We start from the raw sequence: 72,089 nt of genomic DNA on the forward strand, positions 1-72,089 counted from the left end.
TATGTAACTTACTCTGAAAATTACAATGTACTTACTCCTTGTTCTGGGAATTTTGCTTTGACCTTAGGTCCAAAACAAGAAAGTCTTGACTGAAGAGTATAGATTTCAGTCTGTATCAAACAGTTAGCTTTTATTTGTTTGTATGTTTACATATATAGATCGTACACACATATCTTGTATATGTCTTTATATTTACATATTTAAAATGTTTTATTCTTATTTATATAAAATATATTTTATTTATATTTAGTGTGTTTATATATACTTAATACATTAAAATATATTATTCTGAATGTCAACAGCAAAAATGAGCATTTCCATAAACATTGCACAAGAAAAAATACAACTTTCAATATATTTTTGCTAGATTTCTTGAACAAAGATTATACCCTTAAGTCCTCTTAAGCATTTAAAAAAATAACTGTCAGTGATGATTAACAGGTACTAAAAGACAGTGTGAACACATTAATACAAACCCATCAACACTATTGGAAAAAAACTGTTTCAAGTTTATCCCTTTACTGAAATTGAGTCATTAATGTCCTGTAGCATACTATTACACTCGGTACATATATTATTACATAAAATTGAGTGTTTTGTAGAAGAAAGACCAATAGTCTTGGAGTCAGAATTAAGTCCTTGGCTCTGTCACTTAGTGTGACGTTGGGCAAATGACTTAACCCTCTGTCAGTTTTCTCGTCTTAAAATGAGGATATTATTGTGCGATGTTTCGAAAACCAAATGAGATAAACACATATGGCCCTGAAACTCATAGCCAGCAAAATGAATTCCCTCCTCTTTCAAGCAGGGTTTACTGTCTTATTCTTACTCTCTAGTCTACTTAAATACTGCTTGATTGATGAGCCAAGGTTAACAGGAAATTGAAGAGCTGCTTTCTGGATTTTAATGGATAATGGTAAGCCTTTGTTGCAAAAGTGAGATTACCACTGAGGAAAAACTCTGGCCTGCCAATCCTGAGTTGAGCAAGGAAAGAGATGGATATATGTAATGGGACTTTCAAACTGCTGGACAAACTTCAAACAGGCAGAAGACCTCTACAGAGAAGGAAGTGCCAATGTTTGAGGGCTACATGTTTGAGGAGCATGAAATGATCCACTGGACAATCACTAAGTGCATGTGTAATATAGCCATGAGCAAGGAGGTAAGGGGCTGGGGGAGGAGGAGTGTACAAATATAGATTTCATGCTTAGAGGGCAGTAAGAATGAAAAGGGCATGAGTGTATTCTCCTAATAAGAACAGAAGTTTCTGTAGCTTAAGGTTTGCAGAATACTTCTTCCATACCTTTTCTCTTTGGTACTGAAAACACATCTCTGAGGTAGCCACTACAGACCTTAACACGTTTATTTTATAGATTAAAAAAAAAAAAAACAGGTGAAGTGACTGGCCTAAGATAATATATTGCAGCTGTCAGGCAAGTTGTGAATTATCTGATGTTTTCTGACTCCAACGGGAGGACTCTTTCCATTCTATCAAATATGTAAAATGCGTATAAAAGACAACGATTCTTTCAGAAAGAAAGCTCTTTTCACTGTTCTAGGATATTCTCTGAAGAATGGGTTATTCTTCATTGACTTTTCTCAGGTTTTTAAATTAAATTATTTTATTTATTTTCAGTGGTCGACAATCACTTCCATATATCTTAGGTTTTTCCCCTCCCTCCCACTCTATCCTTCCTCCCTCCCCACTCCTTCCCTGAGGCAGCATACAATCTTATATAGGTTCTATATGTGCATTACTATTAAATACAAGTTGCATAGAAGAATTAAAATGAATGGGAGAAACCATAAAACAAAACATAATAGAAAAGAAAATGGTCTGTTTCTATCTGTGATCCAATTCCATAGTTCTTTCTCTGGATGTGGAAGGCGTTTTGCCTCAAAAGTCCACTGGAAAGTTTTTTAAGTCCATGCATTGCAGTGAAGTACTAAGTGTACCAGAAAAAATCCTTGCACACTGTGGTTGTTGCTGTGTACAAAGTTCTCCTGGTTCTGCTCCTTTCACTCAGCATCAGTTCATATAAGTCTTTCCAGGCCTCTCTCAAGTCTTTCTGTTCATCATTTCACATAGCTTAATAGTATTCCATTATATTCATATACCACAACTTGTTCACTGATTCCCCAATTGATAGGTATCCCCTTGATTTCCAGTTTTTGGACACCACAAAGAGAGCTGCTATAATTATTTTTGTACATGTGGGTCCCTTTCCATTTCTACAATCTCTCTGGGATAGAGTCCCAGAAGCGATATTGCTGGGTCAAGGGGTATGCACATTATTGTAGCCATTTGGGCACAGTCCCAAATTGCTCTCAAGAATGGTTGGATCAGCTTACAGCTCCACCAACAATGAATCAGTCTTCCAACTCTCCCATATCTTCTCCAATATTTATCATATTCCTGTTTGTCATGTTAGCCAATCTGAGAGGTGTGATGTGGTACCTCAGAGTTGGTTTGATTTGCATCTCTCTAAGCAATAGTGATTTAGTGCATTTTTTATAAGATTATATATAGCTTTAATTTCTTGCTCTGAAAATTCCCTATTCATATCCTTTGACCATTTATCAACTGGGCAATGACTTGTATTCTTGTAAATTTGACTCAGTTCTCTATATATTTTAGAAATGAGGCCTTTATCAGAGACACTCGTTGCAAAAATTCTTCCCCAGTTTTCTGCTTCCCTCCTAATCTTGGTTGCACTGGGTTTGTGCAAAAACTTCCCAATTTAATGTAATCAAAATTATCCATTTTGTACTTCATAATGTTCTCTATCTCTTGTTTGCTCATTAATTTCTCCATTCTCCACAAACCTGACAAATACACTATTCCTTGCTCCCCTATTTTGTTTATAGTATCAATGTTTATACCTAGATCAAGTAGTCATTTGGACTTTATTCTTGTGTACGGTGTCAGGTATTGGTTTATAGCCAGTTTCTGCCACACTATTATACAGTTTTCCCAGCAATTTTTGTTGACCAATCAGTTCTCATCCTAGATGCTGGGGTCCTTGGGTTTATCAAACAGTAGATTGCTATATTCACTGACTACTGTGTCTTGAGTATCTAACCCATTCCACTGGTCTTCCCCTTGGTTTCTTACCCAGTACCAAGTGGTTTTGATGATCGCTACTTTAAAATACAATTTGAGATCTGGTAGGGTTAAGCCACCTTCCCTGGCATTTCTTTGCATTAGTTCCCTCGAAATTCTGGACCTTTTGTTCTTCCAAATGAATTTTGATATTATTTTTTTCTAGCTCTGGAAAATAATTATCTGATAGTTTGATTGGTATGGCACTGAACAAGTAAATAAATTGAGGTAGAATTGTCATTTTTATTATATTAACTCAGCCCACCCACGAGCAACTGATGTTTTTCTGCTTACTTAGATCTGACGTTATTTGTATGAAAAGTGTTTTGTAATTGTGTTCTTATACTCCCTGGGTTTATTTTGGCAGGTAGAATCCCAAATATTTTATAGTATCTACCCTAGCTTTAAATGGGATTTCCCTTTCTATCTCTTGCTGTTGGGCTTTGTTAGCAATATATAGAAATGCAGATGATTTATCTGCTTTTATTTTGTAACCTGCAATTTTGCCAAAGTTATTATTTCAAGTAGTTTTTTACTTGATTCTCTGGAAATCTCTAAGTATATCATCATATCATCTGCAAATAGTGATAACTATTCTGACCCTTTCAATTGCTTTTTCTTCTTTTACTGCTACAGCTAGCATTTCTGATACCATATTGAATAACATTGGTGAAAATGGACATCCTTGTTTCGCCCCTGATCTCATCGGAAATGCATCTAGCTTGTCCCCATTGAATATAATGTTGCTGAAAGTTTTAGGTAGATACTGCTCATTGTTTTATGGAAAGTTTTCTTTATTCCTATGCCTTCCAGTGTTTTCAATAGGAATGGGTGTTGAATTTTGGCAAAAATTTTCTTTACTTTTGTTGAGATAATCATGTGGTTTCTGTTAGTTTTGTTGTTGATATGATCAATAATGCTAATAGTTTTCCTAATATTGAACCAGCCCTGCATTCCTGGTATAAATTCTACCTGATCATATTATATTATTCTCGTGACAAGTTCTTGTATTCTTTTTGCTAATATTGTATTTAAAATTTTGCATCTATACTCATTAGAGAAATTGGTCTACAGTTTTCTTTCTGTGTTTTGGCTCTTCCTAACTTAGGTATCAGAACCATATTTGTATTATAAAAAGAATTTGGTGTGACTCCTTCTCTGGCAATTTTCCCAGATAGTCTACATAGTATTGGAACTAACTGTTCTTTAAATGTTTCATAGAATTCACTTGTAAATCCATCTGGCCCTGGAGAAGTTTTCCTAGAGAGTTCATTGGTGGCTTGTTCAATTTCTTTTTTCTGAAATGGGGTTCTTGAAGTATTCAACTTCCTATTCTGTTAATATGGGCAATTTATATTTTTTTTAAATAATCATCCATCTCATTTAGATTGCTGAATTTATGGGCATACGGTTGGGCAAAGTAATTTCTAATTATTGTTTTAATTCCCTCCTCACTGGAGGTTAGTTCACCTTTCATTTTTTATACTGGTAATTTGATTTTCTTCTTTCTTTTTTAAAAAATCAAATTGACCAAAGGCTTATCAATTTCATTGTTTATTTCATAAAACCAACTCTTAGTTATATTTATTAGTTCAATAGTTTTCTTAATTTCAATTTTATTAATCTCTCCCTTGGTTTTCTGTATTTCTAATTTGTCATTTACTTGGGCATTTTCAATTCATTCTTTTCCTAACTTTTTCAACTGCATGCCCAATTCATTGATCTCGTCTTTCTCTATTTTATTCATGTAGGCATTCAAAGATATAAAACTTCCCCTAAGAACTTCTTCTGCAGTATCTCGTAAGATATGGTAAGTTGTCTCATTATTGTCATTCTCTTGAATGAAATTACTGATTGTTTCTATAATTTGTTATTTCATCCACTCATTCTTTAGGTTTAGATTGTTTAGTTTCCAATTAATTTTTGGTTTATATACGTATGGCCTTTGATTACATATCATTTTTAATGCATTATTATCTGAGAAGGACGCATTGACTATCTCTGCCTTTCTGCACTGGATTGTGAGGTTTATATGGCCTAGTACATGCTCAAATTTTGTACATGTGCCATGTAGCACTGAGAAAAAGGTATATTTCTTTCTACCCCATTCAATTTTCTCCAGAGATCTATCTCATCTACCTTATACAGAATTTTATTTACCTCCTTAACTTCTTTCTTGTTTATTTTGAGGTTAGATTTATCAAGTTCAGAGAGGGGGAGGTTGAGGTACCCACTAGGATAGTTTTGCTGTTTATTTCTTCCTGTAACTCCCTTAACTTATCCTCTAAAAATCTGGATGTTATACCACTTGGAGCATACATGTTTAGTAATGAAATTGTTTCATTGTCTATGGTGCCTTTTATCAGGACATAATTTCCTTCCTTATCTCTTTTAGTTAGATCCATTTCTGTTTATGCTTTGTCTGAGATTAGGATTGCTACCCCTGCTTTATTTTTACATCAGCTGAAGCACGATATATTCTGCTCCCTGTGTGTATGCCCGTTTCAGATATGTTTCTTGTAAACAACATATTGTTGGATCACAGTTTTTAATCCATTCTGCTTTCCTTTTCTGTTTTATGGGAGAGTTCATCCCATTCACATTCACAGTTATGACTACTATCTGTGTCTTTCCCTCCATCCCCTTTCCCCTTTTTTATACTTTTAGTTATTCCTTCTCCCCTCTCCTCCACAGAGTTCTAATTTTTGATCACAGCCTTCCTCAGTCTTTCTTCTTTTCTTTCAGCCCTCTGTCCTTTAATCCCCTTTTCCCTTACTACTTCTTCCCTCCTTTTTAGCTTCCCCTCCTACTGCCTATAGAGTTAGTTGTATTTCTATACTTAACTCAGTTTTTCTTCCTTCCTTGAACTCAGTCAGATGAAAGTAACTCTCAAACAATGCTCATCTCCCTCCCCTTTCTCCTCTGCTGCAATATATTTTTTGTGCCTCTTCCTGTGATGTAATTTACCCTTTTCTGACTCCTCTTTTTTCACATCTCCCATTACAATCCCTTCACATTCTTGAATTACATTTTCATCATGACATCATTTTCTTTATACCACTCCCTCTATGTATATCCCTTTCATATATCTTAATACATGTACATTTCTAAACATTAACAAATAACAGTTCACTCATCTTGAACAACAAGTTTTTTCCCCGTTTACTTTTATATGCCTCTCTCAAGACCTATGTTTGAAGAGGTGGAGCCAAGATGGCAGAGTAGAAAGACACACATACAGAGGCTGCCCCCACACAACCCATAAAACACCTGTAGAGAAGGACTCTCAACAAATTTTGGAGCAGCAGAAGTGGGGAACAACAGAGTGGAGGAGATTTCCAGCCCAGGGTGACCTGAAAGACCCACAGGAAACGTCAGTTGCACCAGACATGGAGCAGAGCTCAGAGTGCGGAGCCCAGCCCAGCCTTGGCCATGCGCATGGCTTGTGAACAGCCCTCCGGGGTGGAATCTTCAGTCCCAGAAGCACAGGGTCCACAGATCCCTCAACCCACAGGCGCCAAAGGTCAGTGACAGGATTTATTAAGCTGGCCAGGAAGGGAGAAGGGCCTTCACATCTGGCAGGTGGCAGGAGTTCTCAGGGCAGCCCCTACAGCAGCCTGAGACCATAGCCAGATCGAAAAAAACCCTGGGGGCACTGAAGAGCTGAGTCTTACCTCAGCCCTGTGTAGACACCCTGAGGCAGCTGGTCTTTGTCTCCTACTGAATGGAGGCCCCACCCCAGCAGCTTGACTGAATCCCCCCCCCCCCCCCCGCTCCCCAGTGCTAGCTTGGCTGAAATAGAGGTCAGGTGCCTGTGGAGAGGAAACTCTGTGAAGATTCTGGGCACAAAAATCCTTCCCTGAGCCCAGACAAGTACATGCTTGATTGTGCCACCTTGGAGGAACTGAGAACTTACAGGTCCCAGAGTATACCCTACAAAGGACCCAAAAGTCAAGTAACTTGTTGGGAAAATGCCCAAAAAAGGGAAAAAAATAAGACTATAAAAGGTTACTTTCCTGGTGAACAGATACCTTCTCTCATTCTTTCAGATGAGGAAATACAATGTTTACCATCAGGGAAAGACATAAAAGTCAAGGCCTCTGTATCCCAAACATCCAAAATAAGTATTCATTGGTCTCAGGCCATGGAAGAGCTCAAAAAGGATTTTGAAAATCAAGTTAGAGAGGTGGAGGAAAAATTGGGAAGAGAAATGAGAGAGATGCAAGAAAAGCATGAAAAGTGGGTCAACACCTTACTAAAGGATACCCAAAAAATGCTGAAGAAAATAACATCTTTAAAAATAGGCTAACTCAATTGGCAAAAGAGGTTCAAAAAGCCAATGAGGAGAAGCATGCTTTCAAAAGCAGAATTAGCCAAATGGAAAAGGAGGTTCAAAAGCTCACTGAAGAAAACAGTTCTTTCAAAATTAGAATGGAACAGATGGAGGCTAATGACTTTATGAGAAACCAAGAAATCACAAAACAAAACCAAAAGAATGGAAAAAATGGAAGATAATGTGAAATATCTCATTGGAAAAACAAATGACATGGAAAATAGATCCAGGAGAGACAATTTAAAAATTATGGGACTGCTTGAAAGCCATGATCAAAAAAAGAGCCTAGACATCATTCTTTCATGAAATTATCAAGGAAAACTGCCCTGATATTCTAGAACCAGAGGGTAAAATAAGTATTCAAGGAATCCACCAATCACCACCTGAAAAAGATCCAAAAAGAGAAACTCCTAGTAACTCTGTGGCCAAATTCCAGAGTTCCCAGGTCAAAGAGAAAATACTGCAAGCAACTAGAAAGAAACAATTCAAGTATTGTGGAAATACAATCAGGATAACACAAGATCTAGTAGCTTCTACATTAAGGGATAGAAGGGCGAGGAATATGACATTCCAGAAGTCAAAGGAACTAGAACTAAAACCAAGAATCACCTACCCAGCAAAACTGAGTATAGTACTTCAGGGGAAAAAATGGTCTTTCAATGAAATTGAGGACTTTCAAGCATTCCTGATGAAAAGACCAGAGCTGAAAAGAAAATTTGACCTTCAAACACGAGAATAAAGAGAAGCACTAAAGGGTAAACAGCAAAGAGAATCATAAGGGACTTAGTAAAGTTGAACTGTTTACATTCCTACATGGAAAGACAATATTTGGAACTCTTGAAACTATTCAGTGTCTGGGTAGCTGGTGGGATTACACACACACACACACACACACACACACACACACACAGCACAGAGTGAATTGAATATGATAGGATCATATCTTTTAAAAAATGAAATTAAACGGTGAGACAGAAATATATAGGGAAGAGAAAGGGAGAAATGGAATGGGGCAAATTATCTCTCATAAAAGAGGCAAGCAAAAGACTTTTTAGTGGAGGGAAAAAGAAGGGAGGTGAGAGAAAAACATGAAGTTTACTCTCATCACATTCGATTAAAGGAAGAAATAAAATGCACACTCATTTTGGTATGAAAACCTATCTTACAATACAGGAAAGTGGGGGAGAAGGGGATCAGCAGGGTTGGGGGGATGATGGAAGGGAGGGCAGTGGGAGGAGGGAGCAATTTGAAGTCAACACTCTTGGGGAGGGACAGGATCAAAAGAGAGAATAGAAGCAATGGTGGGCAGGACAGGATGGAGGGAATTATAGTTACTCATACACAACACGACTATTATGGAAGTCATTTACAAAACTACCCAGATATGGCCTATATTGAATTGCCTGCCTTCCCAAAGGGAATGGGTGGGGAAGGAGGGATGGGAGGGATGGGGAGAAGTTGAAACTCAGAGTTTTAGGAACAACTGTTGAGTATTGTTCTTTCAACTAGGAAATAGAAATACAGATAATGGGGTATAGAAAGTTATCTTGCCCTACAGGACAAAAGAGAAGATGGGGAAAAGGGAAGGGAGGGATGTTAGAAGAGAGGGCAGATTGGTGATAGGGGCAATTAGAATGTTCGGCATTTTAGGGGGGAGGGGTGAAATGGGGAGAAAATTTGGAACCCAAAATTTTGTGGAAATGAATAAATAGGTAAATAAATTTTAAAAAAATAAAAAATACATAAAAAATAAAAGACCTATGTTTGAAGATCCAATTTTCTATTGAGCTCTGGCCTTTTCATCAGGAAGGTCTGGAAATCCCTTATTTCACTCAGTGTCCCTGCCTGAAATATTATTTTTATGTGAGTATAGTTAGGACATGATTTGTGCTATCCATCCCTGGAATAGGTATAGTTCTACTATGCTGTATGAGTGAGAAGAACCCACTTTTAGGGGGGCAATCCCACTTCTGTATTTGAAGAACCTTAGGTTCTTTCTCAGGTCTTTTTCCTACACAACACATTGGCTAAAGATCCTACAAGTTCTGCTGTTGAGTCCTAATCTGGACCTGCAGCATCATGGTGCTGTGGTGGTACTGAACATAGTGGAGGCTTCAAGGGAAATCGTGGTGAAACTAATGTACAGTGAGATGTTGGAGATCCTCTGTCCTTGTCATGAGTGAATGAAGCTAGATCAGTCATAAGGGCAGCAACTGCTTGCCTTACAAAGGCAGTGGAATATGGGCTTATCAATCCCAGCAAGAAGAAGGAGAGAAGTTGGGTTCACTTCCAGTGCCAGGGCTGGGGCCAAGAGCCCCTTCAGCCCTTGTTTCTTAACTTTCTGCATTGTCCTTAACAGTGCTTAACAGGCACAGTGTCTGTTGCTACACAAGGAACAAAAATATAGAAGCAGCTGTGCCTGGCTGGAAAGGTAGTTGTGTTAGGTAGCAACTGGGAAAAGGGTAAAGAGGGACTAGCTTTCTCCCCATCACAAGACAGCTTTTTGGCTACTGTTGCATGTAGTATTTCCCCCGTCAGCGGTCAATCAAATGTGGGCACTTGGGGGGTGGGGTGGCAAGTGGGCCATCACCAGTCCAGTGTATTCTCTAGCCCCCTAAAAGGCATCTCAACTACTCCTCTCTGAGCATTACCTGCTTCCAACACTATAATAAAATGTGTAAAATACTCCAGTTGTGACTGGTTTATGAAAGTGTCCTGGTAGCTGGAGCTGGCCTGGAGGGATTCATGAGTAATTTGGCATAAGAAGTTTTTACATAAGAAAGTTAATAGACAGAGGCTACATAAGACTGGCACAGTTTCTCCCTGCCCTCCTCATTTATTTTTGATATGTTCAATGCACGAGTTAATTATCAAGCAATAGGCCAGGTAGGAAGGGACCAACAAATTCAATTAGCTGGACTGAACTGTCCTGAGTTCATGCTTTCTGCCCAAGCTTCTAAGCCGCTCCATGATATGAATATGGCATGATCTAGCTACCACTGCCATCACATTTATCCTGACTAAGGTATGAAAAAATCCTTTTTCTTTTAATTCACGTAGGACAAGATTTGTACTTTTAAATTACTCCATTCATATTAGTTTTAAATTTCCTTTTCTGTGAACTTCTGAAAGGTAGGGACTTACATTTTGTATTTTCCCCCAATTTTAGCAGACAGCATGTGACTAATCAATTGTAAACACCAAATCTTTAACAGACCTACTGCTCTTTCCTCTCTTCTATGCACTGGCTTCTATATCTCTAGTAATCTTTCTTCTGACTCAATCACCTTAGTCAAAATGTTTTCCAAAAGGTCACCAAAGGTATTTCTTCTCTTGCAGATACTAGAAATTAATTGATCTCATTTTAATAAGTCAAAAGAAAACAGGGTAGAAAATGATACAATATTTTATATTTAATGTATACATTTATGCTTTCAATTATTTACTTAAAGATAAAGCATGTGAAATACATATGTATTATTGTTAAGTAACATAAATAAATATTACAGTTAAATTTCTAGGACCATGTAGGCCTACAAAGGGACCTTTAGATTCAGGAGAGTATTTTTCTTGTGTCCAGCATGAACAAAAAGAATATTTAAAAAAAGAAAAAAAAAACCAAACTAACCGCAACAATCAAACTTGTAGTGAAGTCTAGGAGGCATGAAGCAGTACAAACTGGGAGAGCACTGAAGATTTCAAAGGTGGAAGCCCTCGATGATTTTTACCGCTGGAAGAGAAATAAAAAGCAGATGAGGAAAGTGGGAGGCGGGAAGCACATTCCCAGAAAGAGCCCAGAAATCTGGTACGTCTGAGAAGTTTTCTTCCTTGACACACACCAAGCAGAGCAGCTGTACTGATAGTCCCAGGCATGGTTTAGAAGGGGCAAGCAGAGGGAATGATGCCATGAGGCACATCTAAGTTACCTATACTAGCAAGAGTCATGGAAAAACACAAGGTGAGTTGCTTGGTACAGTAACAAAAAGCTCAGGTGCACAAAGTTATGCCCTAAGACATGCTGAACCATGTCTAGAAGATACTTGGTGAAGAGGTAGTACCCAAGAGGGCAAAAAAGGCTGAAACGTTGGCACTTCAACCTTCTCTTACAAGGACAAGACATGTTTATCATTATCTGTGGCTGAGAGTTCTGTTGGGAACTGCTGCCAAGCCAACCTTAGGCTGAAGTGTAATGGCATGAGAGAAGTTGGAAGCAAAATATAAAGACCATCAGAAGAATAAGCTAATGGACATTTAATGAAATCATAATAACTAGAAAGAAACATGGTTTCTCAGGCTGTGAGAACAGTAGCAGCTCCGCAACAGGAAATCCTGTTTCATGCAAGTGCCTGGCTTGAACCTGACCAAAAGAACAGGAATGATGAGAACCCTTTGCTTATCAGTCAATAATAAAAGGACTAATCATAGCAATGGAAAAACTGTTCATCCCTTTGCTAGACGGAATTTTAGGACAGAAGGAATTTATAGATAGAAGGAGCCCCATAGGTCATATAGTTAATGTTCCTTCATTTATTACGCTAGCTTGATGCCTATTCCAGCTTTGAATTTCAATTCTAATTTAGAGAGGCATAAAGCTGGACCTGGAGTCAGGAATATCTGAGTTCAAAACCTGTGTGACCTGGGCAAGTCACTTAAACTCAGTTTCCTCACTTGTAAAATGAGGAGAATAGCAATCCTTCCCTCCCAGGTTTAAGGATCAAATGAGATAATATTTGAAAAGTGCCTAGCATAGCACCTATAGTAGGCTCTTGTTTTCTTCCTTCCAAGTTTATAATACAATTCTAGAAAATTCCTATCCTCTTGACTCCATACTCTAAAACCTTAATGCAGTTAAAATAAGATAGACGGCTGAGTGTTCACTAGTTATTGTGGTGGTTAGTGAGGTAGAGGATCTATGAGAAACTGTCCCTGTCCCACTCCCAAAAGAAGGTAAGCAATGATTAGGTAAATGGTGCTGGGCTGTGATACCATTGACTCAACCAACTTGGATTAAACTTTCCAAGACAGCAGGTTGCCATTTTGGATATTAATCCTGCTATCTTTTTTCCAAATGATTCTTCTCTGACTAGGAGGAAGACTTTTTAGCAAGGCAAAGCTTGATTACCTTGTGGGCTTTGCCCGATGAACTAGGCCGTGGTTCTTGCTTCCTGCAGGGTATTCTGGATCTGCTGCTGCGTAACCCTACTGCTCCTGTATGCTGGCTCTTCTTTAGTTGCTATAGGAATAACAATCGTCAGTGGTAAGGACAACACCAAAGCAAAATGAGGGTAGGAAGGCAGAGCCCCAAAGCTAGTCTACAGCATGCATAAAATGGAAGGCAAGGGATGGACATGGACTATATGCTATTACAATCCATACAACTTAGCAGAAATACAATGCTCAAAGAGCTCACAGCTTCTCTGTTTGCTTACTTACTCGTTCCTCCTTTTCCTTCTCTTTCTTCAAATGAAACGTCTCCCATTGTTTAGTCATATATTCTAGGAAGTTCTGGCCATTCACTACAAAAACCTTGGAATGTTGCTCTTGCCACATTTCAATCTGTGCTTTCAACTTTTCTTCTAGCTAAGGTCATTAAAAAAAGAAAAGCTTACTATCAATAACTTACTAATATCCTATTAAGCTTGCCGTTCTCAAAGGGTTACATCTTCCATTCAGAGGCTCATTGTGCTATTTCACTATGTTTGTGACTCTAAGTAAAACACGAGACAAAGACAGAGAATGTATGTAAAATTGATCATCTGGAAACAAAATCCAGGCTTATTTAGAAAACAAGTGATGGAGGAAAGAGATATAAACCACAGTCATTCTTTTTCAAATTTGTTTGTTTTGACGGCACTTGATGCTATGGTATACAGCAAAGCCCACGTCTCAACGACTGGAGGTCTTCATGAGAATCCTTATTCATGAGGAAGTTCTACCCTGAGAACATCTTCTGTGACCCAATGGACAACTCTAGCAAGGATGGACTTCCTGAAAGAGCTATCAGATAGCATTCTATCTGTTCGGAGAAATTAATATAGAGGGACTTGTTTCTTGGGCAGAAAACTTTTTTTTAATTTATTTATTTATATTTAGTTTTCAACATTCACTTCCATAAGATTTTAAGTTCTAAATTTTCTCCCCCTCCCCAAGATGGCTTGCAATCTGATATAGTCTCCACATATACATTAATATTCAATATATTTTCACATTAGCTATGTTGTAAAGAAGAACTAGAATTAATGGGAGGAACCAAGAGAAAGAAGAAACAAACAAAAAAGAAAGCAAGTAGTATGCTTTGATCTGCATTCAGATCCCATAGTTTTCTCTCTGGATGTGGATAGCATTTTCCATCATGAGATTTTGGAGTTGTCTATCAATGTGGGCCATCACACAATGTGGCTGTTACTGAATACAATACTCTCCTGGTTCTGCTCCCCTCACTCAGCATCAGTTCATGTATGTCTTTCCAGGTTGTTCTGAAGCCCACTTGATCATCATTTCTTATGGAATATTAGTATTCCATGACATTCACATACCATAACTTACTTAGTCATTCCCCAATGGATGGGCATTCCCTCGATTTCCAGTTCTTGGCCACCACAAAAAAGAGTTGGTATAAATGTTTTTTGTACGTGTGGGTCTTTTTCCCAGTTTTATGCTCTCTTTGAGATACAGTCCTTGAAGGGTTATTGCTGGGTCAAAGGGTATGCATATTTTTATAGCCCTTTGGGCATAGTTGCAAATTGCTCTCCAGAATGGTTGGATCAGCTGACTGCTGCACCAACAATGAATTAGTGTTCCAACTTTTCCACATCTTCTCTAAAATGTATCACTTTCCTATTTTGTCATGCTAGCCAATCTGGTAGCTATAAGGTGGTACCTCAGAATTGTTTTGATTTGCATTTCTCTAATCAATAGTAACTTAGAGCAGTTTTTCATATGACTAGAGAGAGCTTTTATTTCTTCCTCTGAAAATTGCCTGTTCATCTCCTTTGACCGTTTATCAATTGTGGAATGACTTTAATATTTAAAATATTAAATTTTCTAAATTTTAGAAATTAGGCCTTTATCAGAGACACTTGTAAAAATTGTTTCTCAGCTTTCTGCTTCCCTTCTAATCTCAGCTGCATTGGCTTTGCTTGTGCAAAAACTGCAATTTAATGTAATCAAAATTATCCATTTTGTATTTCATAATGTTCTCTATCTTTTGTTTGGTCATAAATTCTTCTGTTCTCCATAAGTCTGACAGGTAAACTATTCCTTGCTCTCCTGGTTTGCTTATAGTATCAGCCTTTATATCTAAATCTTGTACCCATTTTGACTTTATCATGGTATATGGTGAAAGACGCTGATCTATGCCTAGTTTCTGCCATACTATTTTCCAATATTCCCAGCAGTTTTTGTTAAATAATGAGTTCTTATCCCAGAATTTGGAATCTTTGAGTTTATCAAACAGTGGACTACTATAGTCACTGCTGGGCAGAAAACTTAAAGGATAGATTTTAAAAGATATTATTGGTATCTAATTTTTTGTCACCTTTATTCCTGAATTTATCTCTTTCATTCTTTCCTCCTCAGTGTGTCATCCTTTATAACAAAGAACAAAATTGGGTGGAGGTGGGGGCACAAAGCAGTTCAGCGAAACTAACTAAGACATCAATCCAACTTAAAAACTCCACATCTACAAAGAAGAAAGGGATATTAAGGGACATTTTCTTAATTCTTCCAGGTCAAGTTTGGTTATTATCATCAAGTAGCATTCAGTTTCAAAATTTTGTTCCTTCCATTGATGTTGTTATAATCAGTGTGTGTTGTTTTCCTCATTCTGCTTTTTAGATAGATTTGAAATAAGGGACCCTGCATGCAAAACACAAGGAGCACTCCAAAAAGCATTGTCTACCTTAGAGAGTGTTTTTTGGAGCGTGGCTCGTTGCTTTTCTTCTTTCAAGAGATTTCCACCACGGTTCATAAATCTACTTGGATCTGAAGTTTTTCTCTGTGGAGACAATATATTTTGTTTTATTTATTTTTCAAAATTTATTTTATTCTGAACTTAAGAAATAAAACAGACATTTCCATGACACATTAAAATAGGAAAAAAAGAGGACTGCACATGAAACTGCAAATCTATTATCTACAACTTGCTATTTATATAAAATATATATTAAACCTATTGCACAAGTTTTTTTTCTTTTTTTCTTCCCTCTCCACTCTGGCCATAGAGATGGCCACTAATAGACACAGATATGTATTTATATGTGAAATCATTCTATACATACTTCTATTTATCAGTTCTTTTTCTGGATTCAGGTTGCATCTCCCTCCATAGGTCATGTGTAGTTAATTGGGGTATTTATAATAGTCAAAATGACTTAGTTGCTTCAAGTTTTTCTTAAAACAACATTGCTTTTATGGTATAAAATGTTCTCTTTGTTCTGTTCATTTTGCTCTTCATAATTTTGTGCAAATTTATCCATGTTTTTCCAAGGTCACTGAGCTCATCATTTCAGATAGCATAAAAGTATTCCATCATAATGATAAGACACAACTTGTTCAGCCAATTCCCAACTGACAGGCATCCCTGAAATTTCCAGTTTTGCCACCAGAAAGAGAGCTGCTATATTTTAAAACATATAGGCTCTTTTCGTTTTTCCGTAATCATCTCTGCACATACAACTAGTAGTGATATTGCTGGGTCAAAGGGTATAGACAGTTTAATAATTCGTCCAGATTGCTCTCCAGAATGGTTGGATCAGTTCACAGTTCCACCAACAATGAATTAGTGTCCCAATTGTTCCACCTCCCCTCCAAAATTTGCTACTTTCCTCTTCCTTTATTTGAGAAATAATGTATAAGATTGTTTCCCAATTTTCTGCTTTGCTTCTGAACTTGGCTATGTTTGCTTTGTTTGTACAAAACATTTTTAATTTAATGTAATTGAAATTATGCATTTTACACCTCATGCTGCTCTCTCTCTCTTGTTATTCAAAAATTGTTAACCTCTAAGTCTGATAAGTAATATGTCCCATGTTCTTCAAATTTTCTTGTAATAACTCTCTTTCTATCTCAGTCATGTCTCCATTTTGACCTTATCTTGGTAAATGGTATAAGATAATGGTCTATTCTCAATTTCTGCCAAACTGCTTTCTAGTTTTTTCAACATTTTTTTTTTACTAAAAAATGAATTCTTATCCCCAAAATGTAAGTCTTTACACACTTGTAAAACACAAGGTTACTATAGTCATCTGCTGCTGTAAATTGAGACAACATAATTTAATGAGAGCTACTATTTAACTAATAAATCCAAACACAGAAGGAAGATTTAGTTCCTGAAAGTCCTTTAATTCCATAAAACCATACCTTCCAGGAGGCAAAAAGATATTCCTTCGCTGCACTAACAACTAAGCTGCTAGAAAAGGAATCCAAAATATTCCCAACTAGAACTGATCTTTAAGTAGGTTCATGAGAAGTCAACAAGACATGACCTGTGGTAAAGAGGAGACTTAGGAGGCAAAACCAGCTTTCAGATATCTCATTGCAGCAAGGGAATAGGGTTTAAGCAATTGTGTTCAGGGTAATTTATTTCTTCTGTTCTTACCTTTCCTTCCTTCCCTCCCTCTGAAAAAATACCTCAAGCTCCAAGAAAAGACTCCAGCTCTTTTCCCACTTCAGAACACCTTCAAAGAGTTCTTTGTGGGAGTCATAATATTGTTTCAACTTCACAAGTTCTTCATCATGTAGCTGTAGCAAGATTTCTGTGTAGTTCTCTGTGTAAGGGTAATAATGGAGTCAAATTTTGAAATTCCTCTAAACTTAAATAACCTAGTATCACTTGTATTTCCTGTTTCTAGTATAGTAAAATACCCCAATTTTCCAAGTATAACGAGACACTTACACTCTTTCTTATCCCAGCTTCTTGATCACTTGAGCCTCACTCGATCCATTTCATCCTATCCTTTTCCATCAAATTGCTCTTCTCTTCCCTACCTTCTCCAATATCTTTCATTTCTCCCTGTCTACTACAGGCTTCCCTGACATCTACAAACATGCCCCTATCTCGTCCACCCTTAAATTCTCACTTGATCCATCTCTCTGTCCTGGTTATTAACCTATAGAGCTCTCCTCTCTTTTGTAGCTGACCTCCTTAAGGAAGATATCTACAGTCTATGCCTTCACTTCTTTTCCTCTTAGCTTTGTCCAATCTGGCTTCTGACCTCATCATTCAATTGTCTCTAAAGCTATCTACAATCTCTTTATTGATTTGATTTTAATATTTTCCCCTATTACATGTAAAAACAATTTTTAACCTTTACTTTTTATAACTTTGAGTTCCAAAGACCCTCCTTCTTTCAACTCTAGGCATTTGTAAAGGCTCTCTATCCCTCTTTATCTCTGCCTCTTGGTTTCTCTGGTTGCCTTCAAGTCTCAACTAAAATCTCACCTTCTCAACTAAAATCTCACCCTTCTGCAAGAAGCCTTCTCCCTTAATGCTACTGCATTCCCTCATTTTACTTCCAATTTGCATTGGATATTGCTTGTACATAATTGTTTGCATGTTGTTTCTTCCATCAGTTGTGAACTTTTTGAGGGTAAAGACTTTTTTGTCATTCTTTGTATCCCCAATGCACAAAGCACATGACCAATCTCTCTCTAAACTAACCTTAATAAAATATAATAACCACCCTTTGGCTCAAAAGATTTTGATGGCTCTCCACCCAAAGAATAAAGACCATATTCTTTTATTCATCCTTCTAGGGCCAGGAAAAAATACATATATACATACACATATATGAATACATGCATGCGTATTCTCTCTCTGTGTCTCTGCTGTCTCTCTCTGGATACACACACACACACACACACACACACACACACACAACTAAATATGATTGGTTTCTTTTGTAATTCTTTGTGTTTTATTTTAGGCAGTTAAAAACATTCTTTTGATTAAGGGTCCAGAGCCTTCAGACTGCCCAAGAGGTCTATGTCACAAAGGTTAAGAATGCATGTTCTAATACCCCTAATGGCACAACCTTACTTTTCACACTCCTCCCCCAAATAGATAATACTATGTTCATTCTAACCTCCATGCTTTCATTCATACTATATCTATTCTACACTTTTTATCAAAATACTATCTATCCTGATTTCAAGCCCAGGTCAAATTTTACCTCCTACTTCCAGTTTTTCCTTGCCATTTCATCTCAGTTACTGTTTGTCTAGTATTTAATTGTACTATTTTTTTTCATATAATCACATACTGCCTTCTATTGTCTATGGTTATTTCATGATATTTATCATGTTTGTGTTAGCCATCTCTCTCCAATGAAAATATAAGCTCCTTAAGGGTAGGACCCAAGTTTTCTAAACTTCTTTTGCATCCTCTGCATCAGGATTAAGCATGGTCAGAATTCACATACTTGATAAGCATAGACGTATCTCATCCAAGGTGGCCAGCTAAAATTAAAAGATTCAAGAGGGAAAAGTTTCGTATTCCTTTCCTACTCTGTCATATCATTTCTAGAAGAAATGCTTCAAATGAGAGAAGCTGCAGATTACTTCTAACAGCCTTACAAACAGTATCTGTACAAGAATTACATTGATAACCAGAAAAAATAATCTAGCTTGAATTCCTTTTCAAATGTATTTTCTTCTTGTCAGGAGACCTGGCTTATAGAAATACAGTAGTAAGCAGGCAAGTCTATCCATACTAACCATCATAGTAATGGGTGAAGGCTTCTTTCTGCTGTTGACTGTAAAAGCATCTTTCCCAATATAGCACCAGCTCCACCCTGATTGCTGTAATCATTTTCTTCAAGTTCTGAAGTCTCAGATCCTCCAACCGATCTGCTTCTAATTGTAGCTGCAAAGGGGAGAAAAGTGCCAAAAATGCCTCTCCTTTTTCTCTAGAACAGGTTTAATATTAGTTTTATGCCAAGCTTCTTCTGTTTAGTCAAGCAACAGTTTAGACTTTGATTTCACCTAATCATCTGCCAAGTTTTCAGAGTTCCAAATAACAGGCAAGATTACCGGCCATAAAGGGTTAATTCATAATTTAAGATATTCAGTGACTTAAAAGTATGTTCCAAGATGGTTTCCAAGAATGAATCTATAAAAGAGGGTCATTAGTTTCCTAAGTTTTCCACAAAGTTCTAAAATAGCTTTCAGAGGACAGTAACCAAAACCCAGAAAGCCTGGAGACATATTTAAGGTCTCCTTGCCAAAACTAGTGGAAAAACATAACTTTTGTTATAAGAGTTGGCAATCTATGGTATACACACCAAAGATAATGCACCCCATTTCCATGCTGCAAAAAATGTTTCACAGGTCAGAGGCTGGACAGCAGTCATCAATCCTTTCTTCCCACCATGTCTGGCACACTTAACAAAAAGAATCAGAACCTTAACATACCAGGTTAGAAAGGTTGCCCATCTCTAGCATATGATATTTTCTTACCATTTCTCTGATTTTGGACTTTGACCCAGTCAGGGATGCGGCCAGAGCTTCTCTCTCCTCCATAGGTATTTGTAACCAGAGCCAGAGTTCCATGATTCGAGAGCGTAGGCCTTTACATGCAGCTTCATTCTCAGTTTTCTCCGTTTCTAGCTGCAACAAAGAAAATGAGTTCCTATTCAAAGCAAAGTACCTCCCTCTAAAGACAAATAGCTGCAGATGCTGACACAACAAGGTAGAGGAACAGACTGGATGTCTGAAATCTGATCAGCCTAAAAAAGAGTGAATTAATGAAAAAACATTAAGGGCTTACTCTAATTACTGCTCTCAAGGAGCTTTTGTTCTAACGTGGGAAGATAACACATGAAAGGGAGGTAGACATGACTGGCAACCTGGCTTGGAATTGGCTGGTAGTGCTGTGGCGCTCTGATAATTCCATGGCAAAAGTTCACTCATGGGAGGCCAGAATCCTAGGGACAGAAACCACATTCCAGTGGAAATGAGTTGAAGCAACATGGTTTAGAAATAGCCAGGAAGTGAAAACTGGCTAGGTGTTGGGTTTCTATTTAAAGCCTTTCAGATAATAGTTCAGTGCTGCTTCTGTTTATATTAGGGCTTTGACAGAAATATTAACTAGGATTAAGGCAGCTGAACAAGCTGGTGAAAAGGACTAGGAAGTTTACTATAAATAAAGGTCTTTCAGAAACCCAGAGGTGGTGAATTGGTAGGAACAAGCAACTATTCACCAAGCCTACCACTTCCCACAAGTTGGAAGAACATGGGCAATTTTGTAACAATTTGGAGAAAATACATTATGTTTATCTATCAGTGAAGAATAATTCAAAACCAAAGAATGAAACAATTCTGATTCTCAAGTTTATACTGCAAGGTGTCACGGCAAATGAAATGAGCATGTAAAGAATGAAAAGAAGTATTTCAAAAGAATAAAAACAGGAAGAGGCATAAGGGAATCCAAACCTGTGTGGGGAGGCAGAAGGATGGAAAAAAATGTGATGGGGGTGGAGAAGGAAGATTTCATCATTTTGAGCTCTGCAACTGATACAAGGCTCTTTCCACAGAGCAAGGAAGTGGGCCCTCTCAGGAGGAAACAGCTCCTTGTGTTCTGCTCTGAAGGAAGGACAATGTGGAACTGGTATGTTGCCAAGAGCAGGGTTCTTTAGTACTAGTCAGATGAAGAAGAAATAGAGGTGACTTCCTGCTGAGGGGTACATCAACCATGTATAATTCAGAGGTAGACTGAATATATAAAACATTGTGATAATGGCTAAAGTCTTAGATTCAGATTCCAATTCTACCTCAGACATTTACTAGCAGTGTGACTCTGGGAAAGTCACTTAGTCTCTGCCTTGGTTTCCTCATGAGATTGTAAAATACTCTGTAAATTTTAAGGAACTGTATAAATGTAACCTATTAACATTACCACTGCCCTCTCCTAGCAGTTCGCAAAAGGATAAATCATATCGAGAAGAGTAGCAGTGATTATGAAACACTGTACAAGAAAACAAAGGCCTTAGGATATTTTCCCCATTGCTACTAATTGAAGAAAAGGCTATGAAGAGAGGTGGATGTTGGAAGTGAACTGATTAAGAAGGCTAAAAAGAGAATTTGGATTTCTGGACCAAAGCTTAAATGAAAGGACTGATGAGCACTTACCCAAAGCTTCAGTACACCTAACAAGAGCCAGCAAAAATATATTTGCCTGGAGTCTTTTCATCTGATATATAGTCTATACTGTCTATACTGAAAATGTAGGGGGGGGGCGGGGAAGGGAGAAAATTATTCACAGATATTTGCCAAGCCAGATACTACAGGGAGTAGCAGGTTCAACATAGAAAGAATAATACCCCCAAAGTCGACAAATCAATACACAGAAAACAGTCTCCAAGCTTGCAATATGACGTGCAGCCTCAAATGTCAATGCACAAATACATAAAATATGGATAATAAGATGAACTAGCTATCTCAGTGCAAGGGGATAAATATGATATCACAGCTATAACTGAGAATTGTAGGATGGGATACATAGTTGGAATATGGCTTTAAAGGGCAGACTCTACTTAAAGGGAAGAGAAAAGATTATAGGGATGGTAGAGTACTGTTGCATATGAAGAATGCCTCCTGAGGAAATTCACCTCTCTAGTTTGGGAATGATGTGTAAAACATTTGGGTAAGGATACATGAAGGGAGAAACAGATGCCAATATTACCATACTACAGCTGACCTAAGCAGAAAGAGAATATAGAATGCATAATATTTGAGAAACAGAGATAGACCTGACCTTCAAATATCTAGACATGCTAGGATTTTCTGTCAAATTATTGACTTCTCAATGATAATTTTACTCCCCAAAATTAAAAAAAGCTGCAGAAAGTACTCGTCTGGCTTTGGATTCTGACTAAAATAAGGAACTGGCTGCAAATTTAAAGGAATGGGTACCCTGTGAGGAAGTGACCATGCTATTTTAACATTTCTGATAGAAAAAAGGGAAATTTAGCATCCCAGAATACATTTTGGATTTTAGGAGGGCAATCCAATTTCAGAAGATTCAAAGAAAGAGCAGGTACTATCCCACGGCCTAAAATTCTACAGAGGAAGCTAGGCCAAGAAGGACAGGAAATTCTGAAGAACTCTGAAGGAACAAATACAAAAGAATCTGATAAAACAGAAAAAGGAAGAAATGTTTGTAGAAATGGACCAATATGGAGAAAACAGTCACCAATTTAGATGCTTAAAATATGTGTGTGTGTGTATGTGTGTGTGTGTATATATATACACACACACACACACATACATATATATAATATATGTATATATATATATATATATATACACACACACACATACACATACACACACATATACCTGTAGAAGTAAAGAAAGATTAACAGTTGATGAGTATAAAATAGCGTTATGGTTTAAATATAAGTAGAATCTGAAACTCAGAATGAGCTGAGGCTACTGATGAATCCTAAGGAAAACAAAGGGGTCTTTTTTAGGTATGGAGGGGCAAGACAAAGAACAAAGAGACAGGACTGCTGTTTGGGATGGCCTGGACAATAAGAAAGGATAAAAAGGAGAATGCAGAACTATGCAACTCTTGTTTTGCTTCTCTTTGCTTTACACCAAGAAGAATGATTTTCATCTCAGGAAGGACAAAAAAAACATGGTTGACAGGAAGTTGAAACTGAAGATAAGTGAGGTGATGGTAAGAGAATCTCTAGTTGCCTTCAATGAGTTAAAGTCACTAGACTCAAACACACAACTGTCTGAAATAACTGGTGAATATGACAGCTAATCCATCATTAGTGATCTCTGAAAATCCCTCCACTGGAGAGATGCTACAAACTTGGAAATCAGCACATTTCCACTCACCTTTGATACCTTTCAAATGTATCTGGGGAAAAAAAAAGGTTTTTTTTTTATCATGACCTCGACAAACATGGATATTTCCATTACATGAGGAACAGAAAAAAAGGATTGTGTAGGAAATTGTCTATCTCTATTAGACACAGATTATTTTTTCAAGTATATATCGAATTTAAACTGATAGGACAGGATGGCCGATTGTCTGTATTCACTACTGAATTTCTCCAACATCTGTCACTTTCCATTTTTGTCAACTTTACCAATTGGATGGGTGTGAGGGAGAACCTAAGTTGCTTTAATTTGTATTTCCTTAATTATTAGTATAGGAAAGTTAAGTAATGCAGGGATAGATCACTGGGTTGGTGTGATGGTATTTTAATATGGGGAGATTTTTCTCATTCATTAATAGACCCATGTGACTGCATGGGTCAAATGAGTTTGAGTCACATGGAACCTGTAGTGACAGGAGTTTGCTGAATGGGTGGAAAAGGAAGAGGTAGAGGTAGAGCAGAGCTGAGAATTTAGTTTGGAGAGCAGTGAGAACTAGGAAGGATGCAGGCAGCTGGCTAGGGTGAGTGAGAAAGCTTGTTTGTAATTTGTTTAATGGAGCTGGTTTGTGGGAAGCCTAGCAGCGAGAAGGCTTGGGGATGGTATTGTCCTCTGCATTGTTGTTGTGTATAGATTTTTGTTACTGTGATGGATTTGGCTTTCTGGTGTCTGAATAAATGTTTTGGTTCTGCCTTCTATGTGGACAGTCTGTGGTATTTCACAATTCAGAATTTCACTGAGATATTCATGGCCGCTGTAGGTGCTGTGAACAGCATATTGGTGTTACATTTGGGAATCAGGAAGATTCATCTTCAGGAGTTCAAATCTGATCTCAGACACTTAGGAGCTGGTGACCCTAAGCAGGTCACTTAACCCAGTATGAAATGGTTCATCATCTATAAAAATGACCTGGAGAAGGAATGGCAAACCGCTCTAGTATCTTTGCTAAGAAAACTCCAAAATAGTCCTGAAGAGTTAAACATGATGGAAATGATTGAACAACAACACAATAATTAGTGATTTGGAGCATTTTTTCATGTGGTTATATAGAAATAGCTTCAGTTTCTTCCTTTAAGAACTGTGTATTCATATATAACCATTTGGCATCCTGTCTCATTTTAACTGCATTTTGTTAAAATTTTATGGAATCAAAACTGTCCATTTCTGTGGACCTTCTAAGATTCTCTCTATCCCTTTTCTGGTCTTGAACTTTCTACCCAGTGTTGCAAAAGGTCTTTTCTTCATTTCTCCTCTAACTGGTTTTTGATGGAATCTTGTACATCTAGGTCTACCCATTTGAAGCTTGTTGAAGTACATGGTGTGAGATCTTGGTCTAAACCTGCTTTCTGCTAGACTGTTTTCTATTCTTCCCAGTAGTTTTTATCAAATAATGAGACCTTATCCCAAAAATTGATGTCTTTGACTGAATACCCCTCTTTTATCCTCTACCCAGAGAGCCATTTTCTGTAAAATGCTGAATCTGAAGGGAGAGGACTGAAATCCCAACTCTGCTACTTACTGCCTGTGTGACTCTGGGTATGGGCCCAGCCCAGTACCTTATCTATAAAATGAAGGGCTTGAACTAAATGACCTTTCACTTCTAGATCTATGCTGCTATGATCCCATCAACAGTCTGGCCGTATATGTAATATTCCATATCCATAGTTCCTCATCTCTGCAAAGGTAAGGAAGTCCATTTTCTCCTCTCTTTGAGAACAAACTTCATACAATACTTACATAGCATTCATTCAGTATTTCATTTTTGTTTCTCTCACTTACATGATTGTAGTCACTGTGAATGGTTTTCCTGGTTCTGCTTATTTCACTCCGCATCAACTTTCATGTAAGTCTTCCCATGATTCTTTAAATTCTTCTTATTAAATTCTTCATATACATCATGTCTTACAAGGTAGTAACATTCGTTATGGTTTTGTACCACAAAACCAAACAATGGTTATCTATTCTATTTCTACTTCTTTACCACCAGAGAAAGCTCTGTAAAAATGGCTAATATGAAAATATGTTTCACATTGATTTTACATGTAACTGATAGATTGCTTGCTTTCTCAATGGGTGGGGGACGGAGAGAATTTGGAACTCAAAACTTTTTTTTTAATGAATGCTAAAAATAAAAAAAAAAACAATTAAAATTTAAAAGAAAAAAAAGTTCTACTCTGTATAAATTAGTTGATATGGAGCCTTTAAAAAAATCATTGACTTCCTCGCCCATGCCAACAGCAAGATCTCTGGATTAAAGTGTACGAGTATTTTAGTCACTTATTATTTTTCAAAATAGACCAATTTTATTGTGTCCATCTTTCTGCAGCTTCTCCAACAGTGACTATTCCCTGTATTCTGTCACCTCTGCCAGTCTGCTGGGTTTTCACAGTTTTTGTGAGCAAACCTTAAAGACCTAGGGCAATAGGCATCATTATGGTACTACCTTGGTTACCAGCTTGCCAATTTTCCATAAAGCAAGAAAAGAAAGAAAAATACTGCATGTTTCTAAAGTTAACATAAAACTGCTGGGCCATACCTAGTAAACCCAAATCTAGAAATAAATCAAATATTGTAAAGGCTCTAACCACAGCCTCCTTCCAAAGTTCTACACTAAAGGTACTGATATCTTGAATTTGCAGCAGCATACCTTGACAAGCAGACTCTTTAGGGCTGCTATGTTCTCCAATGACAGACAAAAGGTCTCTGCATCCTTATGTACCACATCTCTCTCAAAATCTGTTTCTGGACTGTGATCCAGATCCTTCATACGGAGTAGGATCTGCTTCTTTGTGCTGACAAATTCCTTCCATCGGCTCTCCTATAAAAGCAAAGAAGTTATAGGGCACTCCAGAAGTGAGTGAAAAACAGACAGGAAAAGTGTCAAAAAGCAATTGTACCTTTGTTTCCAGTAGAACTGCCAGGTGATTTCTGAACTGGTTCAGCTCCTCTATGCTGAGCACTGAGTCACTGTCAAAGCTGTATGGGAGCACACAAAGAATCTCACACAATTTTTGGTCTTGTTCTTGAAGTAGTTTTTGTTCTTGCATCCTTTCTTCTTTCTGTTTTTTCAACTCTCTTATCTTTGTTTGAAGATCCTTCTCTAGCTTCAAGATGGTAGTCTCCTCTCCTTCCTGTGCCAAACAACAAAGAATCAGAGTAAAAACACTAAAAGTAACCTTGTCAGAAGTAAAGGAAGGACAAGTGAGAGAAATTCTCAGTTCAACTTATGAATTATCTCATAGCAACAAGGGTTTTTAAGAGTTTTTTTTTTAGAGTTTCAGAGTTTTTTCAGGGGTTTTTCAGAGAGCATACTACAGAAGAAATTAGCAATATAGATATATTAAAGCATCAAAGACTGTTTTCGTCACATCTATAATTCTAGTTTGTTTTTTCAGAGGGAGGAAAGCATGGCAATTGTCTTGAGGTCAGATTTGAACTCAGGCCCTCCTGACGCCAAGGCCAGTGTTCTATTCACTGCACCACCTAGCTGCCCTGTATAATTCTTGTTTAAAGGGAAACTGAAAAGAAGCTTGGTTTTGGTTAAGTATAGCTATAATGATCCATTTAACTTATATCTGATCTCCTTTAGGTAGGATAGCAATTTAAAACCTCTGGTTTTTCTGGCTTACTCTTGTTTCATCCACAAGCTATTTACAGCTTTGTCATATCCCTTTCTTCTGCCTGGTTATTTGTCTCTTTCTACTTTCCTCCTTTTTGTTTTTAAACAGTGCCATCCACTCCCCAGTTGGGATCTATGCCTGGAAAATTTCAGACTAATATCTTCATGTTTTCCAGTTGATTGGCACATTCTGCTTCTGATATCAGAAATATGAAACAATTGATAAATCAATGATCATATATTCAAAATTTACTTTGTTCCAGACATTATGCTAATCACTGAGAATACAAAGAAAAAGCGAAAACAGATTCTACTCTCAAGAAGCTTACATTCAAATGGGGGAGGCAACATGTATATAAATGCATAGGGCAAGAGAAATATCAAGTACATGGAAAATGATCTTAGAGGGGAAGGCTCGAACAGTTGGGGGGTGGGGGACAGGGGAACCAGGAAAAGTCTCCTGCAGAAGGTAGCTGGGGTAGGAACAGTATCCTAACCTCTGCTTCCACACATTAGTCTATAGTTTTTTTCTGTGCTCCTTGGTTGGCTTAGGGGACCAAAGAGTCATCACTTCCCAGTTACCTAAGTACAGAGCAGCAAGGATGAGCTCCTGAAGCTATCTGAGCAAGTTTCTGTCAGCTGACTCAAACCTGAGATGACCTCAAGCCTTGTTGACACATCATTCTCCTGCTATGTTAAGCACATTTCCTTTGGCTACCTGTAGAATGTGTACAAGTGCTTCATGTTGTTCTAGTGTTGAACCTAAAATTACCAGGGGTCTGGCCTTAGGCAGACCAAGCCAAGAATAAATGGCATAGTCATTCAGGATTGGAACATAAAGAGCTTATTGAAATGAGGGTATGAGCAGTGAATACAGATGGAGGTGAACTCACACTGGCAAGATTTCTAGTGATACTTTTGGTGATAATAATAACAGCTAATATTTATACAACATTTTACAGATTGCAAAATACTTTACAAATGTCTCATTTTACCCTCACAACAACCCTGTCAGGTAGATGTTATTATTATCCCCATTTTACAGATGAGGAACCTGAGTTAGAGATTAAGTCTCCTGCCCAGGGTAACACAGCTAGGACTTGAGGCAGGATGTGAATTCATGTCTTCCTGACCCCAGCTACAGTGTACACATTTACTGTTTACACTTTTATGACCTCACAGAAAAAATGTTAACTACCATGAGTCAACATAAACAGCAAAAGAAGTCACAACTATCAACGTGGGAAAACTTGCTCGTGACCTCAGGCCATCCTGGCACCACACCTTCCTTATTCTGTTTCTGATACCTTGGGGCAGCTAGGTGGTGCAGTGGATAGAGCACCAGTGCAGGAGTCAGGAGGACCTGAGTTCAAATCTCACTTCAGACACTTGACACCCACTAACTGTGTGACCTTGGGCAAGTCACTTAATCCCATCTGCCTCATCCTGGACCATCTCCAGTCATCCTGATGAATATCTGGTCACTAGATTCAGGCAGTTCTGGAGGAGAAGTGAGGCTGGTGATCTGCACAGCCCTCCCTCACTCAAAACAAAGTCAAGTGCAAGTCATGCCATTATTTCTCTGGTGGCATGGTCCTCTTCAGCAACAAAGGACAAACACACACATATGGTACCTGTCCTGGGGTTGATGGGATCGTGGGATTCATGGTATTGCTTTGTCCTGCTACCACCTAGGACTGTTGGCCTCTTGTGAGTAAACTCCTGTAATTAACCTAATTAATCTTATTAATAATAAGCTGGTATGAACCCTTTTTTCTTTGGTATCTCAATATTCTCGTAGAGGGTATGCCACTCTACTATTGTCATAATTAGAGTAGGTAACACAGATGCTCCAATTGCATCATAAGAGAAGAACTTCATAGATGGAAGGACTACCAGACACCTAGTCCCATCTCCATATTCTAAATATGATAAAACTAAGGCCTAGATAAGTGAGTGACTTGCACAACCTCACACAGACAATAAATGACAGAGGTGGAATTTGAATCCCTGTCCCCCAACTCCAGATGAATTATGCTGTCTACCATACCATTCCATTATTTTCATATTTTTATGATGCTATTCAACCACTGAATTTTTGTGCTTATCTTCCCCCTCTCTAAGTCAGTTTCTTTCTGATTATATGAGAAAACTGAACTTGGCCCTGTGAATGCATGAATAACTCAATGTAAAACAATAATTAAATGTTTGTTATGTTCCAAGCACTATGCTAAGTCTAGACATTAGAGATAGTTAACCAGGATAATCCTTGTTCTCATGAAGTTAATATTTTACTGGTAAATCCAGAAGACAAAACAGACAGGGGCTTTCAGTTACAGGGTCAGAATAAAATCCTAGTAGTTCTTACAGCGCTTCACCAAGGCCTGCGTGTCTATGCTGAAAAGGCTATCAAACTGCACAAACCCTTTGATCCAGCAATACCATTGCTAGGTCTATATTCCAAAGACACAAAAAAAGAGAGTGGTGGAAGAAAAGAATCTATATGTTCAAAACTATTTATAACAGCTCTTTTTGTGGTGCCTAAGAATTAGAAATCAAAGGGATGCCTGTCAATTGGGGAATGACTAAAGAAGATGTGGTATATGATTGTGATGGAATATTATTGTTCTATAAAAGTGATAAGCAGGATGAGTTCAGAAACATCTGGAAAGGTTTACATGAACTGACGCAAAGTAAAGTGAGCAGAGCCAGGAGAACATTGCACACAGTAATAGCAACATTGTGCGATGAAGAACTATGAATGGCTTAGCTGTTCTGAGCAATACAATGATCCAGGACAATCCCAAAGGACTAATGATGAAAAATTCTATCCAACTTGAGAGAAAGAACAGATAGTGCTGGAACACAAACTGAAGCATGAAATTTTTTCATTTTTTCCCTTTCATTCTTTTTTTTTTGAGTCTTCTTGGAAAAAATATAATAAGGACATGTTTTACATGATTTCACATGTATAACCTATATATGATTGCTTAACATCTAAGGGAGGGGGGATAGGGGGGAGAGAAGGAGGGATAGAAGTTAGAACTCAAAACTTTTTGCGAAATGTTAAAAATAGGGGGGGCAGAATCAAGATGACAGAGTAACAGCACACACTTTCTAGAGTGCTGTCCCCAACCCCAGTAAAATACCTGTAAAAATGGCTATAAACAAATTCTGGTGCTGCAGAACCCACAAAATGTCGGAGTGAAGCAAATCGCCAGCCCAAGACAGCCTGGAAGGTCACGAGGAAGTATCTATCATGCCATGCAGGGGGCAGGGTCAGTCCAGCTTTGGCTGTGTCAGCACAGACAGGACCTGAGCAGGCCTTGGGGAGACTCAATCTCCAGCACCTGTGCAAGTTTAAAGACTTCAAGACCCCAAAACTCAGAGGACAAGTTGGAAAGTCACTAGAAAAAGCCTGTGGGACCAGTATGAGAGAGCAGAGTGGTCTGGCTCTAGTCCCAGGGTAGCAGAGGAGGAAGGGAGTGGAGGAAACTGCAGCAGCCATAGCAGCAGCAGAGGCAGAGGCAGCAACTGTTTCTGGACCTTGTGGGATAATCACGTAGTTGACAGTACACCCCTCACCCCAACTGGAAGCAGAGATGTACCTTGACAAAGAGCTCAAAAGTCAAGTAAATGGCTGGGGAAATGAGCAAAAAGCGAAAAAGGAACTGGACTATAGAATCTTACTTGGATGATGAGGAAGACCAAAACATGAAAACAGAAGAAAACAAAGTCAAAGCTCCTCCATCAAAAGTCTCCAAGAAAAATTTGAATTGGTCTCAGGCCACGGAGGAGCTCAAAAAGGATTTTGAAAATCAAGAGAAAAAGAACAAAAATTGGGAAGAGAAATGAGAGTGATGCAAGAAAGTAATGAAAAATGAGTCAACTTCTTTCTAAAGGAGACCCAAAAAAATGCTGAAGAAAAAAACACTGTAAAAAATAGACTAATCCAAATGAGAAAAGAGATCCAAAAAATCGATGAGGAGAAGAATGCCCTAAAAAGCAAAATTGGTCATATGGAAAAGGAGATCCAAAAGCTCAGTGGAGAAAATCATTCCTTAAAGATTAGAATGGAGAAGATGGAAGCTAATGACTTTATGAAAAATTAAGAAATTATAAAACAAAACCAAAGGAATGAAAAAATAGCAGACAATGTGAAATATCTCACTGGAAAAACAACTGACCTGGAAAATATATGCAGGAGAGACAATTTTAAAATTATGGGACTACCTGGAAGCTATGATAAAAAAAGAGTATAGACATCATCTTTCAAGAAATTATCTAGGAAAAATGCCCTGACATTCTAGAATCAGAAGGTAAAATAAATATTGAAAGAATCCACCGATCGCCTCCAGAAAGAGATCCCAAAAGGAATTTAGGAATATTGTAGTCAAATTTCAGAGCTCTCAGGTCAAGGAGAAAATACTGCAAGCAGCCAGAAAGAAAAAAAATTCGAGTATTGTGGAAATGCAATCAGGATAACACAAGATCAAGCAGCTTCTACATTAAGGGACTGAAGGGCATGGAATATGTACTTCAGAAATCAAAGGAACTAGGATTAAAACCAAGAATCACCTACCCAACAAAACTGAGTATAATACTTCAGGGAAAAAATGGTTATTCAATGAAATAAAGAACTTGCAAGCATTCTTGATGAAAAGACCAGAGCTGAATAGAACGTTTGATTTTCAAACACAACAATCAAGAGAAGTATGAAAAGGTAAAGAGGAAAGAGAAATCATAGGGGACTTTACCGAAGTTGAACTGTTTACATTCCTACATGGAAAGATAATATTTATAACTCTTGAGACTTTTCTCAGTACTAGGGTAGTTGAAGGGATTATATGCATATAGACAGAGGGCACAGGGTAAGTTGAATAGGAAGGGATGATACCTAAAAAACAGAATTAAGGGGTGAGAGAGGAATACATTGGGAGGAGAAAGGGAGAAACAGAATGGTGCAAATTATCTCTCCTATAAAGAGGCAAGAAAAGGCTTTTTCAAGGGGAGTGAAGAGAGGGGAGGTGAGAGGGAAAAAAATGAACCTTACTCTCATTGCATCTGGTTTAAGGAGAGAATAACATGCATCCTCAACTTGCTATGTAACTCTACCTTACACTACAGGAAAGTAGGGGAGAAGGAGATAAGTGGGGGTGGAGGGATGATAGAATGGAGGGAAAATGGGAGGAGGGCATAATTAGAAGTAAATACTTTTGAGGAAGGATTGGGTCAAAAAAGAGAATAGAGTAAATGAGGGGCCCAAAAGGATGAAGAGAAATATAGTTAGTCTTTCACAATATGCCTTGTATGGAAGTCTTTTGCATAACTACACATGTATAACATATATTGAATTGTTTGCCTTCTCAGTGGGGATGAATAGGGAGGGAGGAAGGGAGAGAAGTTAAAACCCAAAGTTTCATAAATGAATGTTGAAAATTTTTTTACATGCAACTGGCAAATCAGATATACAGGCAATGGGGTATTGAAATCTGTCTTGCCCTCCAAGAAAATAGAGGAGATGGGGATAAGAGAAGAGATGGGTGTGATAGAGGGGAGGGCAAATGGGGGAAGGGATAATCAGAATGCATGCTGTCTTGGGGTAGGTGTAGGAGAGAAATGGGGATAAAATTTAGAACTCAAAATCTTGTTGAAATGAATGTTGAAACCTAAAAATAAATAAATAAATTAGAATAAAATAAAAGCTAAAAATTGTTTTAACATGCAATTGGGGGAGAGGGGAATAAAGTAAAAACATGTCCAAGTGTCTAGAGAATATACAGACAAAACAGATAGCAAGGTCCAGTCATGGCCATCTAACTAAAAGAACTGGAATTCATGATTTCTGTTCAGTGAATTGGTGTGAAATCTGCCCCACAGTTGGGAAGGGGATGGGGATAAAAACACTCAGGTTCACAATCACCGTGAATAGCAGGCCCAAAGGTCAGGCCTGGTTGGTGTGGTGATTGAGGAAGGAGGGAAACTGATCAGAAAGGAGGTTAAAAGGGGAGAGAGCACTGACAGGAAGGCTGAAGAGGAGATCATCCTGGGATACCCAGAGAGCACTGACTAGAGCAAGGGAATGATTCTCAGAACCTACTCTGCACTACCCTGAAATACTCGGAGGGAACACAACCTTGTAACGTGCAAAACTTTTATTAATAATCTTGAGAAAAACATAGGAGGTATGCTTGTCAAAATTGCAGATGTCATGAAGGAAAGGAGAGAAAATACATTGGATGATAAAATCAGAATTCAAAAAGAGCTTAACAAATACAATAGGATGACATTGAAAAAAATAACTACAATATTTTTCACTTAGATTTGAACGTCTTCTTTACAAGTCCAAGATAAAAGTGAGACATGGAAAGATAATGGGACAGGCAGCTAGATGGCTCAGTGGACAGAGCATTGGGCCTGGAGTCGGAAAGACCTGAGCTCAAATCTGACCTCAGATATATATTAGATATGACCCTGGGAAAGTCACTTCATCTCTATTTGTTTTAATCCACTGAAGAAGGAAAGAGCCAACCATTCTAGTATCTTTCCCAAGAAAGTCCCATGGTTGGTATGACCCACGGGATCACAGAGAGTTATACACAACTGGTCAACAACAACAAATTCGAGTGACCAACAGGAATTGTTCCTCATGGACTTTGGGAGTCTTTAGCACAAGCCATTGGGGGAAGCACTTGAAAGGATACCCTGAGACATTTCTGGAATTGCTTATGTGTACACATCATATGCCAGTTGTACTCCTGTCAACTCATGGCAAGTCACCTTGCAGTAGTTTAAAAAAAATTCTCTGTCTCCCTCCCCCCTCCCTCCTTCCTCTTCCTTCTCTTCCCTTGCCCCTCCCCTCCCTTCCAAAAAAGGGCCCCTGCTACCCAGTGTTGCAGTCCCCAACCTCATCGATTAGCTAGGAGAAGCAGATTGGCACACAATATCTAACTTAATGTAAGATAGCAAAGAGACCCCAGGAACAGTAGCCACAGAATCTGTTGTGCTTCAGCTGAGCAGAAAAGAAGAGCAGACTCACAAAACCTCTACATAGGAGTCAACCTGTACAGTCAGATCCCAGCAGCGCAAAGCCTGGAGCAGTACTTTGTCCCAGCATGGGCCAGAAGAACTCAGGCCGTCATCGCAGCAGCTGCCCTGTCTTAGCACCGAACACAGCAGCTGACTCTGACTGAGTAGCAATAGATGCAGGCCCAGCCCTTGAGCAAGGACAGCCCGATGCCACAAGAGGGGATAGTGGCATGTACCACTGGAAGCAGGCCCCCTGGAGCTCCCTATTTACTGGAATATAAAACCGACTTCATTACTCTAGTACAATACCTAATGAGCATTCTTCCCCAAGGAGGGCTTAAAGACCAAAGGCGGGTGTTGTTGGGAGGTGAAACTATTTAACCAACCAGGCCAAAAGAAGAGGAGCCATTTCTCAGAGGCCTCTAATGGGTTGAAGATTTTGTATCTTCCTCCTACCTCCCCAGTAGTGCTTCCAGGGGTAGAGAGACTACTACAGTTGGGTCATGGAACACTAAGTGGGTGATGGTGTAGGGTAATTCTGTGATGAAAATGAATGACTGTAAAAATATCTTTGCTGTAGTACTGAACTTTCTGGTTTTACCTCTGATTACAGTCACAAATTTACAATGGTATCACCTATCACATGGACTTGATTGTTTAGTCCCCAGATTCTCCTGGGACACTCCAAAATCCAGTCACTCCTTCAGGTACCAGATACATTGTTTGCTTTGGTGGTTTTTTCCCTTTCCTTCTTTAGTGCCACCTCTCTCAGGATTCTTGAATATCAAAGGTCAGGGTTTTAACCAGTAAAACTCTTAGTCTGGTGGTAGAAGGTCCTAAAGAAGACCTTAAAAACCTTTCCACCAAGGAGTGGAAATCAGAGCAATGTCCCAACCCCTACCCCTTCTTTAAAAAGGGTTGAGACCATCCTCAAGACTTGGTTGGCTTAGGGAAATAAAGGGTCAGGGTGTTAATATAATTTCCTGGTTTGTTGTTGTTCAGTCAGGTCTGACTCTTCATGGCCCCATATGGGATTTTCTAGCCAAAGATACTGTTATGGTTTGCCATTTCCTTTTCCAGATCATTTTATAGATGAGGAACTGAGGTAAATTAGAGGTTAAGTGAGTTGCCCAGGGACACACAGCTAGTGAGTGTCTGAGGCCAGATTTGAACTCAAATCTTCTTAACTCCAGGTCCAGTGCTCTATCCACTGAGACACCTAGCTGCCTAGATTACTGGTCACCTATGTACAAAGCAACTGCTAAGAGTTATAAGAGCTCTGTTGTTTGGTGGACCCTGAAAAACACCTCAGATAAGACAGCTTCTCTCTGCCCAATCAATTTGAGGTGTGTTCAATGCCCATCCTTCTCTTGCTATGACAAAGTAAATCTTCATATTTTAACTGTTGAATTATATACAATTGGCTCCTTTTGTTCCAATATTAAACCTAAACTACCAAGGGACTTGTCTGAGGCAGGTCTAGCAGAGAATTGTTGAGTTTGAGCTGAGTCTTGAAGGAAGTTATGAAGACAAACATGAGGAGGGAGAGCATTCTAGACATGGAGTGCAAAGGAGACAGAGCACAAGATGTTATGAATAGCAAGTAAGCCAGTATGTTGAGCCCAAAGGATACGTAGAGGAGAGTAACATATAAGATTTTAAAGGGAGGAAAGAACCAGTTTATGAAGAAATCTAAATGCCAAACAGAGCAACTTACATATGATCCTAGAGCTAATAGGGAGCCACTGGAATTTACTGAGTAGGGGAAGGGTTCAGACCTATGCTTTAGAAAAAATGCTTTGGTAACTGTGTGAAGGATGAACTAGAACAGGGAAAGCCTTGAGGAAGAAAGATCAACTAGAATTCCAATTCTGAGGTACCACCTCACACCTATCACACTGGATAACATGACAAAACAAGAAGATGATAAATGCTGGAGAAGATGTGGGAGAGTTGGAACACTAATTCATTGTTGGTGGAGCTGTGAGCTGATCAACCATTCTGGAGAGCAATTTGTAACTATGCACAAAGAGCTCTAAAAATGGGCATACCCTTTGATTCAGGAATACCACTTCTGGGGCTGTATCCCAAAGAGATCATAAAAATGGGAAAAGGACCCACATGTACAAAAATATTTATAGCAGTTCTTTTTATGGTGGCCAAGAACTGGAAATTGAGGGAATGCCCATAAATGGGAGAATGACTGGACAAGTTGTGATATATGAATGTAATGGAATACTACTGTACTATAAGAAAGGATGAACAGAAAGACTTCAGAAAAACCTGGAAAGACTTATATGAACTGATGCTGAGTGAAGTGAGCAGAACCAGGAGAACATTGAACACAGTAGTAGCTACAGTGCGCAAGAACTGTTTTTGATAGAATTAGTCCTTCAGAGCAAGGCAAGGACCTAAAACATTTCCAAAGGACTCATGAGACAAAATTTCATCCACATCCAGAGAAAGAACTATGGAATCTGAATGTAGATCGAAACATACTACTTGCTCTCGTTTTTGTTTGTTTGTTCTTTTCGTGGTTCCTCCCATTGCTTCTAATTCTTCTTTACAACATGAAATATGTGAACATATGTTTAATATGAATGTATATGTAGAGCCCATATCAGATTGCATGCTCTATTGGGAGGTGGGAAGAGGAAAGAGGGGGAAAAAATTTAGAACTCAAAATCTTATGGAAGTGAATGCTGAAAACTTAAAATAAATAAATAAATTTTAAAAAGAAGGCTATTGCAGGTTTTTCAGTAAAAAGTGATGGGGTTTAAAGTAGGAAGGTAATTTTGTGAGTGAAAAGGGGCATAATGGAGTCATACATAAGAGATATTGTGGAAACTGAAGTGATATTTGGCAACTGATGACACCAAAGTTGCATGACTGAGTGACTGGGAGAATGCTGGTACCCTTGACAGCAATGGGGAAGTGTAAAAGAGAAATAAGTTTGGAAAGAAAAATGATGAGTTCTGTTTTAGATATATTGAGTTTAAGATGTCCAATAGGCAGATGATGATGCAAGACTGGAGAGATCAAGAGGGATGTTAAAATTAGACAATTAGATGTTATGGATGGTAATTGAACCCATTAGAGCTGCTGAGATGACCAAGTGAGACAATGTAGAGAGAAGAGATGAGAGAGCCAAGGACAGATCTTGGAGGACACCCAATTAATAGGTAAGACACAAAGAAATGTTCAGCAGAGTGAGAAGGAACAGCCAGATAGGTAAGAGAAAACTCTTACTGTCAGGAAAATGCAGAGAGGAAAGAGTATCCAGGAAGTGACTGACAATGTTAAAGGCTGCAGAGATGTCAAGACGGATGAGGATTGAGAAAAGGCCATTTGACAATTAAGAGTTCATCGGTAACTCTAGGCAGAGTAGTTCCAACTGAATGATGAGGTCAGGAGTAAGAATGCATCAGGTTTAGAAGAGAATGAGAAGAAAGCAAATCTAGGTCCTATATGCTATAGATGGCTTTTTCAGGTTTAGCTGAGAAGGGGAGGAGTGACACCAGATGACAGCTGACAGGGATAATAGACTCCAATGTCCATACAATCAGAGTCATGATTTCCTCCCAGCCTGATGTAGTTATTTTCCTTTGCCTCATTAAAGGGGTCATCCCCTGATTACTACTTAAACAGGCCTATTCACTGAATGGGGTTACCTCATCCTAAGTGAGTACCCGAATAGACCTTGGCCCCTTTAGGCCAAGGTCTCCCATTACATCCTGGGCCATCTCCAGTCACTCTGATAAATGTCTGGTCACCAGATTCAGATGGCTCTGGAGGAGAAGTGAGGCTGGTGACCTGCACAGCCCTCCCTCCCTCAAAACAAAGTCAAGTGCAAGTGACATCATCATTTCTCTGCTGGCACGGTCTTCTTCGGCAACGAAGGACAAACACAAGAACAACAATCTGAGTCAGCCTTTTCCACAATTATACCACTTCTAACACTTAAGAAAACAAGAAAAAACAGGGATCCAAGTCAAGGATATTAATTAATTGCCTCTAGGTCAGGCAATAGTAATCAGGATCTGGTGCTAACTTCCAGGTGAAACTCACGTATGTACCCTGACATAACTTAACTCCTCCTAGTGAGAAGGGCAGGGAGCATTTCAAGTACATGATCAGACTTCCTTATCCCTTTGTGTTATTTAGTCTGTACTTTTCATTATTATAGCTCCACCTCATTTTAGTTTTATGTTTGGATTCTAATTTGTAGAGGGAACATGACAAAGAGTTGGGTCTGAAGTCAGGAAGCCTCAAGTTCAACCTCAGACACTAGCTTTGTGGACCTGGGCAAGTCACTAAAACCTCTGCGTGCCTCAGTTTCCTCAACTTTAAAATGTGTATAATAATGGCACTCACCTCCCAAGCTTCTTGTGAGGATCAAATATTTTATATATTTGATATATACATACATCATATTATATATTATGTATATTATGATATATGTAATATATATTGTATATTATATATACATATATATATATATATTATATAGCACTTAGCACAGTGACTGAAACATAGCAGGCCCTTAATAAATGCTTATTTCCTTCCTTCCTAGTGGACAGAGTGATGGAATTAAAAAGTCAAGAAGACCTGAGTTCAAATCCTATCTCAAACACTTAATAACTATGTAATCTTGGCAAGTCGCTTGTTATGTTCTCGGAACAATATAGAACAGACAATCTGTCAATACAAGGAGTTTCCTCATTGGTTGCTCCCTACACCAATGAAATCACACGACTAGACCCCATCCCCCCAAAATTTAACTTCTTGTCTCCTGGTACTGGTCTTTGTTGTGTTCTTCAACCAATTGATACCTGATCTGGGCTGCTTTGGAACTGAATACAGCAAAGCCTCAGGTTCTCAACTTGAGATTTTGTATACTGGTGGTACCTAGCTTAATCTAATTTATTTGTATTATCATAGGATCTGTATTATTTATGCTTGTATTACCATAGTATATCCATATCATATATATATTATAGCATCTTCATAGTATAATAATGTAATTGTTTTAGTTCTCTGACAATCCTGCATCACTCCCAATTGGAGGTTTTCAGCATATCATGAACCATAAAAAAACTGTGAAGCAGACTTTTTTCTAGTGTCCTGTCATATCAAAGGGAAGCATCACCCTTCACCAGCCAAAGAATCATCTTCCCCAAGGAGCTCTGACTCTGTCTTTCACCTCAATAGTCATTCACTCAGCTGGAATCCTAGAGGGATACAAAGGGCCCTTCCCTAGCTTCTAATCAAATTGGAAAGATAAGACATGTTCAAAAAATACTCATTTATCATGTTTTGTCTTAGTTGTTAACTAAGTTCAAACCAAATGCTATAGGAACAAAAAAGAGAGATGGGGGGCAAAAATCAGGAAGAGCTTTCTAGCAGAGGGCATTGAATGACAAGGAGAGGAAGTAGACAGATATGAGGACATAATAGATGGAAAAGGAGCCTGAGCAAAGAAACAGAGTGGGGAAAAGAATACAAAATATGTAAAGGCAAGTAACTTTGATTGAAATATAGGGTGCGTGAAGCGGAATGGTAAGATACAAGATTGGAAAGGGGCATATCAGCTGAAAGCTTTGAACACCACACTAAAACACTTAGACTTTTGGTAAAAGGTTGAAAAAGTTTTTTTAAGCAGGGGAGTAACATATTTAGAGCTGTGTGTGTGTGTGTGTGTGTGTGTGTTCGTTCTTCATTGCCAAAAAAGACCATGCCATCAGAGAGATAATGACATGACTTGCACTTGACTTTGTTTTGAGTGAGTGAAGGCTGTGCAGGTCGTCACCAGCCTCACTTCTCCTCCAGAGCCATCTGAATCCAGTGACCAGATATTCATCAGGATGACTGGAGATGACCCAGGGTGAGGCAATTGGGGTTAAGTGATGTGGTCACACAGCTAATGAGTGTCAAGTGTCTGAGGTGAGACTTGAACTCAGGTCCTCCTGACTCCTGCACTGGTGCTTTATCCACTGCACCACCTAGCTGCCCCTATGTCTAGAGCTATGCTTTGGGAAGAGGACTAAAACTGGTGTGTAGTATTGAATAGAAAAGGGAAGCATTGGAAACTAAGAGAAATACAACAAGTCCAGACCCTGAACCAGCATTATGGAGGTAGGAAGGAAAGGAAAAAGATGGGAGAGGTGGTAGAGTGCTTTGTTATATGATTATATGTGATGCACAAGAGAATAAACAAAGGCAGCCAAGGTTTGGATGTTGAGCAGGAGAGAGGTGATAGTGGTCTTGTTACCAGATTAAAAAGGAATAAGTTTAGGAGGGAAAACTTCAGTTCTTCACATACTGAATTTCAAGTAATGGCCAGATTTCTGAAATGGCTATGTCTTGCAAGCAGATGGAAAAGTGGACCTGAAGTTCAGAAGGTCAGGTAGAGCTACAGTTTTAGATTCAGGGATGGCCTAGTCTTGATCCTCAGCATCATTGATAACTAAATTGATAACTAAATCTTTAGATACTGTATTTAGTATAAGGGGTATCTAGGTGGTACGGTGGATACAGCACAGGCCCTGGAGTCAGGAGGACCCGAGCTAAAATCCAACCTTAGATGCTTGACGCTTACTAGCTGTGTGACCCTGGGCAAGTCACTTAACCCTGACTGCTTTGCCAAAAAAAAAAAACTTACTAGAAATGGTTCCAGTTTTAGTTCTTTGATCAGAGTGTCCTGCTCTTTTCGATAATAATCAATTCTTCTTAGGTGCCTTTCCTTCATGCTTTTTTCCTCTGCAACTATCACATCCAGCAGTCTCTACAGCAAAAGAGAATCGGTCAATAGAACAGTAAAAAGTGATCAGTGGTTTGAGGGAAATAAGGGGGAAAAATAACTCCATAGTATTTCAAGAAGAGACGATCCTTAACCACAGACAAAGTCTATGATGTCAATGCTAACAACTTCACAAAAGTCAAAATGGCAGTATACATCCGGTGTCAGCAGATGTGAAGTCAAAGCCCTGAGGCCACAAAGAAGATCACAGTTGCACTCACTTGGACACGCTTAAGCCGTTGATCCTCTGGAACCCCGACTGAATCCCAGATTTCTTGAAGTTGGCCGAAAGCTTTATGGAAACAGGTTGTTGAGTCCTCTATCAATACTTCACTAAGTAGAAAAAAGATTAAAGGAAATGAACCTGTCAGATCAACCAGTGTTGTCAAGACTGGAGGCAATATTTATAAGGCCAAAAAAATAAAAAGCATCACATCAACTCATGGAAATCAAGTCATTCTGATCACAGGAGTAATTTACTTCTCCACCTACAATCCAGCCTCCAGGATGTTCTTATGGTAATAATGACTCGATAAAAGAAGAAAAGGAAATGTCCATACTACACAGTCCCCTTTATCCAAAATGATAGCTGCCCTTGAGGGGGTCTTTAAACTTTTCAAAGCACTTAATATGCAAATTTCTCATCAGATCCTCACAATGACCCTATGAAGTGGCATGGCAGACATTATTTTCCTCTTTTTATAGATGAGGTAACTGAGGCTTGGAGAAGGTATATGACTTGCCCACCAAGTCATAGTCCTAAAGAGATTAAGTGGTCAAAGGATGTAAACTAACAGTTCTCAAAAGAAGCACAAATACTAATAGCCATTTGAAAGATTGTTCCACATCACTAAAAAGAGACATGTACATCAAGAAAACTCTGAGGTTTCACTTTACGCCCAGCAAAGTGGCAAAGATGACAAAAGCTGGAAATACAAACGAAAGGCACTTTAATACACTGTTGCTGTCTTTGTTGCTATTGGAGCTCTGATTTCGCCCAACAGTTTTGGAAAGCAATTTGGAATTGTTATTTCAAAAAAGCAAACAATATGTACAATGACAGTAATGTGAGCCCAAAAAAACACAAAAAGAATGTTGTATAACTTTAATGACAGCTTGGCCCCAGAAGAGACTTCATCTTTTTTGTTTTTTGTTTTCTTTTGCAAAAGTATTAGATGACTATTAAGGAAAAGTGCACCTACTATCAGATACTATTGCTATATTAACTGATTTTCTTGAGCTGATTTTCCTTTTTAAAAAAAAAAAATTCTTTGTTATAGGTTCCTCCAGGTAATCTCCCTGTGCCATCCTTCTCCACCCCTTCCACCCAACAGTAAATCAGAATAGTTTCTGAAGCACTCTATAATCTTTTCTATGGATTCTCATTTGTGTTATAATCAGCTTTTGTATAGTTATCTAACAATCTGGATGTTATTAGGAAGATCATAAAACTATCTGTACCCTGCGGCCTAGGGATACCATTAATGGACGTCTACCCCAACGAGAGGGAAATGTTCTGTCTGTCTATCTATACTGCTGCTACAAATATTTTATGTGTGTATGTATATAAACATTGATAGCAGCATTTTTTTATGATGGGAAAAAAAATGGAAACAAAGTGGATACCCAGCAGTTGGGGAATGATTACACAAATTGCAGTATGTGAATGGAATGAAATATTATTATGCCATAAGAAATGTCAGAAGAATACAGAGAGACTAAAGAATGTTAAAGAAGACAACCACACTCATGTGCATGGCACATACCTTAGCCTACCACTTAACACATTCCCACATTTAATTTTATCCTACAAAATCCTAAAGAAATACAGGTATATGACTAGATTTTTTCTAATTAATAAACTGCAAGCCCTTTCTCATTAATCAGGTAACTCAAATCACTAGTTCATTAAACTAAAGCAGTTTCTTTTCCCGAGAGTAGTCATTCATACCTCTCTCTATATTAAGCGTCTTAATCTCCATCACTTAACATAGTAAATATTAAAATTACTGAACATATAACTTGTTACAAACTAAATCACTAATAAAACAAAGATTTAGTATTTATAATATTTTCATTGTCACAGCTATAGTCTCCTCAAATCATCACTATTATAGCAAATCACTTCTAAAAACATAATTTCACCCTTCAGTTCACTCCAGATACTGAAAGTCTCTCAAAGATCTTGTTCATATTTCTCCTCAAGATTAGAGTTAAACTCAGTCTCTCTTGAAAATAAACTATGTTAATCTTTTTTTTCAATTCTCTTTTAGGCCTAACAGGAAGTATTATTTGTAGACTGCACCATCAGCAGCCAATTTCTCAGTCTCTTCAAAGAATTCTACTTATCTTTCTTTATAATCTAACAGTTGAGATGGTTCTGAAGAAAGTTTCTCATGTTCTTTCTCTCTGTCTTCTCCAGTTTCTATCATAAATCAATGAGGAAACATATTTTCTCACTAACTCAATCAGTAAGAACCTCTGAATGACACAACTGTAATTTTCCAACTTTCAACACAAATTTGCCTTCTCTCACCTGTTATTATTCCATTTGGCCCTTAAAGATACAGTATCGATTTATACCCTTCATGGAAGACCTTGGTGAAACAGGTGTTATACTTGTATGAAGTGATAGAAAGCAAAATAAGCAGAACTAAAAGAATAACCCCCACTAAAACTACAAAAGTGTAAAGGAAAAAAAAACACCAAAAGACTTAAGAACTCTGACTAATATGGTGTCCATTTCTGACCCCAGAAGATCAATCATAAAATATGTCTCCCCTTCTCAGCAGAAAAGTTATAGACTATAAGTACAGAAAGAACATGTTGCCAGACAGAAAATGTATTGGCTTATTTTGCTTAACTATACTTCTCTATTACAATAAAGGTCTCTGCTGGGTGAGGGTGCAAGATTTCCTAGGATAGTGATAGAATGTAAGGGGGGTAGGGAAAATTCAAAACCCAAAGAAACTAAGAAATGTGGTGATAGTTATACTGTGCGATTTGAAAAAAAATACATATGTCCTAAATTTTAAAAATATGTATGCTAAAAGGCAGAGGTAGAATTTTGTTCTCTCCTGAGGGTCTTCTTGTTTGGGAAAAAAACCAACATCATTAATTTCCCCCCTTTGGCTTAGAGAAGAGATCAGAAAACACTTGTACTTTTCCCCACTTCCCCCTGCACTCCCTCCCCCCAGGCTCTCTCACTTTTTCTGAGGGCTGAGAAATCCAGAAATTGCCTCTCTTTTTCTCTCTAACCAGGGGCTCTAATGCACCTCAGCAAGAAGAGTCCCACCAAACTTTGGAAAGGTACCCTATCTTATCTTCCGTGAAGGTACTTTCACTATAAGTAGCAGGCTCAATTTCTGTCCTGCTCAGGTGTATTTTTTTTGCACTCATAAATTTCAGACCTATTCATATCCTTTCTGCGCATGTGTCTTCTTTGCCTGACTAGGTAATGCATGTTTTATTAGGAACTGTTAAAGCCAAGTGGCTAAAGGAAGGTAGTTAATTGACTGAGCTAATTATTTTGGTGAAAAATGACATGCATGCTTGTTTGTGAGTAAAAATATCCCCAATATGATCAATGCATATTTTAATTATGTATACTTAATGTATTTGCACATTTGCATTCTAAAGAAAGATTTCTGAGAGTATGAGTCACTAGGTACAATCTGCCAACATACACAATTTTCAAAGTTAAAAAAAATCCCAACTTCAAGAGACCTTTTGGCATGTGCATAAAGAAGCATGTAACTGGAAGAGTATCATCAATGACAACTTATCCAGAGCTCAGTATCCTCATCCAAAAAAATGAGGTCACCATGAGGTGGCTCTGAAGGTTCTTTCTAGCACCATCACTCTGATTTCAAGCAAGTTGGGCACCCAACTTTGACCCAAAAAAAGGCCTTCATACAGTTTGTAAAATGACAAGAATTGATCTATGGACCCTTCTGAAAGTCACTGGAATAGAGTAGGGTAGGAAAGATAACAAATAGCATGCTATATCAGATTTGACAGTCTTTAGCACAGAAGTGCTATGTTACTACTCTCTCTGGAAGTTTACTAGCAAAGCTACTCGAGTTTTCATTTCTCATTTTTGTTCTTATATACTCAGTAAAGTTTGCATGAATTTTTATTCCTATATAATGACATAGATGATCTCTACTTGAAATCAAGGTCATCTAAGCTGAATCCCTCAACTATCCTCCTCAGAACTCATCAGTATCTTTGTACATTCTCTCTTATCTTAGAGAAGTGGCTTCCCCTTCCACCTATACCTTTGATAGTTTCTTCATTCACCTCCCCTAATACCCTCTTCAATTTATGACAATTTTTCTTGCATCTTTAGTCTCTCCCAGTTATAAACATTCTCATGTCTCCTTGGCATTAAAAAAAAAACTCCTTTGACACTAATTCAAAGTCCAATGACTTCTGGAGAAGGACTGAGATAATTCACCTCTTTCCTTTGGAGACCATGGGTATAGGAATATTGTATACGCTACTATCAGACTTGGTTGGTTTAGCTGAACATTTTTTTTCTTTTTTATTCTCTGTTACAATGTATATCTTGGCTGGCTGAGGGCTGAGATGAGGAGAGGACGTTTTGGAAACAACAAAAATGAACTCTTTTTAAAAAATCCAGTGGCCTTGTCTCAGGACCGCATCCTTCTGACTCTAATGTGTGGCATTACTGACAGCTCCAATCTTCTTAATATTTTCTTCTACTTTCTTTTACCTGCCACTAAATTATCCCAACTCTTCATTCCTCGTGCTCTTATCCCCCTTAACATTGTAGACATTGATCAAGTCTACATGCATAGCCTCTTCTATTTTTTGATATAATCCACTCTCACTATAATTTCTCACTAAGACCTCATCCCCAAACTCCAGATCCACATTTCTTCAAAGTATTACAACATTTTAATTGGAAGGAACTTCCTTCTATCTGAAGGATTAATTCCACCTGCAAGATTCTCAGCAAACAGCTATCCAGGGGAGAGATAGTAAGCACTTAAATTTGGTATTTCTTACCTGCATATCCCACAAGCATTTCAAAAATCTATGTATCTAAAATCTAACTAATCATCTTACTCCAAAATCTGGTTCTTTCTCCTGACTTCCCCACTCTCAGTCACCTAAGACAGAAAGACCATATGATTGCCTGCCATAGCACAATATACAGGATGTCTCAAGTCTAAGTGCAGTTTTAAGATAAACTGCACTAAAATTTGGTGGACCTACTTAAATGTGAATTTCCATTCACTTCCTTATTCCCTACATTCAAGCAATCAAACACCATAAGCTGTTAATCTGAACTCTAAAATATTTCCTGAGGCTGTGCTTTCCTTTTCATTCTGACAGTTAAGACCATCTTACATGAACTATCATAACAGCTTCTTAAATCTCCTTATCCTCATCTGTCTTACACACTGCTACTAGATTAATTGCAAGGCATCTGAAAGATGGGGTTGAAATGATTATATGACAAAAAAAAAAAGACCACTATGCAGAGGTTGGAAGAACATGATCTAGTAAACATATCCTTTTCAGATTATAATTCAATAAAATTACATTCAATAATAGGCAATGGAAAGAGATTAAAAATTAATTGGAAACTAAATGATCTAATCTTAAAAAAAATTGGTCAAAGAACAAATTATAGTACAATCAATAGTTTCATTAAAGAAAATGACAACAATGAGACAACATATCAAAATTTATAGAATGCAGTCAAAGCAGTACTTAAGGGAAAATTCATATCTCTAATTACTTACATCAATAAGATAGAGAAAGTGTAGATCAATGAATCTGGCATGCAACTAAAATAAACTAGAAAAAGAATAAATTGAAAATCTCCAATTAAACACTAAACTGGAAATCCTGAAAATCAAAGGAGAATTTAATAAAATTGAAAGTAAGGAAGAACAGGATCCAGAGAAACAACTCTGGATGCATATTAAAAACCTCCCTTTCAGTTTCTCTAAAATATTAAGAAATATTTCCAGATTTGCCATTTTGGGGCAGGTAAAGTCAAGAATAAAAGGTCTGTCTTAAGGCCTACTATTTCCTGTTTCAGGTATGATGCAGCCTATTCATATGTACCATGGATCTCTCCATTTTCCTTATACAGTATTGATAATAATTTTCATTTCTTCAGAAACTAGTGTACCATGCTCCATAGCTAATAAAAACCCTGGGAGATGACTTGTACATATTAAAAAGATAGGTCTTAGTTTCAGGGATAATTTTGGGTCATTCAAAGAACTCTGAAATTTCTCAAAGGCATTCTTATACTGTTCAACTCTAGGCCCAACTCAGTGTCCATTTGTCATTTTTTTTTTTCAAGATCTATAAACTGATGAACAGTTCTACAATTTGTCCAGTTATCATACTCCGGGCAATCAACATTTTTCATCGATTTCATTTTTCCTGTGTTCATGATTAGGCCAAAAATTTTTGGGGTTATGATGGATCTCGATCAGCAGACTGAACACCTGCAGTGTTCAGAGGCTTAATGCAACCAGCACGTCATCAGCAAACAGGAGCATCTGGACCTCATCATCTCTAGGAAATCCTCCTTTTTAGATGAAATCTATCTGCAGTTGGATCACCTCCACAACAATGTTGAACACCTGTGGTGAGCACACATCTTCCTGACACTAATGATCCTCTGATCATTAATATAAGGTCATTGCAACTACAGTGCAATAGACAAGGTTTGGGTTGCCACCCTTCATGTTTGTTGAACCCAAGCATCTGAAATTCTTGACTTACATTGAGAATTTCACCTCTCAGAAGAGAAGGCAATAAAGAGAACCCCTCAAGTTTTAACATGATTGGTAAAGTCGGATTGGAAGGTGGCAAGACAAAATTTGATGTTTGAGAATATCCTCACGTGTCAAAGAAGTCAAGTCTCCACTACCACAAACAGAAGCAGAAACACAATTTCAGACAAATACGCCTATATAAGCAATTAGCCTAGCACACAGTAAGCACTTAACAAATGTTTGTTGACTTAACTCCTGATGACAGGAAGGGAAAAAAAAAACGTGGGGGTCTGGGAGCACTACATTAGGTTCCAAAACAAGGAAAGCAACAGATGCATTGTATTTAATCAACAAGAATTTATCAGTTGACTAATATGAGCTAAACATTGGTCAAATCACACCACAGTACTGACTGATCCATCCTAAAAATGTATTGTCTTTCTGGATATGCATGTATTAACTTATCAGTCAAAAAGGGAATGGGGCTTCAATCAATGACATATGAGAGATTAGAAAAAAAACACAAAAAACTAGAGATATTGGCCTGGATAATATTCATAGACCATTACACTCAAATATCTTAAGGGCTGTCAGAGAGATTAATCTGCTTTACTTAGCCTCACAGAGAAGCTACAGAAAAACTGAGTCTAGTTCACAATTAAATTTATACAATGATGGGACGGGCTAATTCAGGAAACAGCAGTGAGCTCTCTGCCAGTAGGGATCTTCAAGGAGAAGTCTAATCATCTCTTTTCAGGAACATGATAGCGGAGTTTTGCTTTAGAATAGACAGAAGTCTCTGGGACCCCTTCCAAGCACAGGCCTCATTCCATTATTTCTCTTCTCCAAAGTCATTCTTAGTACCCCATAGCTAAGTAATCACAGACCATGTGGTTCCAGCGTACGACCTTCTTCACAAACCACGTTCAGTTAACGAACACTTATGAAGCACCACCTTTGTGCCAAGCACTGTGCTAAACTCTAGGGACAGAAAGGGAAGACTACTCTCAAGGAGGTCATTATCTCCCAATTCCCTCACTCTCCCTCCTTCAAAATTCCCCGATTAGAAAACCCTCCTCCTTCATGCCTACTGAAGTCCTGCCTGTTCCCCAAAAGCCAAGGGGTACCCTCTTCCATGAAGCTCTGGCACCCTCGTGCTCACCGGCCCGCCACCGCTCCGCACCTTTCCCCCTCACACAACGTAGAAATCTGTTCCCGAAAGCCAAGGATGGAGCAGATGGAACTGAAGAGAAGCAAGTCCCCTTCATTCAACCGACAAGCATTTCCTAAGTGCTTACCAGGAGCCAGGCCCTGTGCTAAAGGCTAGCTTATTTCAGGTTTCTCTCAAAGCCCCTCTCCATCAGAGCTCCTCGCGCCCTCCCCAGGCCCTTGGGCCAAGATGGCGCCATTCCGGGACGCCGCCCCTAAGGCTCCACTTTGGACCTCACCTGCTTTTCCTCATGGCTGCTGTTTAGGGCCCAGGCTCTACTCCAGCGAAGCTAAGCACGTGTCCCCGCCAGTTCCAGTCCAGCTCCGTCTGGTCCTGGATATCTCGCTTCACGCCCGTCTGGTCAACGCCAGCTCCCGACAAAGTTTCCTGAAGCCCCGCTGACCTAGTCCCTAACGCAGCCTCGATTCCTGGCAAAGCTTCCACGAAAGCCCATCCACTCCCTGAACGGGCCCTAATTCTCGGCAAAATTCCCTAAAAAGTTTGTCCGGCCCTAACTGACAAAGTTTCCTGAAAACCGACCATGACAGCGCGAGCCTCCAGTCACGACGCTCTCGCTGAAGCCGTTAGGGAAGAGCCACGCTCTGGTTCAAAGTTCAAACCTCCCAGCGGGGCGGAGCCTCCCTGAAACTGGCGCGCCCCGCCCCTTCCGCAGAGGGCGTGGCGAGAGGCTTCGGGAATTTGGGGGCGGGCTCTAAGGGGAAAGACCAAATCGAGAAAAATCACTCAGAGGAAGCGTCACTCAGAGGAAGCGTCACCCAAAGAACGCTGAGAATCTACGTGAAAGGAAAGCGGTTGTCCAGCTGAAGAAGTAACCCACCCCAAGAAACGCAGGTCTGATGGAAACGGAAGCAAAATTAAGTATTCTTACCAAAGCACTCTTTCCAGAAGTGCTTTACCTGAGAGAGGTCAGGGAGGCTACGGATGCGGAACGGGTGAATGAAGGAACGAAGGAATGAGTCTTTTTGAAGGCTTACTGTGTTCCAAGCACTGGGAATTCAACTCAATCTATTAAAAATCACCTAGGTAGAAAGCGGCAGAGTTGGGTTTTCTGGTCAGGGTACCACTTTTTAGGAAGGACGTTGATAAACTGAAAAAATAGGCTAAGATTTCTGTGCCTCAGAGAAATTCATGCTATAGATAAAGAAATTTGAAGACAGATCAGGAAAATAACCACAAGATGGACCTCACACAGCTTCAGGGGCATTTTAACCATCAGTAAATAAGGAAGATTTATAGAAGTGAATAATCATTTACAATCAAGGTAGTCAGATGCATTTGCACTTATCAAAGGAAATCAAAATAACACTAATGTTTTTTAAAGAGAACAGAATGGAATGGACAGATACTGACCTTTGAGGTCAGAGAGAAATCATAGAATGTATTATGGCAAAATACTTCCCTCAAGATCCATATCTTGAGACAGCTAGGTAGCAAGTGGATAGAGCTCTGGGCCTGGAGTCAGGAAGATCTGGGTTCAAATAAGGCCATACTCATTTCAAAGCTATGTGACGTGGCTGTCTCAGTTTCATCTGTAAAATGGGGATAATCATATTACCTATCTCCCAGGGTTGATGTGAGAATTAAATGAGTTCATGCTTATTCAACATTTTGTAATCTTCAAAGTGCTATATAAATATTCACTCCCTCACCACATCATCCCACTTCATACCCCAACTCCCACAACCTCAAACCAAGAGAGAACTGGGAAATGACTCTGAAAGGGTCTTTCATTTCAGATTTTGCAAAAACTCCTGACTTTCGCATGATTCTTTCAATCTTCCTTAATTTTACTGCTTTCTTTCTGAAATTACTTATAATTGATCCTGTATGATATATATAATGTGTGTGTGTATACAGACATACATACATGCATACATACATACATACATACATGTCTTGTTTCTACTTATTTGTGTTTGCAAATTGTCTCCCCCACTAAAATGTGAGTTAGTTCCTTGATAACAAGGACTGGCTCCCCCTCCTTTTCTTTGTTTTGCCAGAGCTTACCACAGTGTCTGGCATATAGCAGATGCTTTTTTTTGATTATTATTTTTAGCATTCTTTTCTTTTTAATTTCTGAGTTCCATATTCTCTCCCTCCCACCCTTTCCCAACTCACTGACAAAGCAAATAATATATCAAATGTTAAATCATGCTAAACATATTTCCACATTGGCCATATCATAGAAGGAAGGAAGGAAGGAAGGAAGGAAGGAAGGAAGGAAGGAAGGAAGGAAGGAAGGAAGGAAGGAAGGAAGGAAAAAAATTATGCCCCATTTAGCAGAGTCTATGCGTTCTCTCTCTGGAAATGGATAGAATTTTTTTTTTTATCATAAGTCCTTTGGAATTTATCTTGAGTCCCTTGGATCATCGTATTGAACATATAGCCAAGTCTTTCATAGATGATCATCATTGCAACATTACTGCTACTGCGCACAATGATCTCCCAATTCTTCTCACCTCACTTCGTATCAGTTCATATGGGTTTTGCCATGTTTTTGTTTTTGTTTTTTTTCTGAAACCATCCTCTCATCATTTCTTAGAAAACAATAGAACTCCATCACAATCATATGCCACAACTTGCTCAGCCATTCCCCAATAAATGATCATCTCTTCAATGTTAAATTATTTGCCAACACAAAAAGAATTTACATAGTTTTTGTACATAAAGGTCCTTTTCCTTTTTCTTTGATATCTTTGGGATACAGACCTAGAAGTGGTGTTGCTGGATCAAAGGGTATGCACAGTTTCTTGGCCCTTTGGATATAGTTCCAAATTGTTCTCCAAAATGGTTGGATCAGTTCACTATTCCACCAGCAATTCATTAATATACCTATTTTCCTTCAATCCCTCCAGCTCTTGTTGTTTCTGACAGGTGGGAGGTGGTACTTCAAAGGCGTTTTAATTTTCATTTCTCTAATCAATAGTGATTCAGAGCACCTTTTCACATGACTGTAGATAACTTTGATTTCTTCTTCTGAAAACTACCTGTTCATATCCAATTTATCAATTGGAGAGTGGCTCTTAGTTTTATAAATCTGACTCAGTTCCCTATACATTTGGGAAATAAAGCCTTTATCGGAGAGATCTGCCCTTAAAAATTTTGACATTACCTCATTGTCTATGGTATCTTTTAGAAAAAATATAGTTACCCCACTTATCTCTTTTAATTAGTTCCGTTTTTGCTTTGTCTGAGATCATGATTGCTACTCCTGCCTCTTAAAGTTACTTCAGCTCAAGTAAAATAAATTCTGCTCAAGCCCTTTATTTTTTTTTTTAGGAAACCAGTTTTTACTTTATTATAAGGGTGTACCTAGTGAATAAGTCAGAATATTCATGTTTGGTTATATAGAATACTCCACTTCTGGTATCAGTATATTTAAAACTTAAATGAATTAACAGGAAGTTGCTTGGTGAACATGGAGTCAGAGAGGATAATGACTGATTTTTAATAGATATTTGTCCAGCCCATGATTACTATTGATTCATCCTTCCCTTCCCCCAAGATTCATCTTTCTGATAATCTATACTTGTATATTTCCAAACTGGATATCCCTCACTTTTGTATGGCACTAAGTATACACTGAAAAATTCTTCTCACTTTCAATTCTCTGATTTTTTTTTTGAGAAGTGAATTTATTTCATATAAGAAAATACTGACTTGGCAAACAAGTCAATGAGGAAAAGAATCTAATAATCATTGTACTATCTCAAGCCACAATCAAAAAAGAACCTGGATAACATATTTCAGCATCACCCAAAATTTGGCAGCTATGTCTATATCACTACATCTCCAAAAGGACAACTTACAATAGGCTATTTGAAAGGATATAGGTTTTTTTAAATTTATTTCTTTAACTTTTAACACTCATTTTAACAAAATTTTGGGTTCCAAATTTTCTCACCTTTTGTCCCCTCCCCCCCCAAACACCGAGCATTCTAATTGCCCCTATCACCAATCTGCTCTCTCTTCTATCATCCCTCTCTGCCCTTGTCTCCATCTTCTCTTTTGTCCTGTAGGGCCAGATAACTTTCTATACCCCTTTACCTGTATTTCTTATTTCCTAGTGGCAAGAACATTACTCGACAGTTGATGCTAACACTCTGAGTTCCAACTTCTCTTCCTCCCTTCCTCCCCACCCCTTCCCTTTGGAAGGCAAGCAATTCAATATAGGCCAAATCTGTGTAGTTTTGCAAATGACTTCCATAATAGTTGTGTTGTATAAGACTGACTATATTTCCCTCCATCCTATCCTGTCCCCCATTACTTCTATTCTCTTTTGATCCTGTCCCTCCCCATGAGTGTCGACCTCAAATTGCTCCCTCCTCCCCATGCCCTCCCTTCCATCATCCCCCCCACCCTGCTTATCCCCTTATCCCCCACTTTCCTGTATTGTAAGATAGGTTTTCATACCAAAATGAGCGTGCATTTTATTCCTTCCTTTAGTGAGTAAACTTCATGTTTTTCTCTCACCTCCCCTCTTTATCCTTCCACTAATAAGTGTTTTGCTTGCCTCTTTTATGAGAGATAATTTGCCCCATTCCATTTCTCCCTTTCTCCTCCCAATATATTTCTCTCTCACTGCTTGATTTCATTTTTTTAAGATATGATCCCATCTTCTTCAATTCACTCTGTGCACTCTGTCTGTGTGTGGGTGCATGTGTGCATGTGTAATCCCACCCAGTACCCAGATACTGAAAAGTTTCAAGAGTTACAAATATTGTCTTTCCATGTAGGAATGTAAACAGTTCAACTTTAGTAAGTCCTTTATGACTTCTCTTTGCTGTTCACCTTTTCATGCTTCTCTTCATTCTTGTGTTTGAAAGTCAAATTTTCTTTTCAGCTCTGGTCTTTTCATCAAGAATGCTTGAAAGTCCCCAATTTCATTGAAAGACCATTTTTTCCCCTGAAGTGTTATACTCAGTTTTGCTGGGTAGGTGATTCTTGGTTTTAGTCCTAGTTCCTTTGACTTCTGGAATATCCTATTCCATGCCCTTCAATCCCTTAATGTAGAAGCTGCTAGATCTTGTGTTATCCTGATTGTATTTCCATAATACTTGAATTGTTTCTTTCTAGCTGCTTGCAATATTTTCTCCTTGACCTGGGAACTCTGGAATTTGGCCACAATGTTCCTAGGAGTTTCTCTTTTTGGATCTCTTTCAGGCGGTGTTCTGTGGATTCCTTGAATATTTATTTTGCCCTCTGGTTCTAAACTCTCAGGGCAGTTTTCGTTGATAATTTCATGAAAGATGATGTCTAGGCTCTTTTTTTGATCAAGGCTTTCAGGTAGGCCAATAATTTTTAAATTGTCTCTCTTGGATCTATTTTCCAGGTCAGTTGTTTTTCCAATGAGATATTTCACATTATCTTCCATTTTTTCATTCTTTTGGTTTTGTTTTGTGATTTCTTGGTTTCTCATAAAGTCATTAGCCTCCATCTGTTCCATTCTAATTTTGAAAGAACTATTTTCTTCAGTGAGCTTTTGAATCTCCTTTTCCATTTGGCCAATTCTGCTTTTGAAAGCATTCTTCTCCTCGTTGGCTTTTTGAACCTCTTTTGCCAATTGAGTTAGCCTATTTTTCAAGGTGTTATTTTCTTCAGCATTTCTTTGGGTCTCCTTTAGCAGGGTGCTGACCTGCTGTTCATGCTTTGACTGCATATCTCTCATTTCTCTTCCCAGCTTTTCCTCCACCTCTCTAAGTTGATTTTCAAAATCCTTTTTGAGCTCTTCCATGGCTTGAGCCCACAGAATATTTAGTCTGGATGTTTGGGATACAGAGGCCTTGACTTCTATGTCTTTGCCTGATGGTAAGCATTGTTCTTCCACATCAGAAGGGAAGGGAGGAGATGCCTGTTCACCAAGAAAGTAACCCTCTACAGTCTTATTTCTTTTCCCTTTCCTGGGCATCTTCCCAGCCAGTGACTTGACTTCTGAATATTCTCCTCACACCCACCTCGCCTCCTGTTCCTCCCAGCCAGAGCTTGGGGTCTGAGATTCTAATGCTGCTTCCCAGTCTCAGGGCTTCCACAGGAGTGGGGCTGCTATTCAGTGTGATATTAAGTTCAGATGCTCAGGTCAGGGCAGGGCCGCCTCTCGGGCTCAGTTCCCTCAGGGGGTTTATGCAGAGACCTTCAACAATGGATCCAGGCCCCCGCCTGCTTGGGGAGCCCCGGTCTGCCACCGCGTCAGCTACTGCCTCCCGAGGGGGCCCCATTCATGGGGGCACCCTACTCCCCTCTCGACCCACCAAAGAGACCCTCTCACCAATCCCTGTCACCTGTGGGCGGAGGGACCCGCGCTGCTGCTGGAGATCCCGTTCCTGAAGCCCACTCAGATCTGTTCCTCTCAGTGCGGCGGCTGCGGCAGGGCTGGGCTGGGCTCCGCGTCCGCAGCACAACGGACATTTTGCAAGAGGTTTGCAGGTCCTTCTGGAATAGAAATCTCCTTTGCTCCACTGTGCTGTGGCCTCTACTACTCCAGAATTCGCCGTGAGTTCCTTTTTACCGATGTTCTATGGGTTGTGGGTTCGGAGCTATGTGTATATGCATCTTTCTACTCCGACATCTTCCAAGCCCTTTATTTTAACTCTGCATGTGTCTTTCTGTTCCAAATGTGTCTCTTTTACACAGCATATTATTGGATTCTGGCTTCTAATCCATTCTGCTATCCATTTCCATTTTATGGGTCAAGTCATCCTATTCATATCCACAGTTTTAATGACTGTGCGTTTCCCTCCATCCTATTTTCTTCTGTTTATCCTTCTCTCTTCTTTTTGTCCTGTCACTCCTCAAAGATCTATTTCACTTCTGACCACTGTTTCTCTTAATCTGCCTTCTCTTTTATCATTCCTCTCCCCTCAACCCCTCCCCCTTCTCTTCTTCTCCTATTTCCATGTTGAAGAAGAAAGATTTCTCTACCCAAATGAGTATGTGTATGTGTGTGTATATCTATATATTCTGCCTTCTTTGAACCAATTCTAATGAGGGTGAAGCTCAAGCATTGCCCACCACCCCCCATTCCCCCCACCATAACAGCTCTTCCTTGCGCACCTTTTTATTTGAGAAATATTCCCCATTCTACCTCTCCTTCCCCCCCCTTCTCCTAGTGCATCCCTCTTTCTCATCTCTACATTTTTGGAGGGAAATTATCCCAATATAATCAACTCACACCCATGCTCTCTGTCTATACAGACTTATTCTAACTTCCCTAATGATGACAAAGTTCTTAGGAGTTACATGTATCATCTTCCCATATGGGAATATAAACAGGTTAACTTAATTGAGTCTCTTATGATTAGTTTTGGGTGGTTACCTTTTTATGCTTCTCTTCTATCTTGCTTTAAGGTCAAATTTTCTATTGAACTCTGGTCTTTTCATCAGGAATGGTTGGAAGGCCTCTATTTCTTTAAATATCTCTTTCCCCCTAACGGATTGTATTCAGTTTTGTGGGGCATAGTATTCTTGGTTGTACTCCTAGCTCCTTTGCCTTCCAGAATAGCATATACTAAGTCCTGCACTCCTTTAGTGTGGAAGCTGTTAAATCTTCAGTGATCCTGCCTCTGTCTCCACGATGTTTGAATTATTTCTTTCTCTGTAATTAGACTGTAATATCCCTTGGAGTTTTTGTTTTGAGATCTCTTTCAGTCAATGATTAGTAGATTCTTTCCATTTCTATTTTGCTTTCTGGATCTGAGATATCAGGGTAGTTTACTTTTATAACTCCTTGAAATGTGATGTCTAGGCTCTTTTTTATTGTAGATTTCAGACAGTCTAATAATTTTTAAATTATCTCTTTTTGATCTATTTTTCGGGTCAGTTGTTTTCCCAATGATGTATTTCACATCTTACTTTTTTTCATTCTTTTGACTCTGTTTTAATGTTTCTTGAAGTCTCGCGGAGTCATTTGTTCCACTTGCCCAATTCTAACTTTTAGAGAATTATTTCCTTCAATGAGCTCTTGCACCTCATTTTTTTCATTTGGCAAATTCTGCTATTAAAGAAGTTCTTTTCTTCATTGATTTTTTGTGCCTCTTTTACCACTAGGCCAATTCTGTTTTTTAAGGTGCTTTTATCTTCAATATTTTTGTTTCTCTTTTACCAAGTTGTTGATCCTTTTTGCATAATTTTTTTGCATTACTCTCATTTATTCTCCCAATTTTTCCTCTACCACTCATCTCTTTCTTTGACTCTTCCAGAAATCGTTGCTGGCCTTAGGTCTGATTAATATTTTTTTCTTTGAGGCTGTGTTTATGCTTTTTTCATATTGTTGTCTTCCTCTGAGTTTGCATCTTGGTCTTCCCCAACACTGTAGTAGTTTTTCATGGTCAAATTCTTTGTTGCTGCTTTCTCATATTTCCAGCCTATTTCATCACTTTGTTTTCTTTCTTATTTAATATATATATATGTATATGTATATATGTATGTGTGCGTGCGTATATATATATATGTGTGTGTGTGTGTGTGTGTGTGTGTGTGTGTGTGTGTGTGTGCGTGTGTGTGTGTGTGTGTGTGTGTGTATGATTTATTTATTTTTCAGTTTTCAGCATTGACTTCCACAGGAATTTGAATTCCAAATTTTCCCTTCATCTCTCCCCATCCCCAACCCTAAGACAGTATACACTCCATCCACCCCTTCCTCTAGTCTGTCCTCCATTCTATCACTTGTCCAACTTTTTCCATTCCCCTCCCCTCTTTTTTTTCTTTTGGGAATAAAAAGATCTCTATGCCCCATTGACTGTACATCTTGTTTCCTGGTTGCATGCAAAAACAATTTTTAACATTCATTCTTTTAAGTTTTGAGTTCCATATTCTCTCCCTTCCTCCCTCCCCACTCACCATCATTGAGAAAGCAAGGAATTCAAAATAGGTCATACATGTGTCGCCATGCAAAATAATTCCATAATAGTTGTGCTGCGAAAGACTAACCACATTTCCCTCTGTCCTGTCCTGCCCTCCATTGATTCCTCTCTCTCCCTTGACCTGTCCCCCCACAATAGTGTTTGCTTTTGATTATCCCTTTCCCGAATTTGCCATTCCTTCTATCATCTTCCCTCTCCTATCTCTTTCCCTCTTCCTTCTTGCATGGTAAAATTCATTTTCATACCCAATTGAGTATGTCAATCCTCTCTTTTTTTTTTTATTAATTTTTTTATTTTTTTAATGTTTAACAATCACTGCCATACAATTGCGATTTTATCCCTCCCCACCAACCCCCCACTACCTCCCTCCCTCCCCACGACTGCATACAATTCTGTATAGATTCTACATATACTTTCCTATTGAGTATATTTTCACTATAGTCATGCTATGTAGTCAGACTAAGATAAATGAAAGGATCCGTATAACAAATCAGAACATGATACACAAACAGATACACATACACAAACATGATCTGCTACATTATGTGAGTGACTTTCATATTTCTCTCTCTGAGTGTGGAAGGCATTTTGCCTTGAAGTCCACCATTGGGATTTTTTTTTTCAGAAGTTCTTGTGTTATTACAAAAATCTAAGTCTACCAGAAAAAACTCTCACACACTGTGGTTGTTGCTGTGCATAAAGTTCTCCTGGTTCTGCTCCTTTCACTCAGCATCAGGTCATATAAGTCCTTCCAGGCCTCTCTGAAGTCTTCTTGTTCATCATTTCTTATGGCACAATAGTACTCCATTACATTCATATACCATAATTTATTCAGCCATTCCCCAATTGATGGACATCCCCTTGACTTCCAGTTTTTGGCAACTACATAGAGTGCTGCTATAAATCTTTTTGTACATGTGGGACCCTTTCCCATTTTTATGATCTCTTGGGGATATAGTCCTAGTAGCGATATTGCTGGGTCAAAGGGTATGCACATTTTTGTAGCCCTTTGGGCATAGTTCCAAATTGCTCTCCAGAATGGTTGGATGCGCTCACAGCTCCACCAACAGTGAATTAGTGTTCCAACTCTCCCACATCCTCTCCAGCATTTATCATTTTCTTGTTCTGTCATGTTTGCCAATCTTATAGGTGTGATGTGGTACCTCAGAGTTGTTTTGATTTGCATCTCTCTAACCAATAGTGATTTAGAGCATTTTTTCATATGATTATAGATAGCTTTAATTTCTTCCTCTGAAAATTGCCTGTTCATAAATCCTCTCTTTTTAAATATCTATTTATGTATCTTTATTTTTCAACATTCATTTCCACAAAATTTTGAGTTCCAAATTTTCTCCCCATCTCTCCTCTATCGCCACCCCATAACACATTGCATTCTGATTACCTCTTCCCTCAATATTCCCTTCATTCTATCACACCTCTCCCTTCTCTTCTCCCCATCTTCTCTCTTTTCTTGTATGGCGAGACTGATTTGTATACTCCCTTACTTGTATTTCTTATTTCCCAGGTGTATACAAAAACAATTCTCAACATTTGTTCCTAAAACTTTGAATTCCAACTTCTCTCCCTTCCTCCCTCCCCACCCATCTCCACTGAGAAGGCAAGCAATTCAATATAGGCTATATATCTGTAGTTTTGCTAAAGACTTCCATAATAGTCGTGTTGTGTAAGAATAACTATATTTTCCTCCATCCTATCCTACTCCCCATTTATTCTATTCTCTCTTTTGACCTTGTCCCTCCCCAAAAGGATTTACTTCTACTTACTCCCTCCTCCCATATGCCCTCCCTTCCTATCATCCCTTACACCACTTGTCCCCTTCTCCCCTACTTTCCTGTAGTGCAAGAGAGATTTTCATTCCAAATTGAGTGTGTGTGTTATTCCTTCCTTAAGCCAAATGTGAAGAGAGTAAGCTTCACTTTTTCTCTCTCACCTCCTCTCTTTTCTCCTCCATTGAAAAAGCTCTTTCTTTTTCTTGCCTCTTTTATAAGACATAATTTGCCCCATTCCAATTCTCCCAATATATTCCTCTCTCACCCCTTAATTTTATTTTTTTAGATATCATCCCTTCCTATTCAACTCACCCTGTTCTCTCTCTCTTTCTCTCTCTCTCTCTCTCTCTCTCTCTCTCTCTCTCTCTCTCTCTCTCTCTCTCTCCATACACACACACACACACACACACACACACACACATATATATATATATATGTATATATAAAATACATGTGTGTATAATCCCTCTCGCTACCAAATACTTAGCAAAGTCTCAAGAGTTGCAAATATCATCTTTCCATGTAGGAATTTAAACTGTTTGTCCCTTTTGATTTCTCTTTCCTGGTTATCTTTTCATGCTTCTCTTGATTCTGGTGTTTGAAAGTCAAATTTTCTATTCAGTTCTAGTCTTTTCATCAAGAATGATTGAAATTCCTCTATATCATTAAATGACCATTTTCCCCCTGAAGAATTATACATGGTTTTGCTGAATAGGTGATTCTTGGTTTTAATCCTAGTTCCTTTGACTTCTGGAATATCATATTCCAAGTCCTTCAATCCCTTAATGTAGAAGCTGCCAGATCCTGTGTTATCCTGATTCTATTTCCACAATACTCGAATCATTTCTTCGTAGCTGCTTGCAATATTTTCTCCTTGACCTGAGAACTCTGGAATTTGGCTATGATATTCCTAGGAGTTTCTCTTTTTGGATTTCTTTCAGGATGTGATTGGTGGATTCTTTCAATATTTATTTTGCCCTCTGCTTCTAGAATATCGGGGCAGTTTTCCTTGATAATTTCATGAAAGATCATGTCTAGGCTCTTTTTTTGATCATGACTTTCAGGAAGTCTCATAGTTTTTAAATTGTCTCTCCTGGAACTATTATCCAGGTCAGTTAACTTGTGTGTCTCTGTTTCCATCTGTTCAATTGTTCCTTTTAAGGGGTTACTTTCACCACTTAGGTTTTGTACTTCCTTTTCCATTTGTCCAATTTCACTTTTAAAGGAGCTGTTCTCTTCAGTGAATTTTTTTTTCATATTTTTAAAATCATTGGTCAGTTTTTCTTCAATTTCTTTAATTTGGGTTCTAAAATTCTTCCAGAGTTCTTCCAAGAATGCTCTTTGTTCTTCGGACAAGTTCATATTCCCTTCTGAAGTTTCAGATGAGAGTACAGTCTCAGTGCTGACATCTTTGGTATTCGTGTTTTGGTCCTTGTCCCCATCGGGTCTTGTCTTTTGTTTTCTGCTTTGCTTTTTATTCACATAATAACCTTTTTCCTGGATTTTAAGGTAGATCTCTGCATCTGTGGTACAGGGAGCTCTGTCCCACAGTTCTTGTGCCTAAAACTTGAGGCTTTGTGTGTTGTGGCCTCTGGTTCTTTCAGCTAGAAATTAAATGCTGCAGCTTACCTGGTGCTGACCTGGCTGGTGTTTGAAAGCAGAGGCCAGTTAGGTCTTTTTGGGTTTCCCTGTAATTACCCTGGAGGTAGCTCGTTAAGTGTGGGGGAGGGGTGGTCTGGACATTTATTTTCAAACCTTATCTACATTTCATATTTTCCATCAGAACTTCATTCATCTTTCCAAATCTTTCAATACTATTCTTCAGATTATCCTGCTTTCCTTTCCACTTCAACCATAAGACAGAAGTTGCATCTATCCTTTGTGCGTGACCCTGGGTCATCCTAGCACTGTGCTATCTTTGTTCTGTTTCCATGTAATAGCTGACCTGTCCTAGAGTTGGTGTGGTGATCTAGGATGTTACTTTTTCCTCCTGCCACCCAGGATGACTGCTCTCCTCTGATTAAATTCTCCAAATTAACTTAATTAAAGCTTATAAAACCTAGTAATAACCAAGCTGGTATGAGTACCTCATTCATTGGTAACTCTTTATTGTCTCAGAAGTTATGCCACCCCAAAAATGACATATTCAGGGGAGAGCTATTCTGGCCTCTCACATTTTGTGTGCTCAGAGTACCCCAAAAAAGGGGAGTGAGAATTCTGTAGGTAAAATCCTGGGCATCCTCATCCCTGAGGGAGAGGTATCATGTTGGCTGGCCACATTTAATTGGGTGTGGGAGGGATGGCCTGTGTAGCATCTGTGTAGCACAAGTACCTGGGTATACATGGAAAGTGTGCATAGCCTTGTGACTTGATGGCATTCTGTAAAGGGAATCCCATATGGTACTCACTATTTGATTTCCTTAATGGGAAACATATAGGCAAGGTAAAGATGAGAACTCTGAGTACTGTTGAGAGACCTTGAAATTGCTATCGCCCTCTGAATCATAGTATAAAGAACAGAGAAAGTTTCTCTGTCTCTCTGTCTCTCTGTCTCTCCGTCTCTCCCTCTCTGTCTCTCTGTCTCTGTCTCTCTCTGTCTCTTTCTGTCTCTCTCTCTCTCTCTCTCCCTCCCTCCCTCTCACAGCCCCCCTCTCTCTCCCTCTCTCCCCCATCTCCCTATCTCCCTCCCCTTCTCTCTTTCTGACTGTGTGCATCAGAGGGACAGGAGAGAGGCAAGGAGGTATGATGAGTATTCTTAGACTGTGTGTGTGTGGGGGGGGGGTGTGGGTGTGTGAGAGAGAGACAGAGACAGAGAGAGACAGAGAGACAGACAGAGACAGAGACAGAGAGCAACAGAGACAGAGAAACAGAGACAGAGAGAGGGGAGAGAGAACTCTCTGCCTATAGCCTGGAAATATCTAGTAAGGCAATCAAGGAAAAGGAGCTTGATATCAGGGTGACTGTCTCACAGTTGTTGGTGTGTTTGTGTTTCTCTGTGCTTGTATTTGCGTGTGTCTCAGGCTGTAATTATGCACAAAGCACTCAGAAGGAAAAACTTTGGTGGCAAATCTTTCTCTCTATGTCTTGTTAAATAGTTTGTCCAATGATAAGTTTTCAGAAAAAAATCCTGAACTGTCTCCAGATTCTAAAACATAGAAAGACAGATAAGAAATAAGAGGGGGGGAATCTTTTCTCTTCCAAACTATATTGCGCTTTGAATGTCTTTATAAATGTTGAATATATATACTAGTAAGCAACTGGAATAATATTCTTTAGAATTTGTTTTAGGGAATCAAGAACATTTCTCAGTCCCTAGAATGAAAATATTATTTACAGCTAGAGAACAAGGTCATGTTACTAATTACAGAGAGAATGGTTTGAAAGGGGTGAGGGAGAATGTGGTGTTAGTAAAGTTTCAGAGAAAGAAATATTAGACCTGGCACTTAGAAACTGCCTGTCTATATTATTATTAATTTGCTTCTGGTTCATGAAAAGAGAAAAGGATTGTGTGAATCAGGAAATAATCAAGAAGTATTTGAGTTTGACTGGAACCTGTAATTAGATACTAAGGGAGTCTTACAAACTGAAGTCAAGAAGTAGTCTATAAAAAATTAAGCTTTTAAATGTGTGTGTGTTTGCTTGTGTGTGTGTGTGTGTGTGTGTGTGTGTGTGTAAATTAGAAACTTTGTTGTAAGTGACAGGAGACTCCTATCCATTTTTTGTAGCAAATTATATTTAATCTGACTTTTAAGAACTATACTGTTTCCTGCCTTATGAAAAGAGAAACTTAGTTGAGGGAGGAGGAGAGGCAAACCTTGAGAACCGTTAGACAGACAAGCTGCAATAGCTTGGGAAACGTCCTTCCAGTTAGATCCATTACTGAGTGATGAGACCTAATAAGTAGTGGGAAAATTATAGGAAAAAAGGAAAAGGAAGATTGGTGATTTCCACATAAGGAAAAGGTACAAACAAAAGACCTTGTCAAATCCCCTTTATCTATAAACTGAAGTCATATGTTTGGGTAAGGTCATCAGCCCTGGGAAAAGAGCTCGTTATTGGTTATTGAGTTCTTAAGCAATGAAATTGGCTCACTGACAAGTGATAAATTTGTTTATAATGTAGAAGTGATTTCCAATGATTGCTCTTTACACCCGGATGAGTCTAATCTTAAAAACTAGAAGCAGAAAACAAGTAAAGGATGTTAAGTGAAATCTTTTTTGTGTGTTTGAATCCTGGTAAAATTTCTGCATATTTCAAATCCTTGAGAATAAAAAAATAATAAATAAATAAATAAATAATAAAAATTAAAATAATAATAAATAAATAATAAAAAATAAGCCGTGAGATGTGATTAGTCAAACTTTCCAATTGACGTAAAATCTCTTGGGACTGTAACTGCAATTTATTTGAGCTTTGAATTAAGGTACAGTAATCTGATGGTTCATTAAATCAGGAATTCCAATTTGAGAGATGCCACAAACTACTCAGAGGGAATGTGATCCCGTATCAGGGAGAAAGCCTAGAGTGTGAGCTTGGCATAGCCAAAGGTAGGATCCCTTTTGGTCGGTTTCCCCACTGAGTGACTTCCTTTTGAATTGAAGTGTATCCCACCTGGCCATTCCTCAGTCTGGCTATGAGTGGAATTTTTACGCCATGATTTGGTTATCAACTGGGACTCTTGCCTGAAGTCAAACATAACTAAAGATGCTTTAGTCTGCTATATATGTGTTGAGTCATTCTATACCCTTAGACCTAGGTCTAAAGGACCAATTCTGATGCTGTTATAACTGCAATGCTGCTTTTTCCGTTTGCATCAAATTTCAATAATCAGAGCAAATCATCAGTAGAAGATATGAGCACAATGCAAGTATGTAAGGTCTTACTGTTTTCAATTTCAATATGTAGTGATTCCATATCCAAAACGACAAAGTAAATTTGTGTTTGGGCTTGTCATCTGCTTACTAATACTTACATAGTCATGTAAAAGATTAATGCCCTTAAATATCTCATTCTTTTAGAACATCATGGGAATAACTGGACAAACATATGAATGCATTAATTTATGAGGTTAAAGTCTCTTTTATTTTATGGAATATTATTTTGGTGCCATCCATCATTTTAGTGGAAAATAATATCTGTGTATTATTCCATTTATAGTTCACAACATAACATGTTTAACTACATTCAACTCATTTGATATACACTGTTCTCCTATGCCCAAAGAGCTATAAAAATGTGCATATATTTTGACCCAGCAATACCACTTCTAGGACTATATGCCAAAGAGATACTACAAGTGAGAAAAGGATACACATGTACAAAAATATTTATAGCAGCTCTTTCTGTGGTGGCAAAGAACTGGAAATTGAGGAGATGCCCATCAAATGGGGAATGGCTGAACAGTTTGTGGCATATGAATGTAATGGAATACTATTGTGCTCTAAGAAATGATGAGCAGGGACACTTGAGAGAAGCCTGGAAAGACTTGTATGAACTGATGCTGAGTCAGGGGAGCAGAACCAGGAGAACGTTGTTGACAGTTACAACCACATTGTGCAATACTGACTTTGATAGACTTGGCTCTTCTCAGCAATGTACGGTTCTAAGACAACTTCAAAAGGTTCATGATGGAAAATGACATCCACATCCAGAGAAAGAATTACTGAGTCTGAATGCAGATCAAAGCATACTACTAGTTCTCTCTCTTTTTTGTTTTGTTTTGTTTCTTCTTTCTCATGGTTCATTCCATTGGTTATCATTTTTCTTTGCAAAATTACTAATGTGAAAATATGGTTAATATGAATGTGTATGTAGAGCCTATATCAGATTGCATACCATCTTGGGGAGGGGGGTGAAGGAGGGAGAGAAAATTTGGAACTCAAAAGCTTGTGGAACTGAATGTTGTTAACTAAAAATAAATAATTTTTTTAAATAATAAAATTTTTAAAAATCGAGAAAAAAATATACACTGTTCTTGGTACTCAATTGAGACTTCACTACATAAATGCACCTATATATCATTTCCCAGTTCTTGTGTTACAATTAAAGTAAAGTCAGCCTTTTGTAAGTAAATTAATTTGTGTAATTATTGCAAAGCCACTACCTGCAAAGTGTGTTGTTGCTTATGTTTTCATATATGGGATTAGATCATTAATCGTATGTGATCTTCCTAAAGGAATTTGGATTAATAGGAGTGGAAAATTTTTGAGAAAGCAACAATATCAGATGATTATCTATGACAAATATAATTCTAATGGGGTATGAAAGAATCTAATTTCTCTCAAGTTTCAGGTTCCCAATTTGTTGCTCTATTGTGAAATAGAACAGAACCGTAATCTTTCAACTACTTTCCACAACATGAACTAATTCTAGGAGAAGTAGAATTTGAGAGGTTCTACTAACTTTCATTGATACCTATTTTGTAAAAGACTTCAGCGGGAATATTTAAGCAGTCTACTTGGAATCATAGCAGCAAATCTACTGAAAAGGAGACCTATAACAGAATATCCAAGAAAAGATGTTTCATGAATGCAGACAGATAAATGGGACATCTAATATCCAAGGTAAAATTTCCTGAGTAAATGAACATTAAAAGTGGGTCTCTAAAGTACAAAAACACTTGATATTACCTAATGCTGTTGGTCATATAGTCATTATTATACTACTTTAACGTTTTGTTTCAATGTATCTGTATACTGAGTTTTCTCAGCTATCTTGGTGTCATGTAACCTTCCTTTCTAAAATTAATTCATGACTTTAGAAATTGATGTTATGGCTTGTTCTGTGATTGTTCATTCTTGTTCACAAATTAAATTGTCAGAAAAAAAATTGAGACTAGTATCTCATTGACAAGAAGGGGAAAATGAGAAAATCAAATGGTTCTGATCCTATTTTGTAATTGAAGTTATTCTGTAAATCCCTAACCAATGTGTTGTAAAATTGCTGAAGTTATGTTGTCTCTAAAATTAGTTCAGAAATTCAACTGGCCTGTATGAAGTTATCTTTAGAAATTGAATCTCTCACTAATCATCAAATGTCATGCATTCTTCCTTCACCTCCTTGGGGTTGCAATGGAGTGAAATTGTCATAAGTGTGATAACCTGAAAAGTGGAGGTCAATATCATTATGCTGCAAAAATGCTGGCAGATACAGAGATTTCCAAGTGGCCTGGCAGGCAGTAATTAGGATGAGAAAATCAAATTTCAATCTCACTTTTAGTTCTTCAGAGTTCTCTCATCACATTCACATTCACATCGTTTTTTACTGGAAAACTTATCTTTAAAGCGTAGCTTATATTGAAGCTTACCTGAGTGGTCTAGGCTTTGGGATGGCAAATAAAAAAAATAACAGAAAAGGCATGCAGGATCATCATCATCATCATCATCATCATCATCATCATCATCATCATCATCGTTGTCGTCGTCATCATCATCACCACTGCTGCCGCCACCACCACCACCACCACCACCACTGCCATCACCTCCACCACCACAAAAGCAAAATCCTTACTCTCAGAACCATAAGAAAGGCTAGCATTGAACAATTACAAAAAGAGACATTTAAACTCCAAAAGCATAGCGTAAACTGACCATCTAGAGATACCGTTCCTTTGTTAGCAGGCACAAATACTTCTCAAAAAATCAACCAAAAGAACTGTGTCTGAAATGAAGATAGTATATAGAAAAATATGTTAACATATCACTTTATCAATAGCATGTGCAATTGCTTCACAGAAAAGCCAATTCTGCCATACTGCCATACTGAACAGTTTTAGTAATTACAAATGCCTAAGTCCATACAAACAGTGCAGTAATTCATTGCCAGTACTATGCTAGATGGCATCAGCTCTGTTAATATGTTTGTCTTTTGCAAGGAACTTTGCACCACAGATAATTCAATAGAATTGAGCATGAGAGATCTGATAAGGCCTGAAAAGAAGCCAAAAAAAAGGAGTGAGCACTAAAAAAGTCAGAGTCTGACAGCTCAGGACTGTGTTTGAAGATAAGGATTTTCCATGAATATCTCTGAGCTTGTGTTTTTGTTTTTCTGCAGAAAGTCCTTCTAGCCTCATTTCTCCCCATGGACTCATCAATGGCACTGAAAGTTGCCATCTCTCTTGCTGTGTGGACCTTGAAGGTAATGGAATGGCCAGACCTGAAGTGATAAAAGGAAATGGCATAGATGAGCTAAAATCATTTCAATTTGGTATGTGTGCCAGTGGGTACAAGTTCATCTGCACTTGGATACTGGAAATTTTGACTTTAAATTTCACTTCTGCTTTCTTTTATCTGTAACAACCTGACCCACTCACATTTACGAAAATTATTATTTTATTTTCCATCACTTACATGTAAAACAAATTCTCTCTCCTCCTCCCTCCTTACTGCCCCTCCCTTGAGAAGGCAACGAATTCGACATAGGTTTATATGTGTAGTCATGCAAACAAAACAGAGACCAAACAAAAAAAACTCAAGAAAAACAAAGTAAAAGATATAAAGTATATTTTGATTTGTATTTAGATGCCATCAGTTCTTTCTCTGGGGATGTATAGCATTTTTCATTATAGTTACTTCAGAGTTGTCTTGGATATTTATATTGCTGAGAATAACTAAGTCATTCCTACCTGATCATCTTACAATATGGCTGTTACATTGCACATAGTACATTTCACTTTGAATCAGCTCATGTAATTTTTTCTAGATTTCTTTGAGAGCATTCTCCTCATCCTTTCTTATAGCACAATATTATTCCATCATAATCACATATCACAATTTGTTCATCCATTCCCCATTTGATGGGCATCCCTTCAATTCCCAATTCTTTGCCACCAAAACAAAGAGCTGCTTTAAATGTTTTTGAACATAAAGGATGCTTTCTTTTTTAAAAAATTTCTCTTTTGGGATACAGACCAAGTAGTGTTATTGCTAGGTCAAAGGGTATGCATGCATGGTTTTATAGCCCTTTGGGCATAGTTCCAAATTGCTCTACAGAATTTGAATCAGTTCAAACCTCCACCAGCGGTGCATTAATGTCTCATTTTTTTTCCCACATCCCCTTAAACCTTTGTTATTTTCCTTTCCTGTCCTTTTAGCTAATCTAATAGTTACCAAGAGGTACCTCAGAATTGTTTTAATTTGAATTTCTCCAATCAATAGTGATCTAGAGAATTTTTATATGGCTATATATAGCTTTGATTTCCTCATGTGAAAACTGTTCATAAGTTGAGGAATAACTCTACTTTCATAAAATTTACTCAATTCTCTCTATGTTTGAGAAATGAGACCTTTATCAGAGAAATGTGCCTCAAATTTTTTCAGTTACTATTTATAGCTATATTTCTCTCCATCCTATCCCCCTTTCTATTTATTCTTTTCTCTCTGTGTCTCTTCACCCTGTTTCTTCTCAAAAGTATTTTGCTTCTGACTACCCCTTCCCCCAATCTTGCCTCCCTTCTAACACCTCCACATCCATTCTCTTATCCCCTTGCCCTCCTACTTTCCTATAGGATAAGATAGATTTCTATACCTAACGTATAGCCAATTGAGCCAATATAGCTAAATGAGTCAATTCTGATGAGAGTAAAATTAACTCACTCCTCCACCTTCTTTTTCTTGCCTCTTTTATGTGAGATAATTTGCCCCATTCTGCATCTCCTATTTCCTTTCTCCCTGTACATTCCTTCCTCACCACTTAATTTTATTTATTTTTATTTTTTAGATACCATCGCTTCATATTCTGTCTATTTATATTCCTTCTAACTTCCCTAATTATGAAAATGTACCTATGAGTTCATCTTCCTGCTAGGAATGCAAACTGTTCATATCCCTTATGATTTCCCTTTCATATTTACGCTTTAATGCTTCTCTTCAGTCTTGTATACAAAAGTTAAATTTTCTGTTCACCTGTGGTCTTTTCATCAAGAATGCTTAAAAGTCCTCTATTTCATTGTATGTCCATTTTCTACCAGAGGATTGTACTCAGTTTTTCTGGGTAGGTGATTTTTTTTGCTGTCACATTCCAAGCCCTCCAATACTTTGATGTAAAAGCTGATAAATCAAGGTTATCCTGACTGTGGCCCCATGATACTTGAAATGTTTCTTCTTGATTAAGTGCAATATTTTGTCCTTGACCTGGGAGCTATGGAATTTGACTACACTGTTCTTAGGAGTTTTCATTTTGGGAATTCCTTCAAGAAGTGATCAGTGGGTTTCTTTCTATATTACCCTCTAATTCTAAAATATCAGAGTAGATTTTCTTGACAATTTCTTGAAAAATTATGTCAAGGCTCTTTTTATGATCATGGACCTCAGGTAGCCTGACAATTTTAAAATTACCTCTCCTAGATCTATTTTTCTAGATCAGTTGTTTTTCCAGTCAGGTAGTTCATATTGTCTTCTTTATTACATTCTTTTGGTTTTGTTTAAGTGTTTTTTGATTGATCATAAAGTCGTTAGCTTCCATTTGCTCAATTTTAATTTTTAAGGAATTATTTTCTTCAGTGAGCTTTTGTGCCTCCTGTTCCATTGGTCTAGTCTGTTTCTAAGGGATTATTTTCTTCAGTGATTTTTGTGTCTCCTTTTCCAAGTTCTTGATTCATTTTTCATGATTTTCTTTCCTCACTCTTATTTTTCTTCCCAATTTTCCCTCTACCTCTCTTACTTGATTTTCAAAATCTTCTTTTGAGATCTTCTATGGTCTGAGACATAATTTTCTTGGAGGCTTGGATGTAGGAGCTTTGACTTTGTTATCTTCTGAGCATATGGTTTGATCATCTTTGTCACCATAGTAATTTACTATAGTCAGATTTTCGCCCCATTCTTTGTTTTTTTCCACAGGCTATTATTTGACATTTTAGTCTTTGTTTATGTAGGACTCTGCTTCCAGGGTGGAGAGAATACTGTCCCAAAGCTTCAGCAGTTTTTTTCAGCTGTTTTCATAAATATTTCTAGGGACTTTTAATTTTTCTGTTCATCCAAGTTGATATGATCTAAGGAGAGGTGTTTATGACTCTTCTGGCCTATTCTCTGGTCTGTGAGTGACCATAAGCACTCTTTTCTGTCCTGGAACTGTCATGAGGGTCCCTGCTCCAATCTGACTAAAAGCTCTGGTGTGCTAGTGCTCCTCCTCACGTAATGACTGCCATCTAGGGTTGTTACCCATATATAAGTTTGGGCAAAGCAAGATAGTCTTACGTCAGTGCTTAAAAAGAGACCACTTTAATCTCCTTCTGACCAATTATTTGGCTTCTGTGGCCTGAGAGCTCGAGAAGCAGCTGCTACTTTTGCTGATTCAGTAGGTCCTAAGCTCTGCTTCTGGTTTGCTTGGGCTGAGGCTGTGCTGGCCTGGCCTATGTTGCACTACGATCTACTCTCTCTCAGGTGAAACAGACCTATCCTGCTAACTTTCTGAATTGTCTTTGTCTTCTGTGGGCTGAGAGGTCTTAAAACTACTACTGCTGTCGTTGATTCAGTTGCCCAGAGGCCTGCTTCTGCTATACAGGAGCCAGTTCTGCACTGGTGCTGCCTCCACTGGAATGTGCTCTTCTCTCACCCTGGTGTAACAGACTTTTCTTGCTAGATTGTTTTCAGCTGGAGAGTTGTTTCACTCTGTTTTTTTGTGGGTTATGTCAATCTTGGATTTGATTAGAATCAATACTTAAAGGTATTTGGAGAAGTTTGGGGGAGAGCTCAGGTGAGTCTGTGCCTTTATACCACTGTCTTACCTCCACCCCCTGGCTCACTCACTTTGACAAACTAAGCCTCACATAACTATAACTCCTTTGCTAAACATGGGGAGGACTGACTCTTAGCTCACTCACTAGCCAGGGCAATGCAACATCAAAGGAAGTTCAAAAATCACAAGACACTGACACAATCACATCCTCATAATTGCCACCATCATTGTTATGCCTATGATTGGAACTATGCTTCTATTATGCATATCCACTTCAAAAAAGATCCCTCAGGAGAGCTTCTGAAGATTCCATCTGTCTATCCAGAAGGATTTTCTCTAGGTGCCAATCATGATTTCTTTTCCAGCATTCACCCTCAAGAAGTAACGTCACCAACAGAAATGGTTTGTGGCAATCTTCTTTCAATCCTGATTGTAGCTGTATGAAATTAGTCCACAAAAGGGAGCATGAATCTTTGGCAAAGAAACAGTTTCAGGAATGAGAAATGCAGAATCTTTTTGAAACTTCCAGGATCCACACATGAAGAGATCCAAGATCTGACCATCCTAGAAACTGATCCAGACTTGCAACATCTTTTGGCCCTTGGATTTTATTTTCCTGCTCATCATTCAATTGACCACTTGTGAAATTGGAAAAGATAGGTTACAAAGCAAAACACTATATGTCTGCACCCAAGATGACATGATACAAGTCTGTTCTTTGAGTTTAAGGACCATTTTAATTCTTCCAGTCTCAAAAGTCAGTCTTTCATTTTGACCTTGAAAAGGGATCTCAATATCATAAATAGTTGCAGTACAAACTCTGGAAAGCAGGGGGCTCTTTCCACAAATGAAAGCGATGCAGCTAATACATGGAGTTGAAGACATAATTAGGATTAGTGTCCAAAGCCCTTCTTAAAGTGTTCCAAGACAAATGTTGGGATTTCCATAAAAGTCCCAGGGGCTGTAAAATTTCCATTTGGGCATGAAAAGTCTTGA

The 72,089-nt window shown here is 38.3% G+C and overlaps 1 protein-coding gene across 1 annotated transcript; it reads right to left on the reverse strand.

Moving 5' to 3' along the window:
* Nucleotides 1-10,829: 10,829 nt before the first annotated feature.
* LOC140515395 (protein regulator of cytokinesis 1-like) lies at nucleotides 10,830-49,406 on the reverse strand. The gene is made up of 12 exons (XM_072626068.1): nucleotides 48,990-49,406; nucleotides 40,993-41,104; nucleotides 40,634-40,756; nucleotides 26,222-26,455; nucleotides 25,972-26,142; nucleotides 19,893-20,042; nucleotides 19,152-19,299; nucleotides 17,067-17,203; nucleotides 15,337-15,432; nucleotides 12,870-13,016; nucleotides 12,559-12,669; nucleotides 10,830-11,166 (listed from the first exon to the last, which is right to left on the reverse strand). Exons 1-12 carry the CDS (start codon nucleotides 49,001-49,003, stop codon nucleotides 11,161-11,163), a joined length of 1,449 nt encoding a protein of 482 aa, XP_072482169.1. The 5' UTR covers nucleotides 49,004-49,406; the 3' UTR covers nucleotides 10,830-11,160.
* Nucleotides 49,407-72,089: the final 22,683 nt, after the last annotated feature.

Source organism: Notamacropus eugenii, chromosome X, assembly GCF_028372415.1.
Source record: "Notamacropus eugenii isolate mMacEug1 chromosome X, mMacEug1.pri_v2, whole genome shotgun sequence".
Taxonomy (NCBI): Eukaryota; Metazoa; Chordata; class Mammalia; order Diprotodontia; family Macropodidae; genus Notamacropus; species Notamacropus eugenii.

Bases quoted from the DNA above. Each gene is read 5' to 3' on its own strand.
- LOC140515395 (XM_072626068.1), bottom strand. The intron at 19,300-19,892 runs GTAAGAAAATAT...TCCCCTTTGCAG, and splicing joins AGTCCAAAATCAGAGAAATG to CTACAATTAGAAGCAGATCG. The intron at 12,670-12,869 runs GTAAGTAAGCAA...TTATTCCTATAG, and splicing joins AGAAGGAAAAGGAGGAACGA to CAACTAAAGAAGAGCCAGCA.